Source organism: Carcharhinus amblyrhynchos, chromosome 9 (genome assembly GCF_965287045.1).
Source record: "Carcharhinus amblyrhynchos chromosome 9, sCarAmb.v2.hapA, whole genome shotgun sequence".
NCBI classification, from domain to species: domain Eukaryota; kingdom Metazoa; phylum Chordata; class Chondrichthyes; order Carcharhiniformes; family Carcharhinidae; genus Carcharhinus; species Carcharhinus amblyrhynchos.
Window position 1 is genome coordinate 111,554,262 of NC_137332.1, and position 51,396 is coordinate 111,605,657.

The 51,396-nt window shown below is 48.5% G+C and overlaps 1 protein-coding gene across 1 annotated transcript; it reads left to right on the forward strand.

Moving 5' to 3' along the window:
- The first annotated feature begins 2,512 nt into the window (after positions 1-2,512).
- LOC145348559 (E3 ubiquitin-protein ligase TRIM39-like) lies at positions 2,513-26,963 on the forward strand. The gene is made up of 6 exons (XM_080196750.1): positions 2,513-2,923; positions 9,354-9,449; positions 13,147-13,377; positions 15,621-15,643; positions 24,090-24,205; positions 26,449-26,963. Exons 1-6 carry the CDS (start codon positions 2,513-2,515, stop codon positions 26,961-26,963), a joined length of 1,392 nt encoding a protein of 463 aa, XP_080052876.1.
- The last annotated feature ends 24,433 nt before the right edge of the window (positions 26,964-51,396 follow it).

Consider the following 51,396-nt stretch of genomic DNA (forward strand, 5'->3'; position numbering starts at 1 on the left):
CTTGTCAAACGCCTTCTGAAAATCAAGAAATACCACATCCACTGGTTCTCCTCTATCCACCGCCCTAGACACATCCTCATAGAACTCCAATAAATTCGTCAGACACAATTTCCCCTTAACAAAACCGTGCTGCGTCTGCTCTATCAAACAATTCTCCTCAAGATGCCTCGCTATTTTCTCCTTGATTACGGATTCAAGCATGTTACCTACAATAGACGTTAAACTAACCGGCCTATAATTCCCTGCCTTTTGCCTGCTACCCTTTTTAAACAACGGCGTAACATTAGCCGTTTTCCAATCTTCCGGCACTTTCCCGGAATCCAGCGAGGTTTTGGAAAATAATTACCAAGGCATCCCCTATCACCTCCGCCATTTCTTTCAGAACCCTGGGATGCATTCCATCCGCTCCTGGGGACTTGTCCACAGTCAGTCCCTCCAGTCTGTCGAGCACTGCCTCTCTAGTAACAATAATGTCATTCAGGCCCTCCACTCCTACCATATTTCCATCATTAACACGTCCCCCCTGCCTCGCCTGCCCCCATCCTCTCCCTCCCCTCCCCCCGCCCCCTCCCACCTCTGTCTCTCTACCTTCCTGTCTTTGTCTCCCCTGCTCTCTCTCCCCCTCCCCCTCTCTCACCACATCCACATACTCTCCCCCTCCCCCACTCTCTCCCCCCCACTTCCCCTGCTCTGTCTCTCCCTCCTCCCCCACCATCCTCTGCCTCCCTCCCCATCTCCCCCTCCCACCACTCCCTTCATCCTGCCCCCACAAGCCCCTCCCCATCCCTCCCCCTCCCCTCCTCCCCCCTCCCTTGCTCCCTCTCTCCCCACCTTCACCCTCCCTTCCCTACCCGTTCTCCCTTTCCCCCTCACCTCCCCTCTCCCCTTTCCCCCCCTCCCTTACCACCCCTCCCCCTCATCTCTCCCCCTTCTCCCTCCCCTTCCCACCTCTCTCTTCTTCCCTCCCCCTTCCCCCTGCCGCAGCCCCTCTCTTTCCTCCCTCTCCCTCCTTCCTCCTTCTCCCTCCCGATCCCAGCCCCTCCCTCTCCCTGTCCCCTCCCCATGTCCCCTCCCTCCCCCTCCCCCATTCCCCCCTCCCCCTGTTCTCCCCTCCCCGTTCCCCCCTCCCCCGTTCTTCCCTCCCACCCTCCCTTCGTCTTCCTACTTCCCCCTCCCTCCTGTCACTCTCCTTCCCCCCTCCCTCCCCCACACTCCCCCTCCATCTCCCACACTCCCCCTCCCTCTCCCTCCTTCCCCCTCCACCTGATCCATCCTCTTCCCCCCTCCTTCCCCTTCCATCCCCCTCCCTCATCCCATCCTCCTCCTTCCCTCCTCCTTCCGCCTCCCCCTTCCCTTCGCCTCCCCTCCTCCCTCCCTCTCTCTCCCTCTCTCTCCACAAGCCTTCACTTCGAGATAGAACCTTGGGTTTCTATGAGTTTCCGATGGGCGCAGCGCCGCCTGTGGGTGGGCGTGGGGAGAGCAGACCGGACAGTCCCTGGAGACGTCACTCAAATCCCCGACTCAGAGTGTGGGAAGGCAGTTCGAGTCCCGCAGCCGGAATTAAGAGTTCACCCTCGCGTGAGTGAGCAAATAAGGGAGAAAACTACACGTTATTGGGGAAGGGATACATTATATTGATTTGAGTAAGGTGGGGAGGGCGAAATGGTCAGCACTGGGCAAAGTAAAGGCAATTCTAGGAGAAGTGAGTGGTATAGAGAGGGAGATTAGGGGCTGGAAAAGGGAATTTTAGGATAAATGGGTTTACGAGAGGAGGATTAGGGGCAAGGGAGGGAATTTCAGGATGAGTGGGTGGTTACTAAGGAGAATAAGGAAAAGGGGAATAGGGTTTTAGGATTAATGCATGGTAAGGGAACAGGATTCGAGGGAAATAAAGGGAATTTCAGGATAGCTGGGTGGTCAGGGAGGAGGATTCGGGGGAAATAAAGGAATTTCAGGATAACTGGGTGGTCAGGGAACAGGATTCGAGGGAAATAAAGGGAATTTCAGGATAACTGGGTGGTCAGGGAGGAGGATTGAAGGGAAATAAAGGGAATTTCAGGATATGTGGGCGGTAAGGGAGGGAGATTAGGAGGACGCAAAGGGAATTTCAGGATAAGTGGGTGTAAGGGAGGGGAATAAGGGACAGGAATAGGGAATTTCAGGATAATTGGATGGTAAGGGGGCAGGGAAGGGCACTTCAGGATAAATGGGTGTAAAAGAGGGAGATTGGAGAAGGGAATTTTTGGATTATTGGGTGATAAGGGAGAGAGGAAGGAAGGGGGATTTCAGGAAAACTGGATGATAAAGGAAGGAGATTAGGAAAAGGGGAAAGGAATTTCAGGATAATTGGGTGGTAAGGGGGCAGGGAAGGGCAGCTTAGGATAAATGGGTGTAAAAGAGGGAGATTGAATAAGGGAATTTCAGGATAAGTGGGTGGGAAGGGAGGGAGATTGGGGTCTGGGGAAGAGCAGGTCGGATTAAAGCCTTCCTTTCTCCCTGTTTTAGAGGAGAGATGGCGAGTGAGAAGGAGCTGGAGAATCTGATAAACGAGGCGATCTGCTCCATTTGCCTGGAGTTTTACACCGAGCCTGTGATGATCGACTGCGGTCACAACTTCTGCAAGAACTGCATCCTGAATTACTGGGACAAGCACAAGGACAACATCTCCTGCCCCAAGTGCCGGGAGGAGTTCCCGGAGAGGAATGTCAGACTGAACCGCTTTGCTGCTAACATGGTGGAGAGTGTCCGCAAACTGAGCACTAAACCCCGGGAGGGCAGTGTGCTGCGCTGCGAGGAACATGATGAGAAGCTCAAACTCTTCTGTGAGAACGACAAGACCGCTATCTGTGTGGTTTGCGCCGTCTCCCATGAACACAAAGACCACAAGATCAGCCCTCTAAAGGACGCTGCCGAGATTTACAAGGTACTGGCTCAATCCCGGAACATTCCCACCCAGAACAGCCCAGTAAATCCCCAATACATCCCAAACCTATCCCAGTAAATCCCCAAAACATCCCAAACTATCCCAGTAAATCCCCAATACATCCCAAACTATCCCAGTAAATCCCCAAAACATCCCAAACCTATCCCAGTAAATCCCCAAAACATCCCAAACCTATCCCAGTAAATCCCCAAAACTTCCCAAACTATCCCAGTGAATCCCCAAAACATCCCAAACCTATCCCAGTAAATCCCCAAAACACCCCAAACTATCCCAGTGAATCCCCAAAACATCCCAAGCTACCCCAGTGAATCCCCAAAACACCCCAAACTATCCCAGTGAATCCCCAAACTATCCCAGTAAATCCCCAAAACATCCCAAACTATCCCAGTAAATCCCCAAACTATCCCAGTAAATCCCCAACACATCCCAAAACTATCCCAATAAATTCCCAATACACCCCAAACTATCCCAGTGAATCCCCAAACCTATCCCAGTAAATCCCCAAAACATCCCAAACTATCCCAGTAAATCCCCAAAACATCCCAAACCTATCCCAGTAAATCCCCAAAACATCCCAAACTATCCCAGTGAATCCCCAAAACATCCCAAACCTATCCCAGTAAATCCCCAAAACATCCCAAACTATCCCAGTGAATCCCCAAAACATCCCAAACCTATCCCAGTGAATCCCGAAACTATCCCAGTAAATCCCCAAAACATCCCAAACTATCCCAGTAAATCCCCAAAACATCCCAAACTATCCCAGTAAATCCCCAAAACATCCAAACTATCCCAGTAAATCTCCAAAACATCCCAAACTACCCCAGTGAATCCCCAAAATATCCCAATCTATCCCAATAAATTCCCAATACATCCCAAACTATCCCAATAAATCCCCAGAACATTCCAAACTATCCCAGTGAATCCCCAAAACATCCCAAACTATCCCAATAAATCCCCAAAACATTCCAAACTATCCCAGTGAATCCCCAAAACTATCCCAATAAATTCCCAATACACCCCAAACTATCCCAGTGAATCCCCAAACCTATACCAGTAAATCACCAAAACATCCCAAGCTATCCCAGTAAATCCCCAAAACATCCCGACTATCCCAGTAAATCTCCAAAACATCCCAAACTGTCCCAGTGAATCCCCAAAATATCCCAATCTATCCCAATACATCCCAAACTATCCCAATAAATTCCCAAAACATCCCAAACTATCCCAATAAATCCCCAAAACATTCCAAACTATCCCAGTGAATCCCCAAAACATCCCAAACTATCCCAATAAATCCCCAAAACATTCCAAACTATCCCAGTGAATCCCCAAAACGTCCCAAAACTATCCCAGTAAATCCTCAAACCTATCCCAGTGAATCCCCAAAACATCCCAAACTATCCCAGTAAATCACCAAAACATCCCAAACTATCCCAGTGAATCCCCAAAACATCCCAAACTATCCCAGTAAATCCCCAAACTATCCAGTGAATCCCCAATACTTCCCAATCTGTCCCAGTAAATCCCTAATACATCCCAGTGAATTCCCATCCCAGTAAATCCCCAGTACATCCCAGAACCTTCCCCTTGCCATCCCAACACATCCCAGTGAACCCCCAATACATCACCTTATTCCCAATGCAGCTCAAACCATTCCATTAAATCCCCCTATACATCCCGGAACATTCCATTCCAAACCATCCCAGTAAATCCCCCAATACATCCCAGAATATCCCATTCCAAACCATCCCAGTAAATCCCCCAATACATCCCAGAACATCCCATTCCAAACCATCCCAATAAATCCCTAATACATCCCAAAACATCCCAACAGCAGCCCCCCCCCCACCCATCTCCAATACATGCCAGAACATCCCCATCCCAAAGCATTCCAGTAATCCCCAATACATCCTGGAACATCCCATCCCAAATCATTCCAGTAAGTCCTGAATACATCCCAAAACATCCCATCCCAAACCATTCCAGTAATCCCTAAAACATCCCATCCCAAACCATTCCAGTAAGTCCTGAATACATCCCAAAACATCTCAATAAACCACCACCCCCCCACTCTCTGCCATCTCCAATACACCCCAGAACATCTCCATCCCAAATCGTCCCATCCCAGTAAATCCCCAATACATCCCAGATTACTCCCATCCCAAACCATTCCAGTAAATCCTCAGTACATAACCCCATTCCCAATACATCCCAGAACATCCCCAAGCCAAACCATCCCAGTACATCCCCAATATATCCCAGAACATCCCATCCCAAGACATGAAGGTTCCAGCGTTGGACTGGATGGGCACAGTAAGAAGTCTCACAACAGCACATTAATGTCCAACAGGTGAGTGGTCACTCAGCCGATGAAGGAGCAGCATTCTGAAAGCTCGTACTACCAAATAAACCTTTTGGACTTTAACCTGGTGTTGTGAGACTTCTTACTATCCCATCCCAAACCATTTCAGTAAACCCTCAATACACGGGGATCTGGGCAGCACGGTGGCACAGTGGTTAGTGCTGCTGCCCCACAGTGCCAGGCCCCCACGTTTGAATCCTGGCCTCGGGTCACTGTCTGTTTGCACATTCTCCCCGTGTCTGCATGAGTTTCCTCCAGGCACTCCGATTTTCTCTCTCAGTCCAAAGATGTACGGATTAGGGGGATTGGCCATGCCAAATTGCCCCTTAGTGTTAAGGGGACTGGCTAGGATAAATGCATGGGCTTATGGGGATAGGGTCTGGGTACAATTGTGGTTGGTGCAGATTCGATAGGCTGAATGATCTCCTTCTGCACTGTAGGATTCTATGATTAGCCCTATCTCAAACCATTCCCAACCCAGCAGATTCCCAGAACATTCCCATCCCAACATATCCAAGTAAATCCCCAATATATCCCAAACATCCCAGTAAATTCCCAACACATCCTAGAACATCCCCATCCCAAACCATCCCCAACCCCATATATTCCCAGAACATTCCTATCCCAAACAATCCCATTAAATCTCCAATATATCCTAAACATCCCAGTAAATTCCCAATATATCCCAGAACATTCCCATGCCAAACCATCCCAGTAAATCTCCAACACATCCCCTCCCAATAAACCCCCATTGCAATACATCCCAAAATCCCAGGAAATCCTCAATTCATCCCCATCCCCAATACATCCCAGAACATTCCCATCACAAACCATCCCAGAATATTCCCATCCTGATCCATCCCAGATCATTTCCATCGTAAAACATCTCGGAATATTCCCATCCCAATACATCCCAGATCATTCCCATTCCAATACTTCCCAGAACATATCCATCCCAATCTGTCCCCCATTCCAATACAACCCAGATTATTTCCGTTCCGATACATCCCAGAACTTCCCCAGAACATTCCTATCCCAATACATCACCTCCCCCATCCCAATACATCCAAGAACATTCCCATCACAAACCATCCCAGAATATTCCCATCCCGATACATCCCAGATCATTCCCATTGTAAAACACCCCAGATTATTTCCATTCCAATACATCCCAGAACATCCCCAGAACATTCCTGTCCTGATACATTACTCCCCCCATCCCAATACATCCCAGAACATTCCCATTGCAAAACATCCCAGACTATTCCCATCCCAATACATCCCAGAACATACCCTCCCAATCCATCCGCCATCTCCATACACCCCAATACATCCAAGAACATTCCGATTCCCAACCCATCCCCCATCCCAATACATCCCAGAACATCCAAGAATATTCCCATCCCGACACCTGACATGGACTTTTGGGGCGGCACGGTAGCACAGTGGTTAGCACTGCTGCTTCACAGCTCCAGGGTCCTGGGTTCGCTTCCTGGCTCAGGTCACTGTCTGTGTGGAGTTTGCACATTCTCCTCGTGTCTGCGTGGGTTTGCTCCGGGTACTCTGGTTTCCTCCCACAGTCCAAAGATCTGCGGGTTAGATTGATTGGCCATGCTAAGAAGTTGCCCTTTAGTGTCCAAGGATGTGTAGGTTAGGGGGATTAGTGGGTCTAATATATGGGGGTAGGGCCTGGGTGGGATTGTGTTCAGTGCAGACTCGATGGGCCGAAGGGCCTCTTTCTGCACTGTAGGGTTCTATGATAAATAAACATATCACCCCTCCCACCTCCCAATCCCAAACATCACCCCTCCCAGCGCATCACCAAGATGATACAAAAATTGGTGGGGTGGTAAATAGTGAGCAGGGTAGATTTGGGTTACTGGACGATAAAGCGGGGTTGGTCAGATGGGTTGATCAGTGGCAAAGGGTATTCAATCGGAAAAGTGTGAGGACAAACAAGGCAAGGGGATACATGATGGGAATATGGCAGGACCCTGGGAAGCACTGAGTATCTTGGTGTGCATATACATTGGTCCCTTACGATAGCAGGCCAGGTGGATAAAGTGGTTAAGAAGGGCTATTTTTTGCCAAGGATTATAGTTTAAGAGCAGGAAGGTTATGCTGAAACTATCTAAAATGTTGGTTAGACACAGCTAAAGTATTGTGCACAGTTGTGGAATCCGCATTATAGGAGGAATGTGACAGCACTGGAGAGGGTGCAGAGGAGATTTACCAGGATGTTGCCTGGGCTGCAGAGTTTTAGTTATGAAGAGAGATTGGATAGACTGGGCTTGTTTTCCTTGGAGCAGAGGAGACTGAGACTCGATTGATGTGTACAAAACAATGAGAGGCATAGATAGAGTTTTAATTACTCTGTGAGACGTGGGCATCGCAGACTGGCCAACATTAGTGCCCATCCCTAGATGCCCTTGAGAAGGTGGCGGTGAGCTGCCGCCTTGAATCGCTGCAGTTCGTGTGCTGTGGGTTGACCCACAATGCCGATAGGGAGGGAATTCCAGGATTTTGACCCAGCGACTGCGAAGAAACTTGGATATATTTCCAAGTCAAGACAATGAGTGGTTTGGAGGGGAACTTGCAGGTGGTGGTGTTCCCAGGTATCTGCTGCCCTTGTCCTTCCAGATGGAAGTCGTCCTGGATTGGGAAGGTACTTTCTAAGGGTTTGCAGTGCATCTTTGTCGATGGTACGCACTGCTACTACTGAGTGTCGGTGGTGGAGGCAGTGGATGTTAATGGATGTGGTGCCAAGCAAGCGGGGCTGCTTTGTCCTGAATGGTGTTGAGCTTCTTGAGTGTTGTTGGAGCTGCCCCCACCCAGGCAAGGGGGGGGCGTTCCCTCACTCTCCTGATTTGTGCCTTGTAGATGGTGGATAGGATTTGGGGAGTCAGGAGGTGAGTTAGAGGGATCAGTGATCAGGGGGCAGAGGTCTATGGTAAAGAGCAGGAGGTGCAGAGGCGATGTGAGGAAAATCTTTTCACTTAAGAGGGTGGTGGGAGTCTGGAACTCACTGCCTGAAAATGTTATGAGACCCTCATAACATTCAAGAAGTATTTAGATATGCACTTGCAATGCTGAAGCATACCAGGCTAAGAGCCAAGTGCTGGAAAATGGGATTAGATTAGTAAAGTGGTTTGACCAGCCCAAGCAGGATGGGCCAAAGGGCCTTTTTCTGTGTCATATACCTCTATAACGCACACCCAACCCTCCTGTCCCAGCACACACACCCCTTCCCCCACACCCCTGTCCCAGCACACACTGATCCCCACATCCCAACATGCACCCACTCCCCCCGAACACACTTCAAATCTCAGCAAACTAGACGGTTTAAAGCGAGTGGGTTTTGGTTTAATTCCCTCTGGATCTCCTCCTTGGGGTCAAGAAGCTTCTACCTTCCAGCTGATATCAGAAATGCATACAGTTCAGGGACTTTCACTGCAGGGCTGAGGGCATGTTGCACTGTCAGAGGGTCAGTGCTGAGGGAGTGCCGCACTGTCAGAGAGTCAGTGCTGAGGGAGTGCTGCACTGTCAGAGGCTCAGTGCTGAGGGAGTGCCGCACTGTCAGAGGGTCAGTGCTGAGGGAGCGCCGCACTGTCAGAGGGTCAGCACTGAGGGAGTGTCGCACTGTCAGAGGGTCAGTGCTGAGGGAGTGCCGCACTGTCAGAGGGTCAGTGCTGAGGGAGTGCCGCACTGTCAGAGGGTCAGTGCTGAGGGAGTGCCGCACTGTCAGAGGCTCAGCGCTGAGGGCGTGTCGCACTGTCAGGGGGTCAGTGCTGAGGGAGTGCTGCACTGTTAGAGGGTCAGTGCTGAGGGAGCGCCGCACTGTCAGAGGGTCAGTGCTGAGGGAGTGCTGCACTGTCAGAGGGTCAGTGCTGAGGGAGTGCCGCACTGTCAGAGGGTCAGTGCTGAGGGAGCGCCGCACTGTCAGAGGGTCAGTGCTGAGGGAGTGCCGCACTGTCAGAGGGTCAGTGCTGCAGTGTTGGCGAGAGCGTGTCCCTGCCAGTTTAATCCTCCCGTTACTACTCGCAGGCGAAACTGCAAGCGGCACTGGATTTGTTGAACAAGCAAGCTGACGCAATTTCCAACAGTCAGAACAACCAACAGGCCAACATTACCGAACTGAAGGTGAGGGGGCAGCAGGGATACTTACTGACCCGTGGTGGGGAGGGTGGGGAGGGTGGGGGTGATGGCATGGTTGGGGGTCTGGTATCTGGGCGACAAGGAGGGCAGTGATTCACTGTGTGTGTGTGTGTGTGTTTGTTTAGTGGGGGATTTAGTCAAAACTGAGGGCTGAAATTACAATGCAAATCTAAAACCGGTGCTCCTCTCAAAATCCCCTGAGGATTCCTGCCCAGCTCTGGGGCTAACAATAGACCTCAGACCAAGCGACTGTGTGAGGAGCCTTCATTTTGAGCTTGTGGAGGTTGCGAGGCAGAGGAAGAATGTGGCAATGGGACACCCAAAAATGTGCAGGCTAGGTGGATTGGCCAGGCTAAATTGCCCCTTAGTGTCCAAACATGTGTAGGTTCAGGGGATTAGAGGGGTAAATATACGGGTTATGGGGATAGGGTGGGGAAGAGGCAAGGGTAAGATTCTCGGTTGGAGAGCCAGTGCCGACTTGGCGGGCCGAAAGGCCTCCTTCTGTGCAGTAGGGGGAGTCGATGATATTACCGGAAACAAGGATGGCTGAAATGGAGCGGGAGGGCAGATATTGAACAGGGTGAAAATAGGGAGATTGCCTTGGTGGCGGCAGGTGGGATGCAGGGGGAGGAAAGGTTAATGTGTGAGAGAGTTCCCAGTTTGGAGGTTTCTTTTATTTATTAGCGTCACAAGTCGGCTTAGATTAACACTGCAATGAAATTACAGTTAAAATCCCCTAGTCGCCACCGTCCGGCACCTGTTTGGGTACACTGAGGGAGAATTTAGCACGGCCAACGCACCCTAACTAGCACGTGTTTCAGACTGTAGGAGGAAACCGGAGCTCCTGGAGGAAACCCACGCAGACATGGGTTGAATGTGCAGGCTCCACACAGACAGTGATCCGAGGCCGGAATCGAATCCGGGTCCCTGGTGCTATGAGGCAGCAGTGCTAGCCACTGTGCTGCCCTTGCTCTCTTGCAGTTAAACATGCTGTCTATCCAGAGGGCTATTGAACAGAACCGACTGCGATTATAAATGTAATATTAAAGCCACGAGAGCTCTTAGAATTCATCAAGAATCAGTGATGTTGGGGAAGGTATGGGAAAGATCTGTAAAAAAACCTTATTTCCTTCATCTATAATAGATATAAGACCATAAGATATAGGAACAGAATTAGGCCATTTGGCCCATCGGTTCTGCTCCGCCATTCAATTATGGGTGATAAGTTTCTCAACCCCATTCTCCTGCCTTTTCCCTGTAACCTTTAATCCGCTTACCAATCACAAATCCATCTATTTCCATCTTAAATACACTCAATGACCTGCCCTCCCACAGATTCACCACACTCTGGATGCAGAAATCCCTCCTCACCTCAGTTCTAAAGGGTTGCCCTTTACTCTGAGTCTGTGCCCTCGGATCCCAGTCTCTCCGACTAATGGAAACATCTTCCCCACTTCCATTCTATCCAGGCCTCCCAATATTCTGTAAGTTTCAATGAGATTCCCCTGTCATCCTCCTAAACTCCATCGAGTACAGACCCAGAGTCCTCAAACGTTCCTCATACTTCAAGCTCTTCATTCCCAGGATCATTCTCATGAATCTCCTCTGGACCCTTTCCAAAGCCAGCACATCCTTCCTTCATTACAGGGCCCAAAACTGCTCACAATATTCCAAATGTGGTCTCATCTTATAAAGTCTCGGCAGGATATTCCTGCTTTTGTATTCTAGCCCATAATCATTGAATCCCTAAGTACAGAAGGAGGCCATTCAGCCCATTGAGTCTGCACCAGTAACAGTCCCACCCAGATCCTATCCCCTTAACACCACATATTTACCTCGATAATCTCCCTGACACTAAGGTTTAATTTAGCACGGCCAATCCACCTAACCTGCACGTTTTTGGGCTATTGGAGGAAACTGGGGCACCTGAAAGAAACCCATGCAGACACGGGGAGGATGTGCAAATTTTGCACAGACAGTGACCCAAGCTGGGAATCGGACCCGGATCCCTGGTGTTGTGAGGCAGCAGTGCTAACCACTGTGCCACCGGATCACTGTGCAGTGTTAATGTAACCCTTACTCGTGGCATGATGTTTATTGAGTTAAGTTTCGGGTGACACATTCGAAGATGATTAATCAGCCCAACTTGAACATAGAAAGATCTTTTGTGTGTTGGACACATGTATTTTTGGTGTAGGAAAGATCGCTTGTTGTAGGAGGTTCAACGGTTTAATTGATCTGTGTTTGATCATGTTACGAACAAGCAAGCAAAAAGTACAAGGAGCCACTCGGCCCCTCGAGCCTGCTCCACCATTTAATAAGATCACGACCATTCTGATAGTGACCTCAAATCTGCATGCCCCTCCCAATTCCCCCCCATAATGTATTGCCGCCTCGTTAACCAACAACCTATCCACCTCTGACCTAAAATATTCAAAGAGTCTGCTTCCACTGCCTTCCGAGGAAGAGAGTTCCAAAGACTGTCAACCCTCTGAGAAATCAAAATTTCACCTCATCGCCATTTTAAATCAGCAACTCCTTGGGGGCAAGCTTACCAAAAAAATTCTACGTCCAGAACGGGCATGAAAACGGGAGAGTTTCAGATCTGTTTCTTCGGCAAGGCCAGTGGTCAAATCTGCAATTTAAAAAAAAACTCTAGATCTAATTCCTGCCAGTAGGGGGAGTGGGTGGGGCCCAGCTCTGATATTTAACAATTTGTATGTTTGTATTATATATAGAAATTTATGTGAAACATAATTTATTCAGCCTTTCACTGGATATTTGGTGCTGGTAAGATTGTACGAGGTGTGAAATTGGGCGCAATCGTGATTTCTCGACTCCCTCATGATATTACTAGCTCGTTCCTCTCAACGGCTGGCCGGATGCAACAGTAAGGTCACCCCCCCACTTATTTTTAAAATAGTTGTTGATTCTTCCACAAGAGGAAACATTTTCTCTACATCCACTCTGACAGCATCCTTCGGGATCTTATGATTTCAATCAAGTCACCTCATTCAGGTTGGAACGGCGCCACAGTGATTAGCACTGCTGCCTCACAGCGCTGGCGACCCCAGGTTTGATTCCCGTCTTAGATCACTGGCTATGTGGAGTCTGCACGTTCTTACCATGTCCATGTGGGTTTCCTCTGGATGCCCCAGTTTCCTTCCACAGTCCTAAAGACATGCTGGTTAGGGTGCATTGGCTGTGCTAAATTCTCCCTCAGTGTACCCGAACAGGCGCCAGAGTGTGGCAACTAGCGGATTTTCACAGTAACTCCATTGCAGTGTTAATGTAAGCCTTACTCGTGACATTGATAAATACATGGGGTTATTGGGATAGGGCCTTGTTGGGATTATGGTTGGTGCAGACTCAATGGGCTGAATGGCCCCCTGCACTGTAGGATTCTACGATATTCTTCTAATCTCCAGTGGATATAAGCCTAGCCTGTCCAACCTGTCCTTATGAGTCAACCCACCCATCCCTGGTATTAGTCTGGTAAACCTCCTGCCCTGAACTGTTTCTACTGCATTTACATGTCAGGCTGGTAATTGATCTATGCGGGCTGTGTTTGACTGGTCGAGTCTGGGCGAGGACTCTAAGTAAAGTGAATGGAGTAGTTAGGAGAAATGTGAAGCAGACAGCAGGACTTGGCGGAGCTCATATCTCCTGGTTCTGCTCGTAGAAACAAGCCGAGACCATGCGGAGGAACATCGAGACCGAATTTGCCAAACTCCGGCAGTACCTCCGGGACGAGGAGAAGGTACTGATGGGGAAAATCAAAAAGAAGGAAGACAGCGTCCTGCAGCAGCTGGAAGACTACCTGAAGACAGTGGCTTCCGAGAGGACATTGATGAATGAACGCATCGCGGACATACAGCAGAGGATGTCGATGAAGGATGCGGAGATCCTCAAGGTAAGGCTGGAAAGGCTCGTATGGCGGCATAGTGGTTAGCACTGCTGCCTCACAGCGCCAGGGACCCAATTCCCGGCTTGGGTCACTGTCTGTGTGGAGATTGCACTTTCTCCCCATGTCTGCGCGGGTTTCCTCCGGGTGCTCCCGTTTCCTCCCACAGTTTAGGTGGATTGGCCATGTTAAATTGCCCTTTAGTGTCAGGGGACTGACTAGGGTAAATGTATGCTGGGGGTAGGGTCTGGGTGGGATTGTGGTCAGTGCAGACTCAATGGACCGAATGGCCTCCTTCTGCACTGGAGGGATTCTAAGAGCAAGAGGGACCCCCACTCACAAACACATGCACAGTCAGGGACACTGAAGTTGAGGGGCAAATTTAAAGTTTAGTGACACAAGTAGGCTTACGTTAACACTGCAATGAAGTTACTGTGAAAATCCCCTAGTCGCCACACTCCAGTGCCCGTTCGGGTACACTGAGGGAGAATTTTAGCATGGCCAGTGCACCTAACCAACACGTCTTTCGAACTGTGGAAGGGAACTGGAGCACCCGGAGGAAACCCACGCAGACATGGGGAGAATGTTCAGACTCCGCACAGGCAGCCAAAGCTGGAATTGATTCAGGGCCCGGGGGCTGTGAGGCCACAGTGCTAACCACTGTGCCAACTATTCACTGAACAATGTATGCATTCCTCATAAGGGGGACCCCTGGTTTATGATGGATTTGTGGGTCACAATCTATTGCCATTACACAGATAGGGAGAAAGTGATGGCCTGGTGGCATTATCGCTGGAGTATTAACCCAGGAAACTCAGCTAATGTTCTAGGGACCTGGGTTTGAATCCTGGCACAGCAGCTGGTGGAATTTAAATTCAACAAAAAAAAACCTGGAATTAAGAATCTACTGATGATCATAAAACCAGTGTTAGAAAAACCCATCTGGTTCACTACTGTCCTTTAGGGAAGGAAATCTGCCGTCCTTACCCAGCCTGGCTTACATGTGTCTCCAGAGCCACAGCAATGTGGTTGACTCTCAACTGCCCTTCAGGGGCATCTAGGGATGGGCAATAAATGCTGGTCAGCCAGTGATGCATATGTTGCACAAATGAATAAAAACAAAATCTCCAGAGTGCTGAAGGATGCCTGCATCATCTCTCCGGCACAGAACTATCACTGTAACCCCAAGCGTTCACCCCATTAATGCACCTAACCCGCACATCTTTGAAGTGTGGGATGAACCTGGAGGAAACCCACACAGACACAGGGAGAACATGCAGACTCCACACAGATAGTGGCTCCAAGCCGGGATTTGAACCCGGTGCTTGGCACTGAGGCAGCAATGCTAACCATTGTGCCACCATGCTGCCCCTAATATCACCTCAGCGTCTGCATTTGCTTCAGGACACTCCAGTTAATCAGTAACTGTTCAGGGAGGCGCTGATGCAATGTCATAGGAGCGGGAATCCAGAGACACAGGGCAATGTTCTGGGGACCCGGGTTCGAATCGTACCTTGGCATATGTGGAAATTAAGTTCAATAAAAAATTTGGAATTAAAAGTCTAATGATGACAGGGGCCTGTTGGCACAGTGGCTAGCACTGTTATCTCACAGCGCCAGGGAACTGGGTTCAATTCCGGCTTTGGGTGACTGTCTGTGTAGAGTTTGCATGTTTTCCCAGTGCGTGGGTTTCCTCCAGATGCTCCGGTTTCCTCCCACACTCCAAAGATGTGCGCGTTAGGTGGATTGGCCATGTTAAATTAAGCCTAGTGTCAGGGGGAATTGTAGGGTAAATATACGGGGTTATGGGAATAGGGCCAGAAGTGAGATTGCAGTTGATGCAGACTCGATGGGCCGAATGGCCTCCTTCTGCACTGAAGGGATTCCATGACCACGAAACCTTTGTCGATAGTTGGAAAAAACCCATCTGGTTCGCTAATGTCCTTTAGGGAAGGAAATCTGCCATCCTTACTCTTACCTTGACCTACACTTGACTCCAGAGCCCACAGCGATATGTGATTGACTCTCAGCTGCTCTCTGAGATGGCCCTGGCATACCAATCAGTTCAAGGGCAGTTAGAGGTGGGCAATAAATACTGACTAACCAGCGACACTCACAATCTGTAACTCAATTTAAAGACAAAATGGTTTGATTTAGAAATAAATCATGATTGCATTTTGTAACGTCTGACTGTCTGTTTTTGACTCTGTGACCAAGTTGCACTCTAATCTCCTGTGTTTTTAAATATCTAGGACATCAAATCGTTGCTTGATGGGTGAGTAATCTTTTCTCCAGTTGTGTTTGCTAATATTGAGAATCGTTGTGAATTATTGTGATTTATGAGTAGCATTTCAGATAGAGCATCTGCAGTGAAGTTGTGGACCTTGTTACAGCGAACACATTGGTGACTTTCCTTGTTTGTGAATACTGACCGTCGGTCTTTGTTTAGAGTGTGCACCATGACGGCAAAGGCGATAATATTTGACACTGCATTTAAACCCAAAACTCCTAAACCCCCTCACTCACAGGTAGAACCATTTACACATTAATAATGGCAAACGCCTCGTCTATAATGTGCTGAGAAAATCTGACCCAAGTAAATGAGTTTTAAGGGCATTTCATCGAAGATCATAAAACCCCCACAGTGCAGAAGGAGGCCATTCGACCCAATCCCTATTCCCATAACCCCTCATATTTACCCTGCTAATCCCCTGACCTTAGCGACAATTTAGCATGGCCAATCCATCTCACCCACACATCTTTGGACACTAAGGGACAATTTAGCATGGCCAATCCATCTAACCCACACATCTTTGGACACTAAGGGACAATTTAGCATGGCCAATCCATCTAACCCACACATCTTTGGACACTAAGGGGCAATTTAGCATGGCGAATCCACCTAATCTGCACATCTTTGGAGAGTGGGAGGAAACCCACGCAGACACGGGGAGAATGAGCAGACTCCGCACAGACAGTGACCCAAACCGGGAATCGAACCTGGGTCCCTGGCACTGTGAGGCAGCAATGCTAACCACTGTACCACTGTGATTAAAGAATAGTCATGATCTGTAACAAATAGCAAAGTAACATTGCCCCCACGCACCTCTCCCCTCCATGGAATGCAGGGGTGTGTCCGTCAATTAACCCTCTAACCCCTTCACTCTCAAGTTTTGATTTGAAATGTTGCCCTCATGGGCGACAATGGCTCATATTTTATTTGGTTCACATCAGCCCTGATGCTCGTCACTGTCTGTGCAGCGATGTCAAAGCACGACAGAATTACAATCTAGGCAGAATCACACAGTGCAGAAGAGGCCCTTCAGCCCACTGAGTCTGCACTGACACGTGTAAAACTCCTGACGTATCATCGAACCCATTTACCAGCACTTGGCCCATAGCCCTGAATGTTCTGATGTGCCGAGTGCTCATCCAGGTACTTTTTAAAGGATGTGAGGTATCCTGCCTCCACCACCCTCCCAGGCAGTGCATTCCAGAGCCTCACCACCCTCTGGTTAAAAAAGTTTTTACTCAGATCCCCCCTAACCCTCTTGCCCCCTCACCTTGAACTTATGTCCCCTTGTGACTGACCCTTCAACTAATGGGAACTGCTGCTCCTTATCCACTCTGTCCACGTACCTCATAATCTTGTACACTTCGATCAGGTCACCCCACAGTCTTCTCTGCTCCAACGAAACAACCCAAGCCTACCCAACCTCTCTGGATAACTTAAATGTTCCATCCCAGGCAGCATCCTGATGAATCTCCTCTGCACCCCCCCTCTAGCGCGATCACATCCTGTCTATAATGTGGTGACTAGAACTGCACACAGTACTCCAGCTGTGGCCTCACTAAAGTTCTCTACAACTCCCAGCACGACTTCCCTGCTTTTGTAATCTACGCGTCGATTGATACAGATAAGTATCCCATATGCCTTTTTCACCACTTCCTAACCACTTTCAGAGGTCTGTAGAGAAACACGCCAAGATCCCTTTGTTTCTCAGAACTTCCTACTGTCACGCTGTTTATTGAATACTTCCTTGTCAAATTGCTCTTTCCAAAGTATACCACCCCACACTTTTCAGGGTTAAATTCCATCTGCCACTTGTCTGCCCATTTGACCATTCCGTCTATACCTTCTTGTAACCCAAGACACTCCACCTCACTGTTAACCATCTGTCCAATCTTTGTGTCATCCACAAACTTACTAATCCTACCCCCCCAACATAATCATCAATGTCATTATAAAATGACGAATTGTAGGGGGCACCAACACAGATCCCTTGGGACATTACTGGACACTAGCTTCCAGCCTGTGGTCATCACCCTCTGTCTCCTACTACTGAGCCAATTTTGAATTCATTTTATCGAATTACCCTGTATCTAATGTGCATTTACCTTCTTTACAAGTCTCCCATGTGGGACCTTGTCAAAGGCTCTGCTGAAATCTATATAAACTACATCGATTGCACTACCCTCGTCTACACATTTTGTCACCTCCTCAAAAAATGCAATCAAATTTGTTAGGTTTGACCTCCCTCTGATGAAGCCATGCTGACTATCCCTGATCAAGCTTTGCCTCTCCAAGTGGAGATAGATGCTCTCCTTCAGAAGTTTCTCTAATAGTTTCCTCCAGTGGAGGGACCGTCTGCGAGATGGTCCCTGACTCCCTCTGGCCAAACATCTCTCCTGTCTGTTATCCTTTTATTATGACGCAACAAAGATGATGGAGGACATGGAGGCTTTGGAGAGAGTACAGAAAAAGTTTACCAGGATGTTGCCTGGTTTGCAGGGTATTAGCTATGAGGAGAGATTGAATAAACTGGGTTTGTTCTCCCTGGAAAGACGGAGGCTGAGAGGTGACCTGATAGATAAAATTATGAAGGGTATAGTTAGGGTGAACAGGTGGAAGTATTTTCCCAGGGCAGAAATGAGAATTACAGGGAGCACAAGTTTAAGGTAAGGCGGGAAATATTCAGTGGAGATGTGCAGTGGACGTTTTTTACACAGGGGGTAGTGGGAGTCTGGAATGCACTGCCAAGTGAGGTAGTTGAGGCAGTTATGTTAGCGACATTTAAGATTTTTCTGGATAGGCACATGAACAGGCAGGGAATAGAGGGATATAAGTGATTGGTCTAGATAGGATAACGTGATAGAATCTTAGAATCGTACAGTGCAGAAAGTGTCCATTTGGACCAGCGAGTTTGCACCGAGTCTGCAGTGACCACACTCCCTATGAATGACTGGGTTAAAATGATCTCCATAAGAACAAAGAACAGTACAGCACTGTAACAGGCCCTTCAGCCCACCAAGCCTGCACCAATCATGGTGCAGCATTATGGTTAGCACTGCTGCCTCACAGCAAGAAGTCTCACAACACCAGGTTAAAGTCCAACAGGTTTATTTGGTAGCACAAGCCACTAGCTTTTGGAGCGCTGTCCCTTCATCAGATAACTTACCTGACTTATCAGAAGACTTACCTGATGAAGGAGCAGCGCCCCGAAAGCTAGTGGCTCGTGCTGCCAAATAAACCTGTTGGACTTTAACCTGAAGTTGCGAGACCTTTTACTGTGTTTACCCCAGTCCGACGCCGGCATCGCCACATCATGGCCTCACAGCACCAGGGAACCAGGTTCGATTCCCGGCTTGGGTCACTGTCTAGGCGGAGTCTGCACATTCTCCTCGTGTGTGTGGGTTTCGTCTGGGTGCTCCAGTTTCCTCCCACTGCCCAAAAGACTTGCTGGTTAGGTGGATTGTCCATGCTAAATTGCCCCCTTAGCATCAGGGGGACTAGCTAGGGTAAAATGCATGGAGTTATGGTGATAGGGCCTGGATGGGATTGTGGTTAGTGTAGACCTGATGGGCTGAATCGCCTCCTTCTGCACTGCAGGGGATTCTATGAATTGCATAAGTTTCTATGAGATCCCCTCTCACTTTTCTAAACTCCAGAGGATATAATCCTATCCGGCTTAGTCTTTCCTCATAAGACAGACTTGTCATCCCAGGAATCAGCCTGGTAACCTTTGCTGCACTCCCTCTATCGCACAGACTGAGGGGCCACTGAAATTCCTCATTGAATGAGTTGTCCTAACCATGGTCACTCCTGGATGTCTGGGATTCTGCCATTGGGCACATTCTGTTTGAATCTACCCTGTCTTAGATATCTGAATGTTATTAATTCAGCGATGGATTCAGCTAAGTCCATACTCAGAATCCTTACAATGCCAAAGGAGGCCATTCGGTCCATCGAGCCTGCACTGATAACAGTCCCACCCAGGCCCAATCCCCGTAACCCCACACATTTACCCAGCTAATCCCTTGACCCTAGGGTCAATTTAGCATGGCCAATGCACCTAACCCGCACATTGGAGTTTAGAAGAGCGGGAGGGGATGTCGTAGAAACTTGTAAAATTCTAGCAGGGTTGGATAAGGTAGATTTAGAAAGAATGTTCCCCAAAGTGGGAGGGGGTCCAGAATTAGGGGGGTCATAGTTTGAGGATAAGGAATAGACCTTTTAGGACTGAGGTGAGGAGAAATTTCTTTAACCAGGGGGTGGTGAATGTGTGGAATTCACTATCACAGAAAGTAGTTGAGGCCAAAACGTTGTGTGATTTCAAGAAAAAATTAAATATAGCTCTTGGGGTTAAAGAACATAAGAACATAAGAAATAGGAGCAGGAGTAGGCCATCTAGCCCTTCGAGCCTGCCCCGCCACTCAATAAGATCATGGCTGATCTGTCGTGGCTCAGTTCCACCTTCCCGCCCTCTCCCCATAACCCTTAATCCCCTCTCTTATCAAAAACCCATCAACCCGCTTCTTAAAAATATTTAGCGAGGTAGCCTCCACCACTTCAACAGGCAGAGAATTCCAAAGATTCACCACCCTTTGAGTGAAGAAGTTCCTCCTCAACTCCGTTCTAAACCGCCTCCCCTTTATCTTGAGGCTGTGCCCCCTAGTCCTACTGTCTTTTTTGAGCGGGAAGAGTCTCTCCACCTCTATCCTATCCATCCCATTCATCATCTTATACGTCTCAATGAGATCTCCCCTCATTCTTCTAAACTCTAACGAGTACAAGCCTAGTTTATTCAGCCTCTCCTCATAGCTCAATCCCCTCAACTCCGGTATCAGCCTAGTAAACCTCCTCTGCACTCCCTCCAGGGCCAAAATATCCTTGCGCAGGTGCGGCGCCCAAAACTGCACACAGTACTCCGGCTGCGGCCTCACCAATGCCCTATACAGCTGCAGCAAGACCTCCCTACTTTTATATTCAATCCCCCTCGCTATGAAGGCCAGCATCCCATTCGCCTTCCTGACCACCTGCTGCACCTGCAAGCTGGGTTTTTGCGACTCATGCACAAGGACCCCGAGGTCCCTCTGCACCGTCGCCTGCTGCAGTTTTTCGCCACGTAAGTAATAGTCCTTCCTACCATTCTTCCTACCAAAGTGGACCACCTCACACTTGCCAACATTAAATTCCATTTGCCATTTCCTGGCCCATTCGCCCAGCCTATCTAGATCCTTCTGCAGACTCTCCACACCCTCTGCACAATTTGCCTTTCCCCCAATCTTGGTGTCATCAGCAAATTTCGACACCCTGCACTCGGTTCCCTCCTCCAGATCATCTATATAAATGGTAAATAGCTGAGGCCCCAGCACCGACCCCTGGGGCACCCCACTAGTCACCAACCACCAATCCGAATAGCACCCATTGACCCCCACTCTCTGCCTCCTATTTGACAACCAATCCTCTATCCACGCTAACACCCTACCCCCAACTCCATGTCCCCTGACCTTCTGCAATAACCTCTTGAGGTACTTTGTCAAACGCCTTCTGAAAATCCAGAAAGACCACATCCACCGGCTCTCCTCTATCCACCGCCCTAGACACATCCTCATAGAACTCCAGTAAATTTGTCAGACACGACTTCCCTTTAATGAAACCATGCTGCGTCCGCTCTATCAAGCAATTGCCTTCAAGATGCCTCGCAATTTCCTCCTTAATGACAGATTCTAACATTTTGCCTACCACAGACGTTAAACTAACCGGCCTATAATTCCCCGCCTTTTGCCTGGCACCCTTCTTAAACAACGGCGTAACATTAGCCAATTTCCAATCTTCTGGCACTTCCCCGGAATCCAGCGACGTCCGGAAAATAACCACCAAGGCATCCACTATCACCTCCGCCATTTCTTTCAGAACCCTCGGATGCATTCCATCCGGTCCTGGGGACTTGTCCACAATCAGCCCCTCCAGTCTGTCGAGCACCGCCTCTCTAGTAACAGTAATGTCATTAAGACCCTCCAGTCCTACCACCTTTCCATCACTAACACCCGGCAAATTATTCACGTCCTCCCCCGTGAAGACAGAAACAAAAAAGTTATTCAATACCTTAGCCATATCCCCATCCCCTACCACTAGGTCCCCTTTCTCATCCTCTAAAGGACCAACGTTCACCCTAGCCAGCCACTTCCTTTTTATATATTTATAAAAACTCTTGCTATCCTTTTTTATATTAAGTGCTAGCCCAGCTTCATAGTTTCTCCTACCCTTCTTTATCAACTTCTTTGTCAATCTTTGTTGACATTTAAACCTCTCCCAATCCTCTTTTCGCCCACTACTCTTAAGGAAGCAAGGGATATGGAGAGAAAGGGGAGGATCAGAATATTGAATTTAATGATCAGCTATGAATAGTAGAGCAGGCTTGAAGGACCAAATGGCCTGCTCCTGGTTCAGGTTCCTATGTTTCTACTTCCCCTGCTGCTGCCAACATCCTGGGGGTTACCATAAACGAGAGAAACTGGATTCGTCATATAAATATTACAGCTAACCAGGGACCAGAAACTGGATTAGTCATATAAATATTACAGCTAACCAGGGACCAGAAACTGGATTAGTCATATAAATATTACAGCTAACCAGGGACCAGAAACTGGATTAGTCATATAAATATTACAGCTAACCAGGGACCAGAAACTGGATTAGTCATATAAATATTACAGCTAACCAGAGACCAGAAACTGGATTAGTCATATAAATATTACAGCTAACCAGAGACCAGAAACTGGATTAGTCACATAAATATTACAGCTAACCAGAGACCAGAAACTGGATTAGTCATATAAATATTACAGCTAACCAGAGACCAGAAACTGGATTAGTCATATAAATATTACAGCTAACCAGGGACCAGAAACTGGATTAGTCATATAAATATTACAGCTAACCAGAGACCAGAAACTGGATTAGTCACATAAATATTACAGCGAACCAGAGACCAGAAACTGGATTAGCCATATAAATATTACAGTGAACCAGAGACCAGAAACTGGATTAGCCATATAAATATTACAGCTAACCAGAGACCAGAAACTGGATTAGTCACATAAATATTACAGTGAACCAGAGACCAGAAACTGGATTAGCCATATAAATATTACAGCTAACCAGAGACCAGAAACTGGATTAGTCATATAAATACTGCGGCTACAGGGCAGAGGCTAGGAATCCTGCAGCGAGTAACTCACCTCCTGACTCCCAAAGCCTATCTACCATCTACAAGACACAAGTCAGGAGTGTGATGGAATACTCCCCACTTGCCTGGATGGGGGTAGCTCCAACAACACTCAAGATGCTTGACACCATCCAGGACAAAGCTTGACCGGCACCCATTACCTCCACCATTCACCCCCTCCATCACCTACGCACCAGTGTGGCTTCAGTGTGTACTATCTACAGGACTCACACAAACAACTCACCAAGGATCCTTAGGCAACATTCTTGATAAGCAAGGAGATGAAAGGTTATCCAGGGTAAGTGGGATTGAGACTACAATCAGATCAACCAAGATGTTACTGAATAGTGGAGCAGGCTAGATGGGCTGAGCGCCTCCTCCTGCTCCTATTTGGATTTACCCAGAACCTTATTTCGTTTGCACTGAATTTGAAGACTAATATTCCAACTGTCCCTTCATTTTAAAATTCACCAAAAGCATCATCCATCACAGTCCAGCGATGTGTAGATTAGGTGGATTGGCCATGCTAAATTGCCCCTTAGTGTCGGGGGAGGGGGGGGGGGTTGGGGAATTAGGGTCTATCTGGGATTGTTGTTGGTGCAGGCTCTATGGGCCAAATGGCCTCCTTCTGCGCTGTCAGCGTTCTATGTTACATTGCCCCTTTAGCTTCAGGGGGACCGGCAGGATAAATGTGTGGATCACAGGAATAGGGCCTGGGTGGGATTGCTGTCGGTAAAGGCTGGAATGGCCTCTTGCTGCAGTGTAGGGATTTTATGAATCAAAAGTTTAAAGTTTATTTATTAATCAAAATTAGGCTAAGAAAGTTACTGTGAAAATCCCCCAGTCGCCACACTCCGGTGCCTGTTCGGATACACTGAGGGAGAATTTAGCACGGCCAATGCATCCTAACCAGCGCACCTTTCAGACTGTGGCAGGAAACCCACGCAGACATGGGGAGAACATGCAGACTCCGCCCAGACAGTGACCCAAGCCGGGAATCGAACCTGGGTCCCTGGCACTGTGAGACAACAGTACAAACTACTGTGCCACCCAATTCACATTGCTGCCACATTTAAATTGGAATGAAATATCTCACGCGACCCATTGTTTACTCATATATTTCTGAGCCGCATGTATTGATTGATTTATTTTAAAGATTAGAAAGGAATTGATTTAATAACATTACCCAAACGTTGATGTTCCACACAGAGCAGAGATGTCCCACATCAAAACCATGGAAGCCAATTTTAACCTGAGCTTGTACGAACCCATTGGACCTCTACAATATATTGTGTGGAAGCGGATGTTAAAAGTCATCAACCCAGGTAAGGGGGAGCCGCAGTGGGGCAATGATTCTTCCCAAAACTTCTAGGTTTGCCCCCAAGTGGAGCAACTTGACCTCTGAAAGTCAAAGTGTGGCGTATGTTGGCCTGGGCCTCCGAGAGAGCACAGGAGGAAGAATGTTCCGGGACAGTGGCCGGGGATCGGAGATTTCAGTTCTGCGGGGAGACCGGAGAATCTGGGATTTTCCTCCTCCCAGTGGCGGGAAGTTTCGTGCACAAAATCATGGAGGATTCTCACGGAATTGTTAAGCAGCCCTGGTATCTGCACCAATCCGATAAATAAGGAGAAAGTGGTTGGCACAAAAAAAAAGCAAGGATTGGGGAATTTTATTTTTGTTTTAAATGGAACAACATGTTGTAATCCGAAGTGGGATGGAGCTGGCTTGTCGAAAGCAACTTACAAAAGAGGAATTGGGCGGCACGGTGGTTAGCGCTGCTGCCTCACAGTGCCAGGGACCTGGGCTCAATTCCCGGCTTGGGTCACTGCCTGTGTGGAGTCTGCACATTCTCCCCGTGTCTGCGTGGGTTTCCTCCGGGCGCTCCGGTTGCCTCCGACATTCCAAAGTCGTGCAGATTAGGTGGATTGGCCACGCTAAATTATCACTTTGTGTCCCAAGATGTACAGGTTAGGTCGATTGGCCATGCTAAATTGCCCCTTAGTGTCCCAAAATATGCAGATTAGATGGATTAGCCATGCAAAAATTGCTTCTTCGTTCCCCAAAATGTGTCGATTAGGTGATTGGCCATGCTAAATTGCCCCTTAGTGTCCAACGATGCACAGCTTAGGTGGATTGGCCATGGCAAATGGATCCTTAGTGTCCCAAGATGTGCAGTTTAGATGGATTAGTCAGGCACAAATTGCTCCTTCATGTCCCAAGAGATACAGGTTAGACGGATTAGCCATGGCAAATGGAGATTGGACAGGGTAACATACTCTGTCAGGGATTGGTGCAGACCAGATGGGCCAAATGGCCTCCCTCTGCACTGGTAGGAATTCTATGATGATTAAGTGTCCCAAGGTGTGTAGGTTAGGGGGAGTAGTGGGACAAATATGTGATGTTAACGGGGATAGTGCCTGGGCAAGATGCTCTGTTGGAGAGTCGGTGTAGATTCAATGGGCCGAATGGCCGCCTTCTGCACTGGTAGGAATTCTATGGGTCTAGGCAGTCGGGGGGTTGGGGGAGGGGGCAAGATTCATTGGAGAACTCATTCAAACAGCCACCACGGACACGACAGGTTGAATGGCCTCGTTCAGTGCCACATGAATCTATAATTTTCCCAGAAATAGTCAAGTGATGATTTAACATTGTGATTAAATGCTGTTGTGTGTCTGCCGCGTCTGCCAAAATTCCTCTGCCATTCAGATATGCTCCAAGTGACCTTGGAGACTGTTGACTGGTTTATGTTATCAGCAGACTTTACTGGGAATTAGCACAGGACGCAATGAATCGCCCGATTGTTTCACTGGGTTCTCTGAAGACTGATGTACAGCATAGACTTGAGTACAAAATATCCACGTTGTGTCAATGAGAGGTCATAGGGAATTAAGTCAGCCTGCTATGCTTTCCTGAACTCTGTGTTTCTTTCTTTCAATGCACAGAGACATATGGAGATATTGGGGAGGGGGGAGGGAATTGTTTGGGTTGGAAATTGGATGTGGACAATGTTTCTTCTTGTCTCAGAATCCCTAACAGTGCAGGTTAAGCCTCTCAGCTGCAGTCCAGTAATTTAGAAAAGGGAGTCCTGCTTCTTCACAAACTCACCTTATTCTCTTTCACAACTCCACATACGCAGCCTCAACGCCCAGTGCTACCTATACCCCCTTTAAGTATCCCGGTGGGTGCTGTTAAACAATTTGCAAACAAATTAGTGGAGGGTTGCAGTTAACCCATTCCGACAAACCAGCAGGAGGCCATTTGACCCATCGACTTTGAACAGAATCTGCAACAGAGCATCTTCCATACCATACCATCCCCATTCCCCCACATATTTATCCCGCTAATTCCCCTAACCCACCCATCTTGGAACACTAAGGGGCAATTCAGCATAGCCAATCCACCTAACCTACACATCCTTGGACACTAAGGGGCAATTTAGCATAGCCAATCCACCTAACCTACACATTCTTGGATACTAAGGGGCAATTGAACATGGCTAATCCACCCGACCTAATTGTGGGAAGGTAGAGACACAAGGCGTGACTCCATCTTTCTTCTCGCCTCCAGTTCCAGCCTTGCTGACCCTGGACCCGCAAACCGCACACCCCCGCCTCCTCCTGACGGACGATGACACGCAGGTGAGGCGAGGCGAGTGGAAGAAGGTGCCTGAGTTTCCCGAGCGCTTCAATTTCCTGCTCAGTGTCCTGGCCACCCAGGGATTCTCCTCGGGGCGCCACTACTGGGAGATAGACGTGGGCAACAACATGGCCTGGGATGTGGGCGCCGCCAAGGCGTCGGTGGCCCGAAAGGCGATCCCGGAGAGCGGCATCTGGGCGGTGGGTCTGTGGGACAAGGAGTACACGGCGTTCACCACCCCGCGCACCGTCCTGAAGCTGGGCACCATGCTGCCCAAGAGGGTGGGGGTGTACCTGGACTACGAGGAAGGCCAGGTGTCCTTCTACAACGCCACCACCATGGCACACATCTACACCTTCACCGAGACCTTCACCGAAACCGTCTACCCGTATTTCAGCACAGAGAGCAGGACCGACCCGCTGAAGTTGGTCGCGCTCCAGTTGTGAGTTGCCCACCCCCATTCCTCAGTGTCTCCGACTGGGGTGGGGGGTGGGGGCGAGGTCAAAACAGTCTGCCCAACTTCCCTCTTCCCACACGCACCGAGGGAAAGCTCATTCCATTCGAAAGAGAGGATGGAGAGATGGTGCTGTAATGCTTTCGCAACCCCAACCCAACCCCCATTCCTTTATTTAACAAGCCAGACCGAATCGCCAATCCCTTCCTCTTTGGCAATGAGACTTCCGATTTGGCTTTAGAAAAAAAGACTTTTTAGACCCTAAACGGGGAGCCAATCTCCCGTTGGCACTGCCCCATCCCCAAAAGCAGACTCACTCTGTCCCTTGGGCGGGCGGGATTGTACGGTTACGGTCTGGCGTGAGGTTTATGGTAAATGTCTGGCGTGGGGTTTACGGTTACAGTCTGGCGTGAGGTCAGGAGGACTCGGCTGCACACGGGACGCGATTGACAACCCTAATGCTCCCCAGCAATATCAGTGCAGAACAGTTGGCCAATTAATCAATGGGGTTGTGGTGAAAATCCCTTCTGGAGGTGGGCGGCATGCCTGGGTCTGCAGAGAGCTCCCCCTCCCGTCCCACTCCGCCCCTGGTTGCTTGCTATTGAGGTCTCTTCGACTGATCGCGGCAAATGTTAACACTGAGCCTTTTCTTTCCAATCAGGGGATTTTAAAGGCAGTATAAAGTGACACATTGGGCTGCTGGGCCGGTACTGACCCCGCAGCGATGGGCAGTGAAACCAAACAAAAAAGACAGAGAGAGAAAGAGTGGTATTAATGAGACATCCCGTCATTGCGAAACTGTGAGGCGAAAAACAGAAAGCACCCCTTGTGTGGGCAGAGCACTCCAGCAAACGGAAACCTTTCGTTATCGCGTCAACGTTATAACGTGGGGTGCACGATACAGAAGTTATAGCCAGAGGAAGACTATTAATAAAACATAATTGATAAGTAAGGGGTTTGTTCGAGAAACGGGGAGGTTGGTGGCGATGGGGGGTCGGGGGGGGGGGGCGGTTGCGGAATAAAAATCTATTGAGAAGATATTCCATTTTTCTTGAGACGGCGTGACGTTGTATCTTTAATTTCATGTATGGAGTGCGGATTTCTGTTAGCTGTCGTGCGGGAGCGAAGTTGGTTTAGAATGAATAATTTGGATTTGTAACAGTCTCGAAGATAGCGGGACTGAGGCGATTGTAACAGGTTTGAACGGCCAACCCAGCTGTTAGGCTTTATTGTTCTGCTGCTTGTTAAGTACTGCCCTTTGTAAGTGTGTTGCTCTACAACACGGCTGCATGTACTGTTGGTAATTAATAAATGAGCTTCAATGTCTTCTGATTGGCTCAAGGAGTGAGTTATTAATAGGGACATCTCCTCTAATAGAGTCAGAGAGGTTTACAGCATGGAAACAGGCCCTTCGGCCCTACTTATCCATGCCGCCCTTTTTTTTAACCACTAAGCTAATCCCAATTGCCCACATTTGGCCCATATCCCTCTATACCCATCTTACCCATGTAACTATCTAAATGCTTTTTAAAAGACAAAATTGTACCCCCTCTACTACTACCTCTGCCAGACATTCACCACCTTCTGAGTGAAAAAATTGCCTCTCTGGACCCTTTTGTATCTCTCACCTTAAACCTATGCCCTCTAGTTTTAGAGTCCCCTACCTTTGGGAAAAGATGTTGACTACCTAGCTGATCTATGCCTCTCTATTTTATAAACCTCTGGAAGATCACTCCTAAGCCTCCTACACTCCAGGGGAAAAAAGTCCTAGTCTATCCAGCCTCTCCTTATAACTCAAACCATCAAGTCCCGGTAACATCCTAGCAAATCTTTTCTGCACTCTTTCTAGTTTAATAATATCCTTTCTGTAATCGGGTGACAAGAATTGCACACAGTATTCCAAGTGTGGTCTTACTGATGTCTTGTACAACTTTCAACAAGACGCCTCAACTCCTGTAGTCAATGTTCTGATCAAATAATAAATTCATAGAATCCCTACAATGCGGAAGGAGGCCATTTGGTCCGAGTGTGCACTGACCACAATCCCACCCAGGCTTTATCTCCATAACCCCACACGTTTACCCTAGCTAGTCCTCCTAACACATGGCTTAATTTAGCACTTAAACCGCCCTTAAGAGGCAGTCGAAGCACCCGGAAGAAACCCATGCAGACACGGAAAGAATCTGCAGACACCACACAGACAGTGACCCAAGCCAGAAATCGAACCCAGGTCCCTAGCGCTGTGAGGCAGCAGTGCCAATCACTGTGCCACCGCGCCGCCCCCATTTGCCACATGTATTGATATACGGTGAAAAGTATTGTTTCTTGCGAGCCATACAGACAAAGCATACCATTCATAGAGTACATAGGGGAGAAGGAAAGGAGAGGGTGCAGAATGTCGTGTTACAGTCATAGCTAGGGTGAAAGATCAGCTTAATATAAGGCAGGTCCATTCAAAATTCTGACAGCAGCCGGAAAGAAGCTGTGCTTGAGTACGTTACCTTCGACTTTTGTATCTTTTTCCCGATGGAAGAAGGTGGAAGAGGAAATGTCCAGGGTGCGTGGGGTCCTTGGTTATGCTGACTGCTTTTCTGAGGCAGCGGGAAGTGTAGACAGAGTCAATGGATGGGAGGTTGGTTTGCGTGATGGATTGGGGTATACATTCCCGACCCTTTGAAGTTTCCTGCAGTCTTAGGCAGAGCATCTTCCCCAGGCGCCCGCTTAGTCACTCAGGTCCCTCCATGGCCTCCTCGCTCCTTCCCTCTCTCTGTAATCTCCCCATCCAGCCCTGGGATAGCTGCACTGCTCTAATTCCGAACTCTAGTGCAATTCCCAATTTTAATTGCCAGTTGTTAGGCGAGGATTGTTTTCCTTGGAGCAGGAAAGGCTGAGAGAGGGATCTGACTGAGATTATATAATCCTGAGGGGCATGGATAGGGTGGATAGGAAGGAACTTCTCCACCTGGTAAAGGGATCAAAAACCAGGGGGCACAGATTTATTGTCATGGCAGGAGATTTAGGGGGGATTTGAGGGGAAACCTTTTCACCCAGAGGGTGGTGGGTATCTGGAATGCATTGGCAGGGTGGTAGAGGTGGGAACCCTCACAACAACTAAGAAGCCGGGCACTTAGCTGGGCACTTGGAGCGTCATGGCAGACAAGGCTACGGACCAAGTGTTGGAAAATGGGATTAGAATAGGTAGGTGCCTGATGGCTGGCACAGCCACAATGGGCTGAAGGGCCTCTTTCTGCACTGTAAGGCTCCATGACTCTATAGTTCAAGAAGGTGGCCCATTGTCACCTTCTTGAGGGCAACCAGGGATGGGTAATAAATGGGCCTTGCCAGCAGTGCCTGCATCCCATAAAAGGTCAAGGCAAAATTTTAGAGGGGGAGGGAATTGGAAAGGGGCAAGAAAGGGCGGGGGGTGGGGGGGAAGAGAGGTGCTTCTGCAGAGTGAATAGAGAGCAGTACTGGGAATCCCGACTCAGTTAGGCAATGTGTACCCTCCCCCTCTCCCCACATCCCAGTTGCAGTATCATTATACCCCCTCTCTTCCAGTAATGGAGAAGGCAGACCAAACTGGAACAACTGGAAGGAGAGACTTTGTCGAGGGCGTTAGTGAGGCCACACCTGGAGTAATGTGTGAAGTTTTGGTGTCCTTATCTGAGGAATGATGTCCTTGCTATAGAGGGAGTGCAGTGAAGGTTTGCCAGGCTGATTCCTGGGATGGCAGGTCTGTCATATGAGGAGAGATTAAGTCAGTTAGAATTATGTTTACTGGAGTTTAGAAGAGTGAGGGGGATCTCATAGAAACTTATAAAATTCTAACAGGGTTAGACAGGGTCGTTTCAGGAAGAATGTTCCCGATGGTGCGGGAGTCCAGAACGAAGGGGTCATAGTTTGAGGATAAGGGGTAAACCTTTCAGGACTGAGGTGAGGAGAAATTTCTTCACCCAGAGGGTGGTGAATATGTGGAATTCACTACCACAGAGAGTAGTTGAGGCCAAAATATTGTGTGAAGGCGGCACAGTGGTTAGCACTGCTGCCTCACAGTGCCAGGGACCTGGATTCGATTCCCGGCTTGGGTCACTGTCTGTGTGGAGTCTGCACGTTCTCCCCATGTCTGCGTGGGTTTCCTCCCACAGTCCGAAAGGTGTGCTGGTTAGGTGCATCGGCCACACTAAATTCTCCCTCAGTGTACCCGAACAGTGTGTGGCGACTAGGGGTATTTTCGCAGTAACTTCATTGCAGTGTTAATGTAAACCTACTCTCAAGTAAGCTTTAACACTGACTTCAAGAAGAAATTAGACATAGCTCTTGGGGTTAAAGGGATCAAGAGTTTTGTGGGGGGGGGGGGAAGGGGGCATCAGGATATTGAATTTAATGGTCAGCCATGATTGAAATGAATGGTGGAGCAGACTCAAAGGGCTGAATGGCCTACTGCTACGTTCTAAAAGCCTGTGCCAATCCCCAAAAACTGGAAACTCAATCTGAAAAAGAGGAATCAAAATGCACTGTCAGATCTGTGCACCCTTTAATTCTCAGATCGAGGTGAGAATGTTACAAAAGTTTTCATCCTCCCTCTTTCCCTGCGAGAGCTAATCTCCCGCTGAGTTACATTTCATCAGATTATCCAGAAAGGCACAAGAAAGGGAAGTAACATGTAACATATTGGGCATTGATAAGCATGTTTCAAAGTTCCATTTCTGTTGAGTGTATATCTGCGTTCACAATTGTGATCTTTTGAGATCATAGAACCATAGAATCCCTACACTGCAAAAGGAGGCCATTTGGCCCATCGAGTCTGCTTCAATCACAATCCCACCCAGGCCCTATTCCTGTAACCCCGCATATTTACCCTGCTAGTCTGCCGACACCAGGGTCAATTTAACATGGCCAATCAACCTAACCCGCACATCTTTGGACATTTAATTCCTGCTTTTCTTGATCCTTACCAGCCTGAATTCCCAGGCCTGTGGTCTGATAATATTACTACGTTATAGCTAAGAGGCATCTGTTGTGGCCAGCTCAGTGAATTAGGACCCTGATCCTCAGCATGAGAGCCAGGTGAGTTCTTCACCCCTAACAAGGAGTTGAGGTGGCACGGTGGCACTGTGGTTAGCACTGCTGCCTCACAGTGCCAGGGACATAAGAACATAAGAAATAGGAGCAGGAGTAGGCCATCTGGCCCTTCGAGCCTGCCCCGCCATTCAATAAGATCATGGCTGATCTGTCGCGGCTCATTTCCACATTCCCGCCCTCTCCCCATAACCCTTAATCCCCTCGCTTATCAAAAACCCATCAACCCGCGTCTTAAAAATATTTAGCGAGGTAGCCTCCACCACTTCAATGGGCAGAGAATTCCAGAGATTCACCACCCTTTGAGTGAAGAAGTTCCTCCTCAACTCCGTTCTAAACCGCCCCCCCTTTATCTTGAGGCTGTGCCCCCTAGTCCTACTATCCTTTGTGAGCGGGAAGAGTCTCTCCACCTCTATCCTATCCATCCCATTCATCATCTTATACATCTCAGTGAGATCTCCCCTCATTCTTCTAAACTCTAACGAGTACAAGCCTAGTTTCTTCAGCCTCTCCTCATAGCTCAACCCCCTCAACTCCGGCATCAGCCTAGTAAACCTCCTCTGCACTCCCTCCAAGGCCAAAATATCCTTGTGTAAGTACGGCGCCCAAAACTGCACACAGTACTCCAGCTGCGGCCTCACCAATGCCCTATACAGCTGCAGCAAGACCTCCCTACTTTTATATTCAATCCCCCTCACTATGAACCCGGGTTCAATTCCCGGCCTGGGTCATTGTCTGGGTGGAGTCTGCATGTTCTCCCCATGTTTGCGTGGGTTTCCTCCGGGTGCTCCGGTTTCCTCCCACCTTCTGAAAGATGTGCTGGTTAGGATGCATTGGCCGCGCTAAATTCTCCCTCGGTGTTACCCGAACAGGTGCTGGGGTGTGGCAACTAGGGGATTTTCACAGTAACTTCATTGCAGTGTTAATGTAAGACTAATTGTGACACTAATAAATAAACTTTAACTTTTCTCTGCATTGGAGGAAATCTATGAAATGATAATGAGTGAGTGCTGAGTGTAATGAAGGAGTTAGCCAGATCATGTGGGAACTGCATGCCAATTCTATTCTTAACACATGTGCTCACCAATGTGCTGAAGCATGGGAGAACGACGCTGTGTATTGTACAGCTTGCCAGGCTGTTTGCGACACTCTACTCTCAACTTTGTCAATCTCATTCTTAGCCTCGCTGTGATTGCCCTGGCTTGCAGCTTTTGCACAGTAATGGCCCACTAATCACACCAGGCACAGTTAAATCTAGTAAATGACAACATGAGTACTCTCTTAACAACGGGTGATTGTTAGTGAGTGCGCATCAAACTCTCGTGATCAGAAAATAAACAATTCCAAGTCTGCAATCTCCTTCCCTCCCTCATGTTCCTCCCTATCTCTTTCTTTCTCTTTCTCTCTCTCTCTCGCCCATCTCTTTTTCTCTCTCTTGTTCACTCCCTTTTTCTCTCTTGTTCTTTCTCGTTTGTGCTCTTTCTTTATCTCTCTGTTTTCTCTGTTGCTCACTGTCTTCTCTTTCTTGCTCTCTTTTTCTATCTCTCTCACACACTCTCTTTTTCTTTCCCTTTTTTCTGTCTCTCATGCATCCTTTTCTTTCTCTCTCTTTCGCTTGCTCTCTTTTTTCTATCTCTCTCTTTCTCGCTCTCTTTCTCTCATTCACTCTTTTTCCCTCTTTTGCTCACTCTTTCTCTCTGTCTCGCTTGCTCTCTTTTTGTGTGTGTCTCTCTCTCGCTTTCTTTTTCTCTCTCTCTCTCTTTTCCTGTCTCTCTCTTGTTCTAACATTGTCCTGTTTTCTTTCTCTTTAGGAACATAAGGGATAGGCGCTGGAGTAGGCCATTTGGCCCATCGAGCCTGCTGTGCTATTTAGTGTGACGATGGCTGATTCTGGGCTTTACCTCTCCTCTTCCCCACTCCCTATATCCCTCGATTCCAAGAGATTAAAAATATGCCAACCTCGAGCTGAGCGATACTCAGTGTGGGAACATCCACAAATCAGCGATATATCATTTGAAAGACCCCTTGTCTGAAGAAATGTCTCAGCTCAGTCCTAAATGATTGGCCCCTTGCACTGAGACGGTGTCCCAGTGTTCTGAATTCCCCAGTGGTGGGGTGGGAGTTGGGGGGTGGGGGGGTGCATGGGGAAGGGGGGGGGGGGATGTGGGGACACTGCCCCTCAGTGTTGACCCTGTAGCTCACACAAGAAGCTTTCTCCACCCAGGAGAAGGCAGCCCACTTGATTGGCACCCCTTCCACAAATGGGTGGCATGGTGGCACATTGGGTAGCATTGCTGCCTCACAGTGCCAGGGATCAATGTCTGATTTCTGGCTTGGGTCATTATCTGTGCGGAGTCTGCACATTCTCCCCATGTCTGTGTGGGTTTCCTCCGGGTGCTCCGGTTTCCTCCCACAGTCTGAAAGATGTACAGATTAGGTACATTGACCCAAATGGGCACCGGAGTGTGGCGACTAGGGGCATTTTGCAGTAACTTAATTGCAGTGTTAATGTAAGCCTACTTGTGACACCAATAAATAAACTTTAACTTTTAATAAGCATTTGCTCCCTCCACCACCAGTGCACAGTGGCAGCCATGTGTACCATCTAAACAATGCACTGCAGGGACTCACCAAGGCTCCTTAGGCAACACTTTCCAAACACAAAACCACCTAGCGGGACAAGGGAATACCACCACTTGGAAGTTCCCCTCCAAGTCACTCACAATCCTGACTTAGAATCATAGAATCCCTACAAAAGGAGGTCATTCTGCCCATCAAATTTGCACCGACTACAATCTTACCCAGGTTCTATCCCCACTACCCCACTCATTTATCCTGCTAGTCCCTCTGACACTAAGGGGCAACTTAGCACAGCCAATCAACCTAACCAGCATGTCTTTCAGACTGTAGGAGGAAACCACAGCACCCGAGGGAAACTCACACAAACACAAAGAGAATGTACAAACTCCGCACAGGCGGTGACCCAAGCCAGGAATCGAACCCAAGTCCTTGGTGCCATGAGGCAGCAGTGCTAACCCATTGTGCTAACCATTGGCTTCATGTCCTTTGAGTCCAAAGGGCTGAGTTAGGAGTCTCTGTTCAAAGATGTAAACGGCGGGGCCTAAGCTGAAGCTTGAGTGCGGTATTGGATGAGAGTTTCACCTCGGGGGGAGGGGTGTGTGAGAACTGAAATCAAGCCCCCTATCACCACTGTGTCCCCCTCTGCTCATTCGGCTGCAAGGAAAAGATTTCTGGGAGAAACAGCTCTCCTGGTCTCCCGGCCAATGCTTAATCTCACCTCGAGCCATTTACCAAATTCAACATCTTTCTGCCTTTGCCAGTTGTGTGATTTCCCCGTGTTGACATCAGTGGTATCTATAACAAACAGGATTGCAAGTTTCTCTCTCTCGATATTTCTCTCTCTCTCCCCCTCCCTTTTTCACATCATTCTGCCCTCTCTCTTTCTTTTCCACTCTCTTTTTCCTTCTCTTTCTCCCTTGATATTGGTCTTTCCTTCTCTCTATCCCTCTGCCCCTTTGCTGCTCTCTTTCACCTTGTTCCCCTTCTCTTCCTCCCCCTCTCTCCCTTCCCCTTCCCTCCCCCTCTGCGTTCCATAAGACTTAAGACATAGGAGCAGAATTAGGCCACTCGGTCCATCGAGTCTGCTCCACCATTCAATCATGGCTGATATTTTTCTAATCCTCATTCTCCTGCCTTTTCCCCATAACCCCTGACCCCTTATTAATCAAAACCTATCTATCTCTGTCTTAAAGACACTCAATGACCTGGCCTCCACAGCCTTCTGTGGCAAAACGTTCCACAGATTCACCACTCTCTGGATGAAGAAATTCCTCCTCATTTCTGTTGTGAAGTCCCTTCACTCTGAGGTTCTGCCGTCGAGTTCTAGTCTCTCCTACTAGTGGAAACATCCTCTCCATGTCCACTCTATCCAGGCCTTTCAGTATCCTGTAAGTTTCAATTAAATCCCCCCATCATCTTTCTAAACTCCATTAAGTATGTGTCCAGACTCCTCAAACGCTCCTCATATGACAAACCCTTCATTCCAGGGGTCATTCTTGTGAACCTCCTCTGGACCCTCTCCAAGGCCAGCAAATCCTTCCTTAGGTATGGGGCCCAAAACTGCTCACAATATTCCAAGTGGGGTCTGACCAGAGACTTATACAGCGTCAGTAGTACATCCCCCACTCTCCCTCCCCCTTCTCTGCCTCCTCCCTCCTTCCTCTCTCTCCCCCAATCTTGCTCCTCCTTCTCTCCTTTGCTCATGTATCTCTCTCTCTCTCTCACACACACACATTCTCTCTCACCATCCCTCTCTCTCTCTTTGTCTCTTTCTTCCTCTGTATTTCTATCCTTGTTTCCCTGGCTTCATCTCTCTCTCTCCCTCTGCATTTACCCACCTTAATTCCTTCCTCTTACATTCTTTCCAATGTGTTTGCATGCTCTGTCTTGCCGTTCCCAAACACATTTAAAACTAGATTCTGTCCTGCCTGATGCAGGGACATTGCAGGAATGTTTAAAGTTCATTTCATTATTAGTGTCACAAGTCGGCTTACATTAAGTCTGCAATGAAGTCACTGTGAAAATCTCCCAGTCGCCATGCTCCAGCGCCTGTTTGGTACATTGAGGGAGAATTTAGCATGGCAATGCACCCTAACCAACGTGTGTTTCAGGCTGAGGGAGGAAATCCACACAGACACAGGGAGAATGTGCAGACTTCGCACAGACAGTCACCCAAGCTGGGAATCAAACCAGCATCCCTGACGCTATGAGGCAGCAGTGCTAACTACTGTGCCACCCATGCTGCCCTCAGCTACAAATATCAGTCAGCTGCTATTTTGTTAACATTCTTATAGGAGATAACTGCCAGCCAAAAGCCAACGCTACATTTAATTTTTGGAAATGTATCATTCCTGAAGTCACTTGGTTACAAAGTCCAACCTTTGGACAGCTGACTGATAACCTACTGAACAGACAGTCGTGAATCTGGATGAGAAATTCTGCAGATACATTGTGTGGCTGGTACCCTTAATGTTCACCTGTTCTTCCCGATCTGTTTTTAATCTTAGAATCTTAGGATTCTTACAGTGCAGAAGGAGGCCATTTGGCCCATTGAGTATGCACCAACAACAATCCCACCCAGGCCCTATCCCTGTATTTAACCCACTAATCCACCTAACCTACACATTTTTTGGACACTACGGGACAATTTAGCTTGGCCAATCCACTTAACCTGCACATCTTTGGACACCAAGGAGCAATTCACCATGGTTAATCCACCTAACCTACACAACTTTGGACACTAAGGGACAATTTAGCATGGCCAATCCACATAACCCATAAGAACATAAGAACATAAGAAATAGGAGCAGGAGTAGGCCATCTAGCCCTTCGAGCCTGCCCCGCCATTCAATAAGATCATGGCGGGGCAGGCTCGAAGGGCTAGATGGCCTACTCCTGCTCCTATTTCTTATGTTCTTATGTTCTTATGGGTTATGTGGATTGGCCATGCTAAATTGTCCCTTAGTGTCCAAAGTTGTGTAGGTTAGGTGGATTAACCATGGTGAATTGCTCCTTGGTGTCCAAAGATGTGCAGGTTAAGTGGATTGGCCAAGCTAAATTGTCCCGTAGTGTCCAAAAAATGTGTAGGTTAGGTGGATTAGTGGGTTAAATACAGGGATAGGGCCTGGGTGGGATTGTTGTTGGTGCATACTCAATGGGCCAAATGGCCTCCTTCTGCACTGTAAGAATCCTAAGATTCTAAGATTAAAAACAGATCGGGAAGAACAGGTGAACATTAAGGGTACCAGCCACACAATGTATCTGCAGAATTTCTCATCCAGATTCACGACTGTCTGTTCAGTAGGTTATCAGTCCCACACAACTTTGGACACTAAGGGGCAATTTAGCATGACTAATCCACCCAATTTACAAATCTTTGGGCACTCAGGGGCAATTTAGCATAGGCAATCCAACTAAACTATGCATCTTGAACACAAGGGGCTATTTCGCATGGCTAATCCATGTAATCAATACACCTTTGGACACTAAGGGGAAACTTAGCATGGCCAATCCACCTAATTTGCACATCCTCGACACTAATGGACAATTTAGCATTAGCAAAAATGACCGCACATCTTTGGACTGTGGGAGGAAACTGGAGCACCCAAAGGAAACCCACGCAGACACGAGGAGGACGTGCAGATTCCACACAGACAGTGACCCAAGGAGGGAATCGAACCTGGATCCCTGGCGCTGTGAGGTTAACAGTGCTAACCATTCTGTCAGCCTGCGTCTTGCCCCCAGTCAGTCTGGCCTGACTGTCCTGATAAGCTGAAGTGGAAGGGGATATCTGTTGGATATCGGGGGAGGTCCTCTGGCGCTGTGGGATCTGACTGTGAGCCAGATGTCCCAGGTTCAAAACCCAGCTGGGACCCAACAGCAAGGTTTTTACATGTGAGTGTCAACCAGCAAATCCCCCCTTTCAGCAGGCGGTGAGAACAGGAGGGGAGGAGGGAGGGTGAGGTTGGGGTGGGGTGAGGAATCTTGGGCTGCCATGTAATTAACAGAAAGAATGTTGGAGCCTCCACCATCAACAGCTGGGGAACTCCAGACTCCAAATGTGTGCAAGTGAGTAGCCAGGGCAACCTGGGCTCCAAAGAGTGAACCGTAACACATTGCTGCCACCATGTTGTTTATCAATCAGGGCCCATTGCAGCCAGTGAGGTACTGACCCTCTGACAGTGCAGCACTCCCTCAGCACCAACCCTCTGCCAGTGCGGCACTCCCTCAGTACAGACCCTCTGACAGTGTGGCACTCTCTCAGTACTGACCCTCTGACAGTGCAGCACTCCCCTCAGTACTGACCCTCAGACAGTGCGAATCTCAGGACTGACCCTCTGACGGTGCAGCACTCCCTCAGCACTGACCCTCTGACAGTGCAGCACTCCCTCAGCACTGACCCTCTGACAGTGCAGCACTCCCTCAGCACTGACCCTCAGACAGTGCAAATCTCAGGACTGACCCTCTGACGGTGCAGCACTCCCTCAGCACTGACCCTCAGGTACTGCAGCACTCCCTCAGTACTGACTCTCTGACAGTGTGGCACACCCTCAGCAGTGACCCTCTGCAGCCAACACATGCCTCCTGGTCGCCTTATTACCGATTGTTCACAGTATTTGCACCCTATTATTTTGCCTGACTAATTTTTTATAGCAGCCTTCCCTTGCCTGCTAGTTTGCTGATAGTTAGAGACAGAAGTTAAAGTTGGAAGCTTATTTATTGGTCACAAATAAGGCTTACATTAACACTGCAATGAAAATCCCCTCGTCGCCACAGTCTGGCGCCAGTTCGGGTACACTGAGGGAGAATTTAGCATGGTCAATGCACCCTAACTAGCCCAACGTTTAGAGGAAACTGGAGCACCCGGAGTAAACCCACACAGACAGGGATACCGTGCAAACTCCACACAGCCAGTGACCTGAGCCGGGAATCGAACCCGGATTCCTGGCATTGTGAGGCAGCAGTACTAACCACTGTGCCACTGCGCTGCCCACAACTTTTTCGTGTTGAGCTGAACCAGGACCAAAACTCCACGTTGCAAAATGAAACGAGGCAAGCACGCTGCTGGATGAGCTCTGTTTCACTTTCCGAGGCTCTGTCCTTTGCCATCTCTCCCTTGGTTCACCAGCTTCAATACCCACCCCCTGCAATTCCCCCCTGCCCCCCCCAAACCCCATCTCCGAGCTTCGTGGCTCAGTGATTGTCCTTGGAGTTGAACATTAAGGTTCTGTATCTGTATGGTGTAAAGAACGCACTGTCTTGTTTATTCCATGCTTCACTCCCTTGACCCTGGAAGAGTTCACCCTCCTGTTGGAGCCTTGCCTGCATTCCAGAGAAGCGAGTCCCAACCTCAGCACGATTCCTCCTCCTTCACAATTCAAAAAGTTTGCATTTACATATCGCCTCCCACCCTCGTCCGACGTGACGTGACCGAGTGCTTTGGAGCCAATCAAAGACTTCTTGAAGTGTGATCATTGCCCTCATGTCATTAATTTACGCACAGCAAGCTCCCACAGACAGCGCAGTGATCAGCCGCGGGTCACTATTTTTGTGTGGCGTGTATTAAGGAACGAATGTTGGCCGAGCTTCGGTACACACTATGCTGTTCTACAAAATCTCCATCACAACTTTAACATCCACCCCAGCAGACAGATAGAGTCTCGGTCTCATTTCCCAGCCACAAACTGGCAACGCCACAGTGCAGCACTCCCTCAGCACTGACCCTCTGACAGTGTAGTTCTCCCTCAGCACTGACCCTCTGACAGTGTAGTGCTCCCTCAGCACTGACCCTCTGACAGTGTAGTGCTCCCTCAGCGTTGACCCTCTGACAATGCGGCACTCCCTCAGTACTGACCCGCGGCACTCCCTCAGCACTGACCCTTTGACAGTGCGGCACTCCCTCAGTACTGACCCTCTGACAGTGCAGTTCTCCCTCAGCACTGACCCTCTGACAGTGCGGCACTCCCTCAGCACTGACCCTCTGACAGTGCAGCGCTCCCTCAGTACTGACCCTCGACACTCTCTCAGCACCGACCCTCTGACAGTGCAGCACTCTCTCAGCACCGACCCTCTGACAGTGCGGCACTCTCTCAGCACCGACCCTCTGACAGTGCGGCACTCCCTCAGTACTGACCCTCTGACAGTGTGGCACTCCCTCAGTACTGACCCTCTGACAGTGTGGCACTCCCTCAGTACTGACCCTCTGACAGTGCAGCGCTCGCTCAGCACTGACCCTCTGACAGTGCAGCGCTCGCTCAGCATTGACCCTCTGACAGTGCAACACACCCTCAGCACTGACCCTCTGACAGTGCAGCACACCCTCAGCACTGACCCTCTGACAGTGCAGCACTCCCTCAGTACTGACCCACTGACAATGCAGCACTCCCTCAGCACTGACCCCTGACAGTGGCAGCAGTCACTGGTGGTTGTGTAAATATAACTTGCATGGTATATTCTAATTCATAGGACAGATCATTTCAGTGCCCCCCCGCCCCCCCCCCCCCATTTAACTGAAGCCTCAATCCTTTTTCAAACATAGCTCAGGGCATGTTGTCCATCCGTAATTGCCCCTTGAGAAGGTATTGATTTTGATTTGATTTATTGTCACATGTACTAGTATACAGTGAAAAGTATTGTTTCTTGCGCACTGTATAGACAAAGCATGCCGTTCATAGAGAAGGAAAGGAGAGGATGCAGAATGTAGTGTGACAGTCATAGCTAGGATGTAGAGAAAGGTCAACTTAATACGAGGTAGGTCCATTCAAAAACTTGGCAGCAGGGAAGAAGATGTTCTTGAGTCGGTTAGCACGTGACCTCAGACATTTGTATCTTTTTCCCAAAGGAAGAAGGTGGAAGAGAGCATGTCCAGGGTGCAAGGGATCCTTAATTACACTGGCTGCTTTGCTGAGGCAGCGGGAAGTGTAGACAGAGTCAATGGATGGGAGGCTGGTTTACACAGAAACATAAAACAGTACAGCACAGTACAAGCCCTTCAGCCCTCAATGTTGTGCCGAGCTATGTCCAAACCCAAGATCAAGCTATCCCACTCTCTATCATTCTGGTGTGCTCCATGTGCCTGTCCAATAACTGCTTGAAAGTTCCTAAAGTGTCCGACTCCACTATTACAGCAGGCAGTGTATTCCACACCCCAACCACTCTCTGAGTGAAGAATCTACCTCGGACATCCCTCCTATATCTCCCACCATGAACCTTATAGTTATGCCCCCTAGTAACAGCTACATCCACCCAAGGAAATAGTCTCTGCATGTCCACTCTATCTATCCCCCTCATCATCTTATAAAAACCTCTATGAAGTCACCTCTCATCCTCCTCCGCTCTAAAGAGGAAAGCCCCAGCTCCCTCAACCTTTCCTCATAAGACCTACCCTCCAAACTAGGCAGCATCCTGGTAAACCTCCTCTGCACTCTTTCCAATGCTTCCACATCCTTTCTATAGTGACCAGAACTGCACACAACATTCCAAATGTGGTGTCACCAAGGTCTGGTACAGCTGCAGCATAACTCCACGGCTCTTAAACTCAAACCCACTGTTAATAAACGTTAACACACTGTAAGCCTTCTTCATGGCTCTATCCACTTGAGTTGCAATCTTGAGAGATCTGTGGATATGAATCCCAAGATCTCTCTGTTCCTCCCCTTTCCTCAGGACCCTGCCATTGACTCTGTAGTCTGCATTCAAGTTTGTCCTACCAAAATGAATCACCTCGCACTTATCAGGGTTAAACTCCATCTGCCACTTTCCAGCCCAGCTCTGCATCCTATCAATGTCTCTTTGCAGCCTGCAAGAGCCCTCCACCTCATCCACTACTCCACCAATCTTGGTGCCATCAGCAAATTTACTAACCCATCCTTCAGCCCCCTCTTCCAAGTCATTGGATATAAATCACTGATGTTTGCGTGATGGATCGGGCTTTGTTCATGACCTTTTGTAGTTTATTGCGGCCTTGGTGAGCTGCCTTCTCGAACCGCTGCAGTTCATGTGATGTAGGTACACTCACAGTGCTGTTAAGGAGGGAATTCCAGGATTTTGACCTGGCAACACTGAAGGCCGATGTATTTTCAAGTTGGGGATTCTGAGTGGCTTGGAGGGGAACCTTCAGGTGGTGGTGTTCCCAGGTATCTGCTGCCCTTGGCCTTCTAAATGATGGAGGCCATAAAGGTGTACAACCAGCATAGAAAATAAGCAGATTATTTGCTCGTTATCATTGCTCATGATCTCATTGCTGTTTTGGGGAGCTCACTGCACACAAATTGGCTTGCCGCGTTGACTACATTACAGCAAAGCTCTGGGGTGTCCTAAGAGGAGACGTTGTATAAATTCAAGTGCTTTCTGTTATTTATTGCGTGTGTTCGCTTTTTCCCAATCCCCCAACCTTGCGTTTGTTTGTCTTCAGTCCATCTGTCAGATTGCAGCAGTCATATGTTTGTGGTGGGTCAGATCCAACCTCTGGTAACACTGCCGTCAGGTGGTGGAGGCATGTTGGTGCAGCAAACATGACCAGCTCCGTTACCAGTGGAACGAGAGAATAAAATCACCAAGGTGCCCGAACCAATTAGGCAAATATTGCACCACCTGTGGATAGAATCCACTTAATTCCTACAATGCAGAAGGAGGCCATTCAGCCCATTGAGTCCATACTGACTCTTACTCAGGCTTACCCCTTAACCCTATGTATTTACTCCAAAATCCCCCTGACCCAGAATCCATAGAATCCCTACAGTGCAGAAGGAAGCCATTCGGCCCATCAAGTCTGCACCGAGCACAATCCCATCCAGGCCTTTTCCCCGTCACCCCATGCGTTTACCCTAGCTAGACCGCCTGACACTAAGGGGCAATTTAGCATGGCCACTCCATCTAGCCCTCACAACTTTGGACTGGTGGGGGGGAAACCAGAGCACCTGGAGGAAACCCACACAGACGCTTGGAGAATATGCAGACTCCACACAGAAAGTGACCCCAAGCTGGTAATTGAACTTGGGTCCCTGGTGCTGTGAGGCAGCAGTCTAACCGCTGTGCCACCGTGCCACCCTATAGATCTTGGGATGCTAAGGGGCAATTTATCATGGGCAATCCATCTAACCCGCACATCTTTGGACTGTGGGAGGAAACCGGAGCACCCGGAGGAAACCCACGCAGACAAGAGGAGAACGTGCAAACTCCAGGCAGACATTACCCAAGGTCGGAATCGAACCTGGGTTGCTGGTGCTGTGAGGCAGCAGTGCTATCCATTCACTTGTTATCATGCTTTACTAATGCAGGTTTAGCTCTATGTGCCTGTCCTGTGATAAGCTCACAGTAAAGAATGAAGAGATCATGGAAGTCACCTTGTCACCTCGGAAGTACTTACTTTGTGTTACTTTGGGGTGAGCGTGATGTGATTGATTCACACCATTCACTGAGTCAAACTCCTGGAACCTCCCCCTCCCTAATAGCGCTGTGGGTGTATTTACACTTCAGGGACTGCAGCGCTTCAAGAAGGCAGCTCACACCACCTTCTCAAGGGAAAACGAGGGACGGTCAATAAATGCTGGATCCAGCCAGCAAAGCCTATAGGGTGGCACAGTGGGTTGGCACTGCTGCCTCACAGGGAACCAGGTTCGATTCCAGGCTCAGGTCAAGATCTGTGTGGAGTCTGCACATTCTCCCCGTGTCTGTGCGGGTATCCTCTGGGTGCTCCTGTTTCCTTCCACGGTTCAAAGGACAACGAATAAAGAAAACAACAGCAATGACACTCGAAGTTTTGGAATTTGGATAATTGAATACAATGCTCTCTGAACCCTCTCTTATCCAGTGAAAAGATTCCTGAGTTTGGTACTGCACACAGACATCAGTGGTTATTTATTCTGGGAGCCAATTTATCCCTTTTCAACTGTGTTTATAAAACAATAAAATGAATATTAAAACATAGCAGGACTACCGGAGTCTATCATGTTCTCTGTGTCGTGTAGTTTGCACTTCTCCACACACACACACACACACACACACACAGTCCCTTTCTCAAACTAAAACAGAAAATGCTGGAAAATCCCAGCAGGCCTGACAGCATCTGTGAAGAGAGAATAGAACCAACATTTCAAGTCAGGATGACCCTTCATCAGACTGTCATTTTCGGTTGCTGACAGCTTTTGAAGGCCCTCAGTAATCCTTGAACGTTAAATGATTGATGTGACAATTTGTGTTAATCTTATAAACACATCTTTGATTTGATTTGCTTTATTATTGTCACATGTATTAACAGACTCAGTCCTGCACACTATACAGACAAAACATACCATTCATAGAGAAGGAAACTAGAGAGTGCAAACAGTGGTGTTCCAGTTATAGCTAGGGTGTAGAGAAAGATCAGCTTAATGCGAGGTAGGTCCATTCAAAAGTCTGACAGTAGCAGGGAAAAAGCCGTTCTTGGGTCAGCTGGTACATGACCTCAGATTTTTTTTATCTTTACCAGATGGAAGACGGTGGAAGAGAGAATGTCTGGGGTGCGTGGGGTCCTTAATTATGCTGGCTGGTTTGCTGGCACAGGGCTAAGTGTAGACAGCGTCAATGAATGGGAGATTGGTTTGCGTGATAGATTGGGCTACATTCATGACGTTTTGTAGTTCCTTGTGGTCTTGGGCAGAGCAGGAGCCATACCAAGCTGTGATACAACCAGAAAGAATGCTTTCTATGGTGCATCTGTAAAAGTTGGTGTGTCGTAGTTGACACGCCAAATTTCCTTAGTCTGCTGAGAAAGTAGAGGCGTTGGTGGACTTTCTCAACTGTAGTTCTTACTATCTGACAGGATTTTACCAAATTTGTACAGTTTGAGTAAGCCTGTCCCATCTACCTAAACATTTCCGTTTGCAGAGGAGCAGGAGAGCTCTCTGGCTGTCCTGGACAACATTCGTCCCTCACCCTGCAGCACCAATAAACCTGGATATCATCTCATTTTATTCTGTGGAATCAAGTGCTGTATCAAATGGCTCCCTCATTGTGACAATCGCAATTTTCAGTCAATCATTGTGGATGCAGTGTGTTTCTGGAACAAAAACAGACAATGCTGGAAAATCTCAGCAGGTCTGACAGCGTCTGTGGGAAAAGAATAGGGCCAACGTTTCCAGTCTGGATGTCTCTTCGTCAGAGCTGAAGTTTGTGACATGGGTTGAGACTCTCGTCCTGCCCGCCATGGGAATCAGGGGCTGGGGAGGTTGGGGGGGGGGGGGGGGGTGGTGATGGGCGACACAGATCATGCTAAGGTCCGTTGACATGGGATGGGATTTTCCGGTCTTGGGGCTGGAAAATCCCGCCGTGTGTGTAAACTCAAGTCTTTCATTGTTACAAAGCGCACCGCTGCCACCTGCTGACAGAATCTCAGTGCTGCAGGAAAGAATTCCCCATCAAAAAATTGCCCAAGAAGGCATATTGGGTCCAATGATCTTTTTTCATTGCGAGATCACATTATGATTTTTATATGATCTAATATTTAGTTCGGGTCAAATCCATATTTTCAAAGTTGACTTGAACTGAAGATTGTCATATGAGAAGAGAATGAATAGACTCACCTCTTTCCCCAGAGTTTCAAAGAGAGAGGGTAGGTGCTGGAAGGATGGTTCCCCTGACTGGGATCTCCAGAACCAGGGACTTTAGCAGCTTGATGGTGATGTTCCTCGAGTAAGAACCCAGACTGTAACCAGTGGAGAGTTCCCCCCCCCCACCCCCCGATTGCCATTGAGTTGTGTTTCCCTGGGGCTCCTTGATGCCACACTGGGTGAAATGCTGCCATGATGTTCAGGGCAGTCACTCTCACTCCACCTCTGGAATTCAGCTCTTTGCTCTGGCTGGGGGAGATGTTCAGTTCGGCTTCCTCCAGACGCACTGGGCTCCGCATCTCACGGCAGCCTCCATGCAAACTCTCAGGAGGCCATGGATTGGAGTGAAACTAGACATCCCATGAGAAAGTGTTGGCCTCATATCAAAGGAGGAGTTGAATGAGCGCCCATGATGCGGCTCCGGGCGGCTGAGGGGGGAAAGCGGGCGCGCGGGAGGAAAAGCTCCGCCCAGAGCGCGAGGAGCAGCCGCGCTCTGACCTCCCACCCAAGGTCAGAGCGCGGGAAGAGGCGCGGCTCTGATTGGAAGATCAGGCAGCGTCAGCGGGGGCAGGGGGAGGGGCTGGACGCAGCACAGCATCACGTGGTGGGAAGCGCGAGCGGGGGAGGGGAGCCCGGGAAAGGACCCGGAGCCCCGGGCTTCAGAAAGAGACAATGTCCCAAATTCAGCTGATTCAGCTTTCTCACCACATTCTGTGATCCTGAGTGTCACTGATTCACCAGCTCCATTCACACGTCACACACACTGATTGACACCCACACTGCAACGTTACATTGCGCTCTTCATCTGGTTATTCCTCTGTTCAGATCATTCCTGCTCAAAACACAGGAAAAATCATCAGATTATCCCCAATCTGACGTGTAAGGCATGGTTACAGTGGATTAACCAGGGTTCAATTAAATACAGTCCTGATGCTGCCCACAAAATAATTATTAAAGTAATTGTCAAAAGTTGATTTGAGCCACAGAGACAAACCTATTTACCAGATATCGAAAAACGGCGTCAATCTTAATATTTAAAGAGAATCTTAAAGGAGGGGAGAGAGGTCGGGAGGTTTTAGTGGAACCGCGGCCTTAGGGCCGGGACAGCTGAAGACACAGCCACCAATGTTGGAGCAAAGGGAATCAGGGTTTAACAAGAGGCAGAATTGGAGCAGCTCAGAGATCTTAATACGCTATCGGGCTGGAGGAGTTTACAAAGGTAGGGAGCAGTGAGGCCAAGGGAGGTGATTTGAACGCAAAGATTTGTTGTGGGAACTGGATACATAATCAGACACACTTCACACCTCACGCGCACCCAAACCCGTGTCCCCATCACAAATACAGACAACATTCAGAAAACACTGAAACAGACAGGGAGATGATCCATTAATTTCACTGTCTTTCAAGGTGAAAACTGTGTTATTGACCGACAGAAAATTATCCAACAACAGAGTCACAGACAAGGCCGGAAGGAATAAGGGAATGTGGTCAGGATTGGGAAAGGACGCCAGAGTTAGAATAAGCCCCATATCTCGTAACATAACAGAACCGCCACCGGAATAGAGGAAAGTCAGGAAACCGACTAACTTGTTCCGTATTGTTCACAAGTATTAGACGAATGCCGGAACTCTTATTTCTCAGTAAGAAGTCTCACAACACCGGATTAAAGTCCAACAGCTGAAGGAGCAGCGCTCCGAAAGCTCGTGATTCCAAATAAACCTGTTGGAGTTTAACCCGGTGTTCTGAGATTTCTTACTGTGTCCACCCCAGTCCAACGCCGGCATCTCCACATCTTAATAACAGCTGCCCACTCACCAAGGCCCTTTATAGGATCATTGAATAGAATCACAGAATCCCTGCAGTGCAGAAGGAGGCTATTCGGCCCATCGAGCATTCACCAGCAACAATTCCACGCAGGCCCTATCCAAGTATTTACCCTGTCAATCACACACTAAGGGGCCATTTAGCATGGCCAATCAACCTAACCCGCATTTGTCTGGACTGTGGGAGGAAACTGGAGCATTCCCACGCAGACACGAGGAGAACGTGCAAACTCCACACAGGCAGTTACCCGAGGCTGGAATTGAACCCGGATCCCTGGCGCTGTGAGGCAGCAATGCTAACCACTGTGCCACCGCGCTTCTGTCTATTTACAGTGAGGATTCTTCGCTCTGAAATTCCAATTCCTTTGTAATAGACCGAAAGTCAGGAGTTAACAGTGACCCGAGTCAACGATTTAAAATATAAAGAAATATTTTAGGTGGGAAACACGAGGCTTGTGATTGATTTTTTTAGTGCAGTGTCTCTGAGACGCTCTGTTGAGTCCAAGGAAGTTTGCAGAGTGAGTTGACCCTCACATCATTTTGCCCGGCAGAGGGAATCCCATTGCGATATTGGCTGGAGTACCAGACAACCCGCGAACCCAGGCGGGAGTAACTCTGGCTCTCTTGGGCGGGTTTCCCCGGAGAATGAATTCTGGCGAGCTGCCTCTGTGGAGTTTTCTCCTGTTTTTAGCGACCACAGCGACAGTCGCTCCTCCCCGTTGGCTCCCGCTGGTAAACTCAGTAATCCGCTACTGAGAGACTCAACGACTAGGGAAAAGTACGAGACGGCCGCGATCTGCGTGGATCAGAGACTGAGTCTCAAGATGGTATCAAGGAATGGGAATCCCGTTGTTGATGGTTCAGAGCGGCTGGGATCCGTCCCGGATAAACAACCTCCCGCAGTGGCGTCTGTAGCAGCGCAATGTGCAAAATGTCAATGTCACCGCCACACATGTTCCAGCTCTCCGGAGCGAGTAACAAGATCTTCCGTAACTCCAACCCAAGAGGAGATCTTGAGACCCCCGCCATTGCTACCAGCCCTGTTGGCAGCTGAGTTCGGGTCCCAGAGCAGGAGAGGCAGCCAACCCCGTGGCGGACGGCACTGTTATCGAAGAGTGGACGGCCCATCCACCGGAAAATGCGAACTTTGTAACAACACAAATCTCCTTTTAGAAGAAATATCGCGTTTCCAAGAAAGGAAGGGGAACTCCGACCAATGGAGCGGCAACTGACACAAATGGAGAAACATCCGAGACGACCACCTTCATGGAAGGGGTCACTGTCGAGCCGACTTATGACACAGCATCAGTCAGAGAGGTGATCACCCATTTCCCCCATTGATGGGGTTGTTCTGCAGCTCCTGTAACACCCTCCTCCGCACGATCGGCTTCTCCAACATCCACATGACCAAAGTGCCCCAGGTTATAAACATCAGAACCAGGCGTTGGCTCTGCGGTAAAACAGGAGACTATCAATCCATTGCCTGGCACTGCCCTCAGTGTAGCGGAGAAAGGTAACCTGTAACAGTCGGGGAATACCAATGCAGCGAGTGCGAGCTCAGCTTCACCACCAGGTCTGGGCTGAGCCAGCACGACAGGCAGATACATGTCGCTTTGCGCAACCAGAAGCGCCTGGAAGCTCTTCAGGTCAATTCTAAGCCGGGGATCTGTGCCTGTAAGTGAACCCCGGAGCAAGTTACACTCCTGAGGGAACTCGAGCCGAGATTTGCAGGATGCCGGTACACCAATAAGGAAATCGCAAGCATCCTTTAAACTGAAACACCCAAATAAACCTCAGACAGATAAATAAATACAGCATTCCAAATGAAACCATCTCGTCTCATGAACAACTTACTTTTTTGAAGTAAGCACTATCCCACAAGTTCATCACTAACAAGGGGGAGATATCAAACGCTATCAAATCATAGCAGTGATGCGAGGCAGCAAACAAAACCATCGCTCACATTTCGGTTGTTGCCCGTTTGTAAAGAAGGCAAGAATTAAACAGCACAGCAAGGGATTCCAACAACTACACCGAGATGTCAGCAAGTACTCCTCAACATCTTACAAGGAGCCAAGACTAGTGGCCAAGGACAGCTCCTTATGGAAACCTGACACAATACTCACGGTAGATCAGAGAATTACAGTGGTGGATGTCACAGTGCGGTCCGAAGACGAATACAAGGCACTGAGTTGTGCGGGACTTAAAACGGCACAAATACAGCCATCTGGGATCGGAGGTGAAGGAATTGCCGGGAGGTTCTGAGCCTGAGTACTTGGGCTTTGTGCTGAGCGCCAGAGGGAAATGGCTGGAAATGAACAACACCTTACTCACATTCCTATTTTACAGAGTAAACAATTTCTCAGCAAGAACAGTGTCAGGGAAAAGGACGGAGAGTAACAACGGGGAAAACTCTATGAAATGGTGGAAGGCAGGAGAGGTTAAATGTCTGAAGGTGTAACGGTACAAAGTATAAGAGAATGGGGAATGGGGCTGGTGAAGAAGCATAACGTGGTTCCAGAGCAGTGTTAATGGTTACAGCAGAATGGGAACGGTGGTTAGAATCTGAAGTTCCTGAATTCAATGCTGAGGCTGAAAGGCTGGAAAGGACAGAATGGGAATATTCCTAATTCCTGTCAGGAACAACTAACACTGCATTACCAGAGCTGTGTATAAGCGGCTGTTGGAAAGAGAGACGTGTCGATGTCCTTTTAGAAACAGTTAATCAGTTAACAGTGATCTCAGTGAATGAGGAATAATAATTATATCAGAACGAACCTTAGATGGAACATATCGAGATCATAGTTGATTTTATTGTGTTCAGTGACTCTGTGATCCTCTGGGGTGTCTGAATGAAATCCTTGGAGAGTTCAGCGTCCAACATTTCATCCGGCAGAATGAATCCCATTGCGATATTCATCAGATGAACAGACAAACCGGGAGTGCTGCAGATTGGAGTTGACTTACACAAGGCAGGGTCTTGATACCAGGCCTGCAGCGATCCTGTTCAGTTCCTGAGTTCTCCAAACACTTGTGCTCCACGATTACTGTTGTTAAATCCCGCTGTCAGCACAACAATTTATACTTAAATAGTTTTCATTGCGGGTTTCTAAGCCAACTAAATATAGCAGCATGTATTGAGTTTTTGCAGAATTTTACTGCGTAAATCCTTCTCGCTGAATGGTGAATATTAATGTGACATTCTCCTGATAATCTTTCCCACAAATAGTCGGGGAAAACCTCGTCAAACAATGGGATTTACTGAATGGGATTAGTTAATCTGGATTTGATCAGATCCAAGATAAATGACAATGCCGGTCTGATACAACACAGAAAGAGATTATTCGGTCCATTG

Coding starts and splice junctions, on each gene's coding strand:
- LOC145348559 (XM_080196750.1), top strand. CDS start 2,513: ATGGCGAGTGAGAAGGAGCTGGAGAATCTGATAAACGAGGCGATCTGC. Junction 15,644..24,089: donor ATCAAATCGTTGCTTGATGG/GTGAGTAATCTT, acceptor TGTTCCACACAG/AGCAGAGATGTCCCACATCA. Junction 24,206..26,448: donor GTTAAAAGTCATCAACCCAG/GTAAGGGGGAGC, acceptor TCTCGCCTCCAG/TTCCAGCCTTGCTGACCCTG.